The sequence below is a fragment of the Coregonus lavaretus genome (assembly GCF_964263955.1).
Source record: "Coregonus lavaretus genome assembly, contig: HAP1_SCAFFOLD_543, whole genome shotgun sequence".
Taxonomy (NCBI): domain Eukaryota; kingdom Metazoa; phylum Chordata; class Actinopteri; order Salmoniformes; family Salmonidae; genus Coregonus; species Coregonus lavaretus.
In genome coordinates this window covers 4,610-76,698 of record NW_028166699.1, presented here as the reverse complement: position 1 = coordinate 76,698, position 72,089 = coordinate 4,610, and the positions used below count along the sequence as shown (strand labels likewise).

At 45.3% G+C, this 72,089-nt stretch overlaps 2 protein-coding genes across 3 annotated transcripts in view; one reads left to right on the top strand and one right to left on the bottom strand.

Annotated features, from left to right (window-relative positions):
- Positions 1-10,831, bottom strand: part of LOC311114393 (G-protein-signaling modulator 2-like) — a gene marked incomplete at its 5' end in the record, with an annotated part of 18,369 nt that extends 7,538 nt beyond the window's left edge. Inside the window, 4 exons of one of the 2 annotated variants that reach the window (XM_084189650.1) lie at positions 2,904-3,043; positions 3,161-3,296; positions 3,877-4,098; positions 10,635-10,831. In XM_084189650.1, the coding sequence (XP_084045776.1) occupies positions 2,904-3,043; positions 3,161-3,296; positions 3,877-4,097 (497 nt within the window). Of the gene's footprint in view, positions 1-2,903; positions 3,044-3,160; positions 3,297-3,876; positions 4,099-6,588; positions 6,654-10,634 lie in introns of those variants that run through there. The other variant, XM_084189649.1, reaches the window with a different exon arrangement.
- A 23,402-nt stretch (positions 10,832-34,233) lies between these two features.
- On the top strand, positions 34,234-64,015 carry LOC311114390 (fibronectin type III domain-containing protein 7-like; the record flags this gene model as incomplete). Its single annotated transcript, XM_084189646.1, has 14 exons — positions 34,234-34,252; positions 34,718-34,774; positions 43,873-44,130; positions 46,617-46,877; positions 48,203-48,460; positions 48,910-49,161; positions 50,371-50,625; positions 57,610-57,867; positions 58,310-58,570; positions 59,391-59,645; positions 60,044-60,301; positions 60,937-60,966; positions 61,924-61,957; positions 63,953-64,015. The coding sequence occupies 13 exons, from the start codon at positions 34,234-34,236 to the stop codon at positions 61,953-61,955; spliced, it is 2,454 nt and encodes an 817-aa protein (XP_084045772.1). The 3' UTR covers positions 61,956-61,957; positions 63,953-64,015.
- Positions 64,016-72,089: the final 8,074 nt, after the last annotated feature.

Here is a 72,089-nt window from a genome sequence, read left to right as displayed (position 1 = left end):
CTTCCCCAGATCTGTGCCTCGACACAATCCTGTCTCGGAGATCTACGGACAATTCCTTTGACCTCAGGACTTGGTTTTTGCTCTGACATGCACTGTCAACTGTGGGACCTTATATACATTTTACATTTTAGTCATTTAGCAGACACTCTTATCCAGAGCGACTTACAGTTAGTGAGTGCATACATTTTTCATACTGGCCCCCCGTGGGAATCGAACCCACAACCCTGGCGTTGCAAATGCCATGCTCTACCAACTGAGCTACACTGGGCCTATATAGACAGGTGTGTGCCTTTCCAAATCATGTCCAATCAATTGAATGTACCACAGGTGGACTCAAAGTTGTAGAAACATCTCAAGGATGATCAATGTAAACAGGATGCACCTGAGCTCAATTTGGAGTCTCATAGCAAAGGGGCTGAATACTTATGTAAGTAAGGTATTTCAGTTTTTTTATTTTTCGCTTCGTCATTATGGGGTATTGTGTGTAGATTGCTGAGGAAAAAGTTTTCTTTAATCCATTTTAGAATAAGGCTGTAATGTAACAAAATGTGGAAAAAGTCAAGGGGTCTGAATACTTTCCAAAGGCACTGTACACTACACAGAAGATAGCCCTATTTGGTAAAAGACCAAGTCCATATTATGGCAAGAACAGCTCAAATAAGCAAAAAGCATTACTTTACGACATGAAGGTCAGTCAATACGGAACATTTCAAGAACTTTGAAAGTTTCTTCAAGTGCAGTCGCAAAAACCATCAAGCGCTATGCTGAAACTCGCTCTCATGAGGACTGCCACAGGAAAGGAAAACCCAGAGTTATCTCTGCTGCAGAGGATAAGTTCATTAGAGTTACCAGACTCAAAAATTGCAGCCCAAATAAATGCTTCACAGAGTTCAAGTCACAGACACATCTCAACATCAACTGTTCAGAGGGGACTGTGTGAATCAGGCCTTTATGGTCGAATTGCTGCAAAGAAACCACTACTAAAAGGACACCAATAATAAGAAGAGACCTGCTTGGGCCAAGAAACACGAGCAATGGACATTAGACCGGTGGAAATTTGTCCTTTGGTTCCAACCGCAGTGTCTTTGCGAGGTGCGGTGTGGGTGAACGGATGATCTCTGTGTGTGGTTCCCACCAAAAAGCATGGAGGTGGTGGTGTTACGGTGCTTTGCTGGTGACACTGTCTGTGATTTATTTAGAATTCAAGGCACACTTAACCAGCATGGCTACCACAGCATTCTGCAGCGATACGCCATCCCATCTGGTTTGGGCTTAGTGGGGCTATCATTTGTTTTTCAACAGGACACTGACCCAACACACCTTCAGGCTGTGTAAGGTCTATTTTACCAAGAAGGAGAGTGATGGAGTGCTGCATCAGATGACCTGGCCTCCACAATCCCCGACCTCAACCCAATTGAGATGGTTTGGGATGAGTCGGACGGCAGAGTGAAGTAAAAGCAGCCAACAAGTGCTCAGCATATGTGGGAACTCCTTCAAGACTGTTGAAGCTGGTTGAGAGAATGCCAAGAATGTGTAAAGCTGTCATCAAGGCAAAGGGTGGCTATTTGAAGAACCTCACATATAAAATATATTTTGATTTGTTTAACACTGTTTTGGTTACTACATGATTCCATGTGTTATTTCATAGTTTTGATGTCGTCACTATTATTCTACAATGTAGAAAATAGTAAAAAATGAAGAAAAACCCTTGAATGAGTAGGTGTGTCCAAACTTTTGACTGGTACTGTATATGTACACTACCGGTCAAAAGTTTTAGAACACCTACTCATTCAAAGGTTATTCTTTATTTTTTACTATTTTCTACATTGTAGAATAATAGTGAAGACATCAAATCTATAAAATAACACATACCGTGTCACCAGCAAAGCACCCCCACACCATAGCACCTCCTCCTCCATGCTTTACGGTGGGAAATACACATGCGGAGATCATCCGTTCACCCACACTGCGTCTCACAAAGACACGGCAGTTGGAACCAAAAATCTCAAATTTGGACTCCAGACCAAAGGACAAATTTCCACCAGTCTAATGTCCATTGCTTGTTTTTCTTGGTCTAAGCAAGCCTCTTCTTCTTATTGGTGTCCTTTAGTAGTGGTTTCTTTGCAGCAATTCGACCATGAAGGCCTGATTCACACAGTCTCCTCTGAACAGTTGATGTTGAGATGTGTCTGTTACTTTTGCATTTATTTGGGTTACAATTTCTGAGGCTGGTAACTCTAATGAACTTATACTCTGCAGCAGAGGTAACTCTGGGTCTTCCTTTCCTTTGGCGGTCCTCATGAGAGCCAGTTTCATCATAGCGCTTGATGGTTTTTGCGACTGCACTTGAAGAAACATTCAAAGTTCTTGAGATTTTCCAGATTGACTGACCATCATGTCTTAAAGTAACTGTCGTTTCACTTTGCTTATTTGAGCTGTTCTTGCCATAATATGGATTTGGTTTTTTACCAAATAGGGCTATCTTCTGTATACCAACCCTACCTTGTCACAACACAACTGATTGGTTCAAATGAATTAAGAAGGAAATAAATTCCACAAATGTACTTTTAACAAGGCACACCTGTCAATTAAAATGCATTCAAGGTGACTACCTCATGAAGCTGGTTGAGAGAATGCCAAGAGTGTGCAAAGCTGTCATCAAGGCAAAGGGTGGCTACTTTGAAGAATCTCAAATATAAAATACTACATGATTCCATATGTGTTATTTCATAGTGTTGATGTCTTCACTATTATTCTACAATGTTGAAAATAGTAAAAATAAAGAAAAACCCTTGAATGAGTAGGTGTGTCCAAACTTCTGACTGGTACTGTATATAATATTCTACTCTACAGTACCTGACTTAAGGCACATGAACAAAATGCCTGCACACAAACTAACTCACTCGTAGTATTCCGCTGCTTTCCTAAGTGCAGTCATGACCTCCTCAGGGAACTCTCCAGGCTCCGCACCGCTCCAACAGATGGTCTTGCCTTTGGCATGATACACGTTCCCAAAGTTATACAGCGCCCTCGCCTGCCCCACCTAACGAAGAGACAGAAGAACAGAGCCAATGTCAATTCCAAAACCGTAAAAGAAGCCAAAGCTGCATTTAAACACCGGAATAAACCGCAAATCAGTTGATTCATTAATCAATCTCACCTTGTCGTGCAGGTCCATGGCGATATCTAAGTGCCTCTGACAGCAGACCACAGCCTCATCATACCTACCCAACACCTTCAGCGTGTTGCCTAGGTTACCACTGGCTTTAGCCTCTCCATGCTGGTCCCCGATGGTCCTGAGAATGGGATCGTAAAATGTCATCATTAAATCATGGGATGGAAAAGCTCATCTACTTTAAATGGCAAAATGCTTACGTCCAGACAGCTGAATTATGTGGTGAGGTCATGCTGATAAGAGGGAACAATGACCTGGTCCTACTCTGAGAAGCTTTATTAATACGGCCCTGGTGATCGGTGTGTTCCTTCCTCCCTGGTGATCGGTGTGTTCCTTCCTACCTGGTGATCGGTGTGTTCCTTCCTCCCTGGTGATCGGTGTGTTCCTTCCTACCTGGTGATCGGTGTGTTCCTTCCTCCCTGGTGATCGGTGTGTTCCTTCCTACCTGGTGATCGGTGTGTTCCTTCCTACCTGGTGATCGGTGTGTTCCTTCCTACCTGGTGATCGGTGTGTTCCTTCCTACCTGGTGATCGGTGTGTTCCTTCCTACCTGGTGATCGGTGTGTTCCTTCCTACCTGGTGATCGGTGTGTTCCTTCCTACCTGGTGATCGGTGTGTTCCTTCCTACCTGGTGATCGGTGTGTTCCTTCCTACCTGGTGATCGGTGTGTTCCTTCCTACCTGGTGATCGGTGTGTTCCTACCTGGTCAAGGTGAGATCATGATGGTGGAACTCCAAGGCCTTGGCGTAGTCATGCAGGTGGAAGTAGGCGTTGCCCAGCTGGCTATAGATAGCACTCAGCACTTGCAGGTCCTCAGTGCCAACTTGGATGGCCGCCTCAAAGAAGGACACCCCCGCGCTGTAGTCGGCCACCTTACAGAGCCGCTCCCCCTCCAGGGCCAGCTCCAGGCAGGACGCCTCCATCCTACAGGGGGCAGCAGAGGCGGTTTAGGTAAAATATAGAATTGTTGATCTATGGAGCTGGTGGCGTTCAGTAGGCACAGACGGGAGAAAATAGTATTGTCCAAAACAACCCAAGTTTATTGAGCCTAAACGTTCCAAAGTGGCCACAGTTCAAATAAACTAGAAACCAAAGCCACACATTAGCCTAAGTGTTCAAGTTATAGAAGCAGAAGAAACGTATGACTACCTTCCCTCTCACTCTCCATCAGAGACTGTGAATGTGGAGTTTGTTTGGCTACTTCCTTCTTAGTTCTGAGGACAATAGCCTTGGTTTATCAGAGGTTTGTTTGTTATGGTAGGGCTGACTTCCTCTCTACAGTACAATACGCAGCGATCTCGCAGACAGCTCCGTGGAGGACTAGGCTATTCAGTGGGCTCAATGTTTACAGAACATTCAGACAGAAGTGTATTGTCTACAGGCATGGTTCTCTGCTGTGTAGAATAGGGACTGAGCAAGATGTGGACATTACATCTGCAACGCTCAGGATGCTGTAACATTCTGGGTGTTTCGGTCACTTTAACCCCAGGCAGGGTCAGAGGAGCATCCACAGAAGCAGGTGGATTAACAGATTAGGAGCAGATTAGTGATATTCATGCAGCCTGGCTTCAATTGTTACGGTCTCTGCCATCCTTTGTGTTCTACTGCAAAAACACCCACCGCTTTGTTAGAGGAGATTAACTGTATTCATGCATGTTTTTTTACTTCAAGTTTTCCCTCTTATATCAAGTGCCCCCCACCCACCCAGTGTTCTGTTTAGAAAGCTCTCACAGAATACTGACTGACATTAGACCTGACCTACTAAACACATTTTATGCATTATGAAACTAAAAAGGGTTATAACATTGATATTGAAGGGAAAAATCTATAGTTTTGTTTACTGTATTTAAATAAAAGGAATTTTTCACTGTTTACAGACTATGAACAATGTTACACTGAGCCGGTGTCGGTCTTGCAGATGAAATTAAAATCAATGATTGTACTGTATAGTGACAGATACTGGATTTACCCTACTGTGGTTATTTCTAACCACACACTACAACCATACCTGGGGGTTTTTCTCCTCCTACAACAGCACATGGCACGTCTGAACGACATCTAAAGAGGCTTCCACTGGGTTTAAAGATGATACCTGTGCAACAGTCGAGAGCTAAACACATTCCGGACAAGGGCTAAGGTAGCCTACTCTCTTCAATGTCTCACTGAAAATATTTTACCAAAACATTGAAAAGATCTCCTTCCATTCCCACAAGTCACCAACGACCATATTTTTGCACGCCACACACTACGGTTGCGGTAAAGTAGGCTAACCCTAAGGATAAAAGGGGAAAATCTACTGTCAGCGTTCCATGAGGTAATCTACTTGTCTCTCTCCTCTCTGGCCTTGTCACCTGGCTGGAATTACTACAGTGGGTCCTACAGTGGTTATACAGACCCTGCTTACAAAGCTGCAGGGCTTATTATCCTTTAAACTACTACTTCTAGTTTGATGGTTGTAGCCATCAATTGTCCCATTAACAATCACCCATATTATCAAAATTATTTAATTTCAAACTTTTCGGTTTATCGTGCCAGCTCTACTAGGTTTAAGTTATTCAATTAAATGTACAAGGTTGGACTGGGAGTGAGTTAGGCCTACCTTTAACACTAACATTGAAGCGTTTGAGAACAGATATGCCATGATTGTCACCTCAGCGCTAATGCTCAAATGCATTTTAATGGTTGACCAGGAAAATGCTTATAAATCCTATAGATAGAGATGAACATGGTTGAACATACAACCATGGTGCCTTCTACCAAACAGATGTCCCTCCACTCCTTTCAAAGAAGTTGAGTCAATTAATTTGGAAACTAGTAATACAAAGCAAATCATCATGAATGTTTCAGAGGCTTGTTAAATATTGATTGAGAAGCCTGGGCAGTTCTTCCTGTTTTTCCCAGGTCACACCTGCCGGTGGGTGCTCTTTACATTGGGCCAGGTGCTGGGTGACACCTATGAAAGTCAGTGACCTGCCAGTCTGCCACGAGTCATCAAACATGGGAACAGGAGTCAGTCTACAGCTCAGCTAGTCAGTCTACATTCCCACTATCACTGTCACTCAACTCCACTTCCATGGAACTTCATCTCACAACTTCAGTTAAATGGAGGGAAATCTAGCCTACCAATTCACACCTGAAAGCTATGGAAAATCTGATCTCATCCCATGCAACAGATTTATGAGATCGTATGAGATCTAGGCTACTTGATCTACTGTGTACATGTGTAAAATCCTACAATGATCATTGTTGTTAAATTCTTGTTCCAACTCTTTAAAAAAAATGACAAAATAAATCACTACTATGAAGGAAAGTTTAAAGCACCCAATCTAGGCCGTACATGAAACAAAATATGTTGACCAAAGATTGAGACAGTGACAGTATAATGCATGGGGGTATGAGGAAGGTCATACCTACCTGTATCGGACATGATATGACTGGTCCTTATCTTGAACGCTAACCAAAGAGCCAACGGAATCCATTGAAGATCATATGTGGGACGATCCCAGTTTAAATCCAAAAAAAATTATGATAATGAAAAAAAGAAAAGTCAAAAAACATCTGATGGACCTAGAAGTGGTCAGAACCTTCACAACAAGAGTTGATGGAAAATCCTAATATTCCTTTTTTTTGGTAAGGTTGTTTGTCCTTCGACTGTTAGTCCGTCTAGAGACATGACCACAGCCCCAGACAGAGATCCCCAGACAGACAGTTGCCCATCAGTCCACGAGGCTGCATTTATCCTACTGAGTTTGGCTTGTCAGTGCCACCACGGCTCTGCTCAGCAGCCCTCTGTGAAGAGAACACAAGATGCCGTGTGTGAAGCCTCATTCTGGCCATGCGACACCATGGCAACACCCACTAAACAGCGTGCACACTCAGGGCAGGGCAGGAGTGTGAGAGAGGAGTGGATGGTGGGTTCACCCCCACACCACACGCAAGCTGTCAATCAATGACTCAATCACCAGTGCTCAGGATCTACCAAAGGGTAAGGATACAGTTGGCCTAGGCAAGCAGAGAAGCAGTAGAGGATTTTTCCCAATCACCACAGGCACATGTAATATCCTGTATATGAAAGTCATTGGTAGGCAAAAGAGAACATGTAACCACCACAGCAACGATAATTATAATTGCAAATTGATTAAACTTGTATTATTTAGCGAGAAGTAGGGAAAGTAGCCTGGCTGACGAAAGAAGTTTGAAAAAGGATCTGCACAGTTACGACTGCGCTGAAAACCCATTTTTTGTACAGTGATAAGAAAGCCCAGTAATCATAGAAAAGGAACGCCACCAGCGCAAGACCAAACGCTGCCTCCTTCCTACATAATAGATAAGGAACGCCACCAGCGCAAGACCAAACGCTGCCTCCTTCCTACATAATAGATAAGGAACGCCACCAGTGCAAGACCAAACGCTGCCTCCTTCCTACATAATAGATAAGGAACGCCACCAGCGCAAGACCAAACGCTGCCTCCTTCCTACATAATAGATAAGGAATGCCACCAGTGCAAGACCAAATGCTGCCTCCTTCCCACATAATAAAGAAGGCCATCTCTTTCCATACGCACATTTTAGTAGTAAAGAGTAAGCCTAATTAACAGGTTATTCCTAAAACCAAATTAGGCTACCAGCTAAGCATCAAAAGAGTACAATTATTACAAATATAAAAAACAGTAAGCGGTATTGAAATGTATGCTGCAGGTGCATATTAATATTCATTGGTGGATCATAGAAAGAAGCATATTCTGATAGTAGGTAGTATTGCAACAGCCTGTAACTAAATGACATTCACAAAGATTATTCAAAGACTTGTTGTTGTGAATCATCACTTTCCTAATCCAGGAGTAATCTACTTTCAACCTGGGGATGGTTCACCACAGACCTCCTCTTTGTCGAGCTGCTCGTTGCCTTTGTGGATACAGCCTAATAAAACCAATGCATCATCTCGCTTTGAAGCAAAATTGAAAGACTCTCAGTGGTTACGAAGAGAGAGGACACAGAGAGCAGCACGGCATTGAGTTCACACCGGAAAACAGGAAACCCCCATCCTCAGTTTAACCCCTCACCGGTAGAACCCCAGCAGGCGGCAGAGCAGACATGAGACTTGTATCCCTCAGTCAAGAAGGATAGGAGGTCATGGCAACAACCAGAACTGATCAGTAAAAACCTCTTACACACATTAGGCTACTTCTTCTGAAAACAATTGTATGTTAATGAGTCTCTCATATAATTAGATGGAACTATATAGTACCAATCCTTCCCTTTGCTTAGGGATTAAGGCTTGCACAGATGCCTCCTGGCACATGCAGAATTTGCACAAGAGATGTCGGCATTGAATATGGGTTTGGCAGTTTGACTTTAGACCACTTTTGATAACAGTAACATTACTTTGGGGTACTTCATTCTGAGCCATCTCTAACAGTAATAGATCCAATGGGACATTTGCACTGCAGTTATGGCATGATGACGTCACAAAGTGTGTTTGTGGATGACCTAAATGCAGGCCCCGGCCAACAGCCATCTGTCCACGCCAATGAGTAGAACTGTAACCAAAGCACTGATTATCACACCGGGGTGAGGCCGGAATCTGACAGCCACGCTAAAATTGAGGATATTTCACCCCACAATCCCATAGTGTTAGTGTAGCCACAATGAGTATACAGAATACCTAATTTTGGGAACATTGTAGACAGCTCACCTTTGAAGCAGCTCTTTGGAGAAAAGTTTGTCATTGGATCTATTTGGGGGCGGGTTTGCATAAATCATTGATCTTTATCTAGAAATCCCCAAATCTTCCAAAAATAAAGCTATGAAAACTAGGTTGTCTGCTCTGTTGTTTAGCTGCCATTCGAGTCGGTGTGAACTCTTTAAGCCTGCTTTTGTTTGTGCTTGGGGAGTCTGTGCCGTACTCTGTGCAATACATGCCTGTACATATGTTTATAGCTAGCAATCAACAGCTGCCAGAGTGTGTGCACTGAAACCTTATCCAATATTGTGCACCAAATGGGTGTGTAATGTATGTGTCAGAGCCGGGGACAAAGCTGCCTGTGTGCGACTATGAAGTAATGGTTAATAGGACAAGTGATGTACTACCACAGTGCAGCTGTGACAACAAAAGCAGTCATTTGAAAGAACAGCTTGACAGGAGGCTGGCTCCCACATCACACACAGAACTGTTATCATGAGCTCATCTTTAATGTACTCACAGGGTGGTCTATTCTCTCTGTGTCCACAGCCTCTTATTAACCAGTCCACAGCCTCTTATTAACCAAGCAAACATGGAAACACCAAAGCAGAATAATGCATGAGTGCAGTGATGCACCCAGCAAATCACCATCGAAACAAAAGGGACAGATCTAGAAAGAGGCACTCCACAACTGAAATGATTCAGTGTGGGGATAGGCTAGTTAGCGGGGATTGGGACTCTGAGAAGCCCGAAGAAAGAAGAAAAAGATACACCTGATATAGATTAATACAGTTTACAGTTTACAGTTTAGTCATTTAGCAGACGCTCTTATCCAGAGCGACTTACAGTTAGTGAGTGCATACATCATTTTTTATACTGGCCCCCCATGGGAATCGAACCCACAACCCTGGCGTTGCAAACGCCATGCTCTACCAACTGAGCTACATCCCTGCCGGTCATTCCCTCCCCTACCCTGGACGACGCTGAGCCAATTGTGCACCGCCCCATGGGTCTCCCGGTCGCGGCCGGCTACGACAGAGCCTGGATATTACCAATAATACCAATAGTTGAATGTGTTTCTACTGTTTTCTTTCACATTTTGTTGCCTAGTTCCCTAATTCATTTCCCAGAAGAGATGAAGTCATACCATGATTTCCCAGAAAAATAGAATGCAACTTGCTTTAGGCTAGGAAAAAAATTGACAGTTTAACACAGCAATTTAACAGTAGAAAACGAACTAAGTTAGTAAACAACTGTAGATATGTTGCACACACGAGACATAGCTATAAGCCTATAACATACTAACTGTATTTGATTAGCAAATGATGACATAGTAAATATTTATTTTGACGAATATAGCTAAGGCGTTCCCCAAATAGTGAACTACATTTGCATTTTAGTCATTTAGCAGACACTCTTATCCAGAGCGACTTACAGTTAGTGAATACATACATTTTTCATACTGGCTCCCCGTGGGATTCGAACCCACAACCCTGGCGTTGCAAGCGCCATGCTCTACCAACTGTACTACAGGAGGCCTGAACTGACCGATTTGATCAGCAAATCAAGTGAGAAAACTAACTTGCTAGGTAGCAAACAATCCAGTTCTAACAAACTTGCAAGTTACAACCACAACCATATAGCTATTTATTTAGCTTATAGCTAGAGGGCTACGCTATGGGTACACAACCAGAGAAACTCTACAACCTGTCACGATAGCTAACGTTAGCTCAGCTGGCTAACGTTAGCTAGCTGGGTAGGCTAGCAGTCCACTTACGTTAGGCGGTCCAGTTACTGCCCTTTTCGATACTTCAAATCGGACGGTAAATACAATTCCAGTTTTATTCAACAACTTTATAATACAACTTTATATGTATTGCCATAAGTACTTATAAATTCACCACTTTGCTAACCTACCTAGCAAGAAACTTTCAGCTAACTTCGATGAGTGGAAAAATAACTTACGGCTACTCTGTTGTTAGTCCAGCAGCCAATCAGCGGAACAGGTTCAAAGATAGCCACGCCCATGATAACCGTCTGTGGACCAATGAGATTTCAATAATGAATTTCAACTGTACGATTAGTTAATGACGTCATCCTCATGCAGCTTCAAGGTGTGAAGTGTGTCAGCAAAAATTATGCAATAATCAGCAGAATAAAACAAAGATAGGTGTTGTGATAGTCGTTCTCGACTATAGTGGCAATTACTAATGCAAGCATCTCAGTTTGGAGGGTTGAAAACTAGTAAGTAAACTAACCAGTATTGACTGCCTGAAAAAGTAGGAGCCTGTCTAGTTGCACTGCCACTGTTGCAGAACGTTAGCCAGTAGCTAGCTGTTCATAAAATGTAGATGGCTGCTAGCAAACTGAAAGGCTAAGTTAGTATTGTTTGCATAAATTGAGAAGTTGGCCAAAACACACAAGTGCTTTCAAAAGCTCGACGTTTGTCAGCAGCAGCAGGGAGAGAGAAGAGTGAAGTGAGCTTGCTGCTCCCCCATGTTTTTTGAGAAGGTTTCAGGAGTTTACAGAAGCAACCAAACGCGTAAATTTCAGACGTGATACAATGTACATTATTGATGAAGCCACATACATTAGACTGCCTAGAGCTTGAAACAATGTGACAGACGTAACTGGTGGGTTATGTCAGAACTTGAAGATCCCATTTTTATTTAACCAGGTAAGCCAGTTGAGAACAAGTTCTCATTTACAACTGCGACCTGGCCAAGATAAAGCAAAGCAGTGCGATAAAAACAACAACACAGTTACATATGGGGTAAAACAAAACATGAAGTCAAAAATACACTGCTCAAAAAAATAAAGGGAACACTTAAACAACACATCCTAGATCTGAATGAATGAAATAATCTTATTAAATACTTTTTTCTTTACATAGTTGAATGTGCTGACAACACAATCACACAAAAATTATCAATGGAAATCAAATGTATCAACCCATGGAGGTCTGGATTTGGAGTCACCCTCAAAATTAAAGTGGAAAACCACACTACAGGCTGATCCAACTTTGATGTAATGTCCTTAAAACAAGTCAAAATGATGCTCAGTAGTGTGTGTGGCCTCCATGTGCCTGTATGACCTCCCTACAACGCCTGGGCATGCTCCTGATGAGGTGGCGGATGGTCTCCTTAGGGATCTCCTCCCAGACCTGGACTAAAGCATCCGCCAACTCCTAGACAGTCTGTGGTGCAACGTGGCGTTGGTGGATGGAGCGAGATATGATGTCCCAGATGTGCTCAATTGGATTCAGGTCTGGGGAACGGGCGGGCCAGTCCATAGCATCAATACCTTCCTCTTGCAGGAACTGCTGACACACTCCAGCCACATGAGGTCTAGCATTGTCTTGCATTAGGAGGAACCCAGGGCCAACCGCACCAGCATATGGTCTCACAAGGGGTCTGAGGATCTCATCTCGGTACCTAATGGTAGTCAGGCTACCTCTGGCGAGCACATGGAGGGCTGTGCCGCCCCCCAAAGAAATGCCACCCCACACCATGACTGACCCACCGCCAAACCGGTCATGCTGGAGGATATTGCAGGCAGCAGAATGTTCTCCACGGCGTCTCCAGACTCTGTCACGTCTGTCACGTGCTCAGTGTGAACCTGCTTTCATCTGTGAAGAGCACAGGGCGCCAGTGGCGAATTTGCCAATCTTGGTGTTCTCTGGCAAATGCCAAACGTCCTGCACGGTGTTGGGCTGTAAGCACAACCCCCACCTGTGGACGTCGGGCCCTCATACCACCCTCATGGATTCTGTTTCTGACCGTTTGAGCAGACACATGCACATTTGTGGCCTGCTGGAGGTCATTATGCAGGGCTCTGGCAGTGCTCCTCCTTGCACAAAGGCGGAGGTACCAGTCCTGCTGCTGGGTTGTTGCCCTCCTACGGCCTCCTCCACGTCTCCTGATGTACTGGCCTGTCTCCTGGTAGCGCCTCCATGCTCTTGACACTACGCTGACAGACACAGCAAACCTTCTTGCCACAGCTCGCATTGATGTGCCATCCTGGATGAGCTGCACTACCTGAGCCACTTGTGTGGGTTGTTGACTCCGTCTCATGCTACCACTAGAGTGAAAGCACCGCCAGCATTCAAAAGTGACCAAAACATCAGCCAGGAAGCATAGGAACTGAGAAGTGGTCTGTGGTCACCACCTGCAAACCAGTCCTTTATTGGGGGTGTCTTGCTAATTGCCTATAATTTCCACCTGTTGTCTATTCCATTTGCACAACAGCATGTGAAATTTATTGTCAATCAGTGTTGCTTCCTAAGTGGACAGTTTGATTTCACAGAAGTGTGATTGACTTGGAGTTACATTGTGTTGTTTAAGTGTTCCCTTTATTTTTTTGAGCAGTGTACAACAGAAAATATATATACAGTGTGTGCGAATGTAGTAAATTATGGAGGTAAGGCAATAAATAGGCCAAAGTGCAAAATAGTTACAATTTCGAATTAACACTGGAATGATAGATGTGCAAAAGATGATGTGCAAATAGAGATACTGGGGTGCAAATTAGCAAAATAAATAACAATATGGGGATGAGGTAGTTGGATGGGCTAATTACAGATGGGCTTTGTACAGCTGCTCTAACAACTGACGCCTAAAGTTAGTGAGGGAGATAAGAGTCTCCAGCTTCAGAGATTTTTGCAGTTCGTTCCTGTCATTGGCAGCAGAGAACTGGAAGGAATGGTGGCCAAAGGAGGTGTTGGCTTTGGGGATGACCAGTGAGATATACCTGCTGGAGCGCAGACTACGGGTGGGTGTTGCTATGGTGACCAATGAGCGAAGATAAAGCGGGGATTTGCCTAGCAGTGATTTATAGATGACCTGGAGCCAGTGGGTTTGGCAACGAATATGTAATGAGGACCAGCCAACGAGAGCGTACAGGTCACAATGGTGGGTAGTATATGGGGCTTTGGTGACAAAATGGATGGCACTGTGATAGACTACATCCAATTTGCTGAGTAGAGTGTTGGAGGCTATTTTGTAAATGACATCGCCGAAGTCAAGGATCTGTAGGATAGTGTCAAAGTTGCGTCAATTCAAATCTGGTATTAGGAACAAAAGAGGTCAACACGACTTCTAAGATATACTAGTATTTTAATTAATGTAAAACCTTCAATGGTAAATATGATGTTTCGTATATAGGGGCTCCTTGAAATACCTCGCAGGGCACTTCAGAGAACTAAATCCATTGTTACATGTTCTTCCTCAAATACTCTGACAGAGAGAGTTCCCCACCTCTCTACTGGCCAATCAGAGTAGACGCTGAGCGTGGTTTAGACTTACTCAGCCAATCCGTTGGCGCACAGGCTAGTCCCAGCCCCTTAGCGCATCCCGGTTGCCAGGCATAAGTTTATCATAACAACCTGTCATGGTGAGAAGAGCCAGCTCCCCTAGACACCATTCCTACGTCCAAGGAAGGTTCACAGATCACAAAGAACCAGTATAGTCTAGTATTTGGAGACACAAATTATTATCTTATCTTAACCCCTAAAACAGCTCTTCACATCAATCACAGCTTGCCAGGTGACACAACCTACATCAGCCCAGTCTAGAATGCATTCTTTCTAAGTTAGTCATCCCATCAATTAGGAGAATAATAAATCCCCCATAATAGTCCGTTTTACGGGGGCATGTTTGGCAGCATGAGTGAAGGAGGCTTTGTTGCGAAATAGGAAGCCGATTCTAGATCTAACTTTTGATAGGAGATGCTTAATGTGAGTCTGGAAGGAGAGTTCACAGTCTAACCAGACACCTAGGTATTTGTAGTTATCCACATACTCTAGGTCAGACCCGCCGAGAGTAGCAGCGTTCGGTTGAAGAGCATGCATTTCGTTTTACTAGTGTTTAAGAGCAGTTGGAGGCTACGGAAGGAGTGTTGTATGGCGTTGAAGCTCGTTTGGAGGTTTGTTAACACAGTGTCCAATGAAGGGCCAAATGTATGTAACCGGTGTGAAATGGCTAGCTAGTTAGCGGTGCACACTAGTAGCGTTTCAATCGGTGACGTCACTCGCTCGGAGACCTTGAAGTAGTTGTTTCCCTTGCTCTGCAAGGGCCGTGGCTTTTGTGGAGCGACGGGTAACGGTGCTTCGAGGGTGACTGTTGTCGATGTGTGCAGAGGGTCCCTGGTTCAAGCCCAGGTAGGGGCGAGGAGAGGGACGGAAGCAATACTGTTACATGTATACAAAATGGTTTCATCCGCATAGAGGTGGATCCGAGCGTCACCAGCAGCAAGAGCAACATCATTGATATACACAGAAAGTAGAGTTGGCCCGAGAATTGAACCCTGTGGCACCCCCATAGAGACTGCCAGAGGTCCAGACAACATGCCCTCCGATTTGACACATTGAACTCTATCTGAGAAGTAGTTGGTGAACCAGGCGAAGCAGTCATTTGAGAAACCAAGGCTATTTAGTCTGCCAATAAGAATGCAGTGATTGACAGAGTCGAAAGCCTTGGCCAGGTCGATGAAGACGGCTGCGCAGTACTGTCTTTTATCGATTGTGGTTATAATATCGTTTAGGACCTTGAGCGTGGCTGAGGTGCACCCATGACCAGCTCGGAAACCGGATTGCATAGCGGAGAAGTTACGGTGGGATTCGAAATGGTCGGTGATCTGTTTGTTAACTTGGCTTTCAAAAACTTTCGAAAGGCAGGGCAGGATGGATATAGGTCTGTAACAGTTTGGATCTAGAGTGTCACCCCCTTTGAACAGGGGGATGACCGCGGCAGCTTTCCAATCTCTGGGGATCTCAGACGTTACGAAAGAGAGGTTGAACAGGCTAGTAATAGGGGTTGGGACAATTTCAGCGGCTAATTTTAGAAAGAAAGGGTCCAGATTGTCTAGCCCAGCTGATTTGTAGGGTTCCAGATTTTTCAGCTCTTTTAGAACATCAGCTGTCTGAATTTGTGTAAAGGAGGAGCGGGTGGGGGGGGGGCATGGGCAAGTTGCAGCGGAGGGTGCAGAGCTGGTGGCTGGGGTAGTGGTAGCCAGGTGGAAAGCATGGCCAGCCGTAGCAAAATGCTTGTTGAAATTCTCGATTATTGTAGATTTATCGGTGGTGACAGTGTTTCCTAGCCTCAGTGCAGTGGGCAGTTGGGAGGAGGTACTCTTATTCTCCATGGACTTTACAGTGTCCCAAAACTTTTTGGAGTTAGTGCTACAGGATGCACATTTCTGTTTGAAAAAGATAGCCTTTGCTTTCCTAACTGATTGTGTATATTGGTTCCTGACTTCCCTGAAAAGTTGCATATCGCGGGGGCTGTTCGATGCTAATGCAATACGCCACAGGATGTTTTTGTGCTGGTCAAGGGCAGTCAAGTCTGAGGAGAACCAGGGGCTACATCTGTTCTTAGTTCTAAATTATTATTTTTGAATGGGGCATGCTTATTTAAGATTGAGAGGAAAGCACTTTTAAAGAACAACCAGGCATCCTCTACTGAAGGAATGAGGTCAATATCCATCCAGGATACCCGGGCCAGGTCAATTAGAAAGGCCTGCTCGCTAAAGTGTTTTAGGGAGCATTTGACAGTGATGAGGGATGGTCGTTTGACCGCGGACCCATTACGGATGCAGGCAATAAGGCAGTGATCGCTGAGATCCTGGTTGAAGACAGCGGAGGTGTATTTAGAGTGTACATTTGTCAGGATGATATCTATGAGGGTGCCCATGTTTACAGATTTTGGGTTGTACCTGGTAGGTTCGTTGATAATTTGTGTGAGATTGAGGGCATCTAGTTTAGATTGTAGGTTGGCCGGGGTGTTAAATATATCCCAGTTTAGGTCACCAAGCAGTACGAACTCTGAGGATAAATGGGGAGCAGTCAGTTCACATATGGTGTCCAGGGCACAACTCGGGGCTGAGGGGGGTCTGTAGCAAGCGGCAACAGTGAGAGACTTATTTCTGGAAAGGTGGATTTTTAGAAGTAGAAGCGCAAACTGTTTGGGCACAGACCTGGATAGTATGATATAGCTCTGCAGGCTATCTCGACAGTAGATTGCAACCCCACCCCCTTTGTCAGTTCTATCGAGACGGAAAATGTTGTAGTTGGGGATGGACATTTCTGCATTTTTGGTGGCCTTCCTAAGCCAGGATTCAGACACTGCTAGAACAGCAGGGTTGGCGGAGTGTGCTAACGCAGTGAATAACTCAAACTTAGGGAGAAGGCTTCGGATGTTAACGTGCAAGAAACCAAGGCTTTTACGGTTACAGAAGTCAACAAATGATAACGCCTGGGGAGTAGGAGTGATACTGAGGGCTACAGGGCCTAGGTTAACCTCTACATCACCAGAGGAACAGAGGAGGAGTAGAATAAGGATCCGGCTAAAGGCTTTAAGAACTGGTCTTCTAGTGCGTTGGGTACAGAGAAAAAAAGGGGCAGATTTCCAGGCGTTGTAGAATCGATTCAGGGCATTATGTACAGACAAGGATATGGAAGGATATGAGCACAGTGGAGGTAAACCTAAGCATTGGGTAATGAGGAAAGAGATAGCATCACTGGAGGCACCGATTGAGTCGGATGCAGGCAATAAGGCAGTGATCGCTGAGATCCTGGTTGAAGAGAGCGGAGGTGTATTTAGAGGGTACATTTGTCAGGATGATATCTATGAGGGTGCCCATGTTTACAGATTCGGTCTCCGCGTGTATGGGGGGTGGGACAAAGGAGCTGTCTAAGGCAGGTTGAGCTGGGCTGGGGGCTCTACAGTGAAATAGTAAAATAAGAAATAACCGAAACAGCAATAAGCAAGGCATATTGACATGGGAGAGAGGTATAAAGCAATCACAGGTGTTATTCGAGAGAGCTAACACAACAGCTGGTAATGGCGACAAAATTTGGGCTGAGGCTAAACATAAACAGGATGCGGTACCGTATAAAGGAACAGTCCAGCAGGCATCAGCTGTATAGCTGAGTTATCATAAGGTCCGGTGAACAGCAATAGGAGAGTTCGGGGGGTAGTTCGGGGGCTGCTACAGCACTGGCGAGCAAGAGGCCCGGCTTGCGTGTGCTAGCGGGCCGGGGCTAGCAGATGGATCTTCGTGGTCGACATCGAAACCACATCAGACGATTTCGTCGGCAAACCAGTCGTGTTAGATCGGCGGGGCTCCGTGTCAACACTAGGAGGTCCCGTCCGGTTGACAGAGAGGTAGATAGCCGGGAGATGGGCCTGGCTCGAGGCTAGCTCAAGGCTAACTGGTGCTTGCTAATGGGGCAATGGTAATTAGCCAACGACAACAGCCATTTGGTTACAGCTAGCTGGTTGCGATGATCCGGCGCTAGGGTCCAGTGATTCCGGCAGAAAATCCGATATGCTCTGGGTTGATAGCACGCTGTGAAGACTGGCCGACAAATTGTCCAGGCTAGAGCTAGTGCAGTAGTGGGTAGTGCAGGCCACGGACAATGGTGAAGACGCTAACGGTGGCTAATAGCAAGTAGCCATTCGGTTGCAGCTAGAATAGTTTCAGCTTAAGGTTCTTAATAAAAGTTATAAAGAAATAATAGAATCCTTTCCACGTTGGGTAAGGCAGGTTGCAGGAAAGTATATTTAGTTATAGAATGAAAAGTAAAATTGAGAAATATATACAAAATAGACAAAAAACTAAAAAAAACTGCCATTTTACACAAGGACACAGACAAAAACACGATCGCACTGCTACACCATCTTGGATTGATGACCCCCCATAAGAAGCAATGCTGTGTAGCAAAGAACACATTCTAAACAGATGAGATTGTCAAAGCTGAAGTTGTACTGCTAAGGAGCCAGGTCAGGTGAGTTTCATTGGGTACAACAGGTATATGATGATAACTTGCCAGCAAGTCTTGTGGTTGATTGTTTTGAGAGGTTGCACAGACTTTGTGTATGAGACCTGTCAGCAGGATAGAGATGTTTGAGATTTTATTTAACCTTTATTTAATCAGTTTAGTTATCCTAATAGAATTGTACTTATACCGACTGCATATAGCTTAGTCTGTCATGCTTTTGAACATCAGAGACTGGACCTTCACATACTCGTTATGCTGAAGAGCAAGTTTATCAAGTCTCTCACACACTCCTCTTTCTAGACTGCCCATCTTAATCTTTTATTTTTATTGGCCAGTCTGAGATATGGCTTGTTCTTTGCAACTCTGCCTAGAAGGTCAGCATCCCGGAGTCGCCTCTTCACTGTTTACGTTGAGACTGGTGTTTTGCGGGTACTATTTAATGAAGCTGCCAGCTGAGGACCTGTGAGGCACCTGTTTCTCAAACTAGACACTCTATTGTATTTGTCCTCTTGCTCAGTTGTGCACCGGGGCCTCCCACTCCTCTTTCTATTCTGGTTAGAGCCAGTTTGCGCTGTTATGTGAAGGGAGTAGTACACAGTGTTGTACGAGATCTTCAGTTTCTTGGCAATTTCTCGCATGGAATAGCCTTCATTTCTCAGAACAAGGATAGACTGATGAGTTTCAGAAGAAAGTTCTTTGTTTCTGGCCATTTTGAGCCCATAATCGAACCCACAATTGCTGATTCACCAGATACACAACTAGTCTCAAGAAGGCCAGTTTTATTGCTTCTTTAATCAGCACAACAGTTTTCAGCTGTACTAACATAATTGCAAAAGGTTTTTCTAATGATCAATTAGCCTTTTAAAATGATAAACTTGGATTAGCAAACACAACGTGCCATTGGAACACAGGACTGATGGTTGCTGATAATGGGCCTCTGTACGCCTATGTAGATATTCCATTAAAAATCAGCCGTTTCCAGCTACAATAGCCATTTACAACATTAACAATGTCAACACTGTATTTCTGGTCAATTTGATGTTATTTTAATGGGCAAAAAAATTGCTTTTCTTTCAAAAACAAGGACATTTCTATGTGACCCCAAACTTTTGAACAGTAGTGTATACACAGTACCAGTCAAAAGTTTGGACACACCTACTCATTCAAGGGTTTTTCTTTATTTTTGCTATTTTCTACATTGTAGAATAATAGTGAAGACTTCAAAACTATGAAATAATGTAGTAACCAAAAAAGTGTCCTATTTGGTAAAAGACCAAGTCCATATTATGGTAAGAACAGCTCAAATAAGAAAAGAGAAATGACAGTCCATCATTACTTTAAGACATGAAGGTCAGTCAATGACTGAGTAGCACATGGAGGGGGAACCTGAGGACCAAGAGGAGGAATCTGAAGCCCAGGGAAGGTCCACTTTCCCTCAGTCCTCTGTGCTTTGAGAGAAGTGTATCCAGCAGAGTATCTATGTGGACCTGAGTGAAGACGAGAGCCTCCACTTCAGTGACCTGGAGGGCTCCTTCAAGGTGAATCTCTCCCAGGCAGAGTCGGCTGCCTCTGGGAATAGCATCCATCTCAATGGTAAGACATACCCTGTTAACTTGCTCTTATATCTGTCTAGTAACTCTGTACTTACTCTAGTAATCTCGGTTAACCCAGAACTAAAATCTTGCTTAATGTGTTCAGATGCTTATGTTTACGTTGTCTATACATGAGAGATTATTACTCTAGCAACACTATTGTCATTCTTTAGCAACTGCGTTGTAAAAAAAAACGTTAAAAACTATGCAATTACTAATGTAGACGCTATATAACAACATGAATCCATAAAATGACTGGAGCTAAAACTGTTCCTGAGGAGAATTGCAAAATAGCTGACGTTCTGTCAAGAGACCAAGCTGGAGCATTGCATTTAAGACACAAAGTTAGGTTCTGATTTGCCAGCAATGGTTGGAGAGGTCAATATCATACAAGGTTCCCTCCAGATAGAAATCACCACTATGATCCCTGCATCTTTGACTCCAAAGGAGAGAGAGAGTAATGTTGCTTTTATTGACTCTTAAACACCAGAGGCTGTCCCCACATGCAGTTGTCCTGTCGGTGAAGCCCCACACCCAGACATCACCCAGCTGCTGCTCCGCCACTTCTCCAAGGGTGAGCTGCTCTGCTCGGGCAGGCTGATCGAGGCAGAGACCCTGCCGGAGGTGTCTCTCCTGGAGAGCATGGAAGAGACAGTGCTGAGCAGGGGCCCCTGGCGCAGCAGCACAGGGAGCCCCAGTAATAATAGTGAAGCAGCCCCACGACGCAGCAGCGCAGGGAGCCCCAGTAATAATAGTGGAGCAGCCCCATGGCGCTGCAGCGCAGGGAGCCCCAGTAATAATAGTGAAGCAGCCCCACGACGCAGCAGCGCAGGGAGCCCCAGTAATAATAGTGGAGCAGCCCCACGACGCAGCAGCGCAGGGAGCCCCAGTAATAATAGTGGAGCAGCCCCACGACGCAGCAGCGTAGAGATAACACATCTCTCTCATATCGCTCTTTTAGGCTGAATATGATAAATTGCTGACTAAATATGCAGAGGCTGAAAACCTCATTGATCAGATGAGACTCTACAATAGTCTTGTCTTTGTTCTGTTAAATAGACTTAGATAACCTTCATACTATTGTCACTTTTGAAACAATCTCAAAAGGTGTCAATAGAAATGTTGTACAACTTGTAACCATTTCTTTCAACAGACACAAGCGCTATCTGATCTTACCCTGGAGTTTGACTGTGGTGACCAAGATGACCTTCCGGGTCCTGTTGGAAGCCATTTTGGATCTACGCTCCTCCCCAACGCCCCATCTCCATCAGGCAATATGCTGTCTCTGACATCTGATATTATGACAGGTCTTCGCTCTGTTACAAATTAGCTGGCAAAGAGCCACCTGTTTCCTTAGTAACAAATGGGGTCGGATGACATATGATTCTGGTTACACACACAGTCACAACCTAAAAGTGAGGATTCACCCCCTAAAAATTTTTTAAGAGTGAGGATTCATGGACAAAGTATTGAAAAAAAAGAAATAAATAAAAGATGACAAACATATTACACAACCAGTTTACGTGAGATGATGCAACCATAGCAATGACTTTAGTTATTTCTCATTATATGATATTTTTTCACATTAAATCATCATCAATTAAAATAAAATACTTTCCATTTTCAATGCTGTAGAATTTAGGCCATAGCATAAGCTGGATCTGCATCGTCTCAGCTTTTGTTATGTTTGCAGGACAATTAGCTGAGGAGCCAAACCAACAAAACCACTCTAAACAGCCCAACACCTCTTCAACCCACACTGACCAACCGAGTCCCAGTGAAAGGGAAAGGATGGCCAGGGAGTTGAGGGATATTATCAGTCAGTTTATGTAGAAGGTAACCTGGAAAAAAAAAAAAAAAAGCTTTATAGTGGTGCATTATCACCCTTAATTAAAATGATACTGAATTTAACAGGTGGATTAATTCAAAATGTATCTGAACACAATGTCAATTACTATTGAAGAGCAACAAATGGGCCATTGATCTTCATTTACTTAAAAGGTATATTTCTGTTCAGGACTGTGTTCTAAAGTTTATAAAGTGCCTGGCTGGGCTGGTTAGACAGTGGATTGCACAGTCAGATGGAACAGAGTAAATAGGCATTTTAATGTCATAGATGTAGCTGGTGGTAACTTTTGGAATAGACACCGCTGGAATGCGGTTTTAACCAATCAGCATTCAGGATTAGACCCACCCGTTGTATAATAACAGTTGATTCTCATATCCTTGATTCTATAAGTATATTGTTGTGTCATAATGCTATATCCAACCATGGCCGTTGTCCTGTGTCCAGGTGTTTAAGAGTATGATGGATGCCCAGGACTAGCTGGAGAGGAGGTACATCTGTAAGAAAGAGGAGCACAGAGCTCTGGAGATGCAGAACTACATGGGCCTCGCCAGGAACACAGGCCAGTTCAACTGATGTACAGTATCTTATTGTGTGTGAGGAGGTTGAGTTAAACAGTACATGTCTGCCTGACTCACTGTCACGATCGTTGAGAGATGGGTCAGACCAAGGTGCAGCGTGGTATGCGTACATATTTATTAATGACGATAAACACTTGACAAAACAACAAAAGCAACGTAACGTGAAGCTCAAACAATGGCTACACACTAACAAGCCAAACACGAGTCAAGATCCCACAACTAAGGTAGGCAACATGGCTACCTAAGTATGATCCCCAATCAGAGACAACGAGCGACAGCTGCCTCTGATTGGGAATCACACCCGGCCAAACATAGAAATACACATTCTAAACATAGAATCTAATAACATAGATCTCAACCTGAACTCACACCCTGACCCAACCAACAAGAGTTCTCTAGGTCAGGGCGTGACACTCACACTAGGGCCAACCAGAACCGTACTGTGCTGGCTCGGCTGTTTTCTTTTCACGTAGACCTTTCCAGCACTTTTCCAACAACAATGGTAGATGTATAACCAGGTCAGTACAGTACAGCTTGGCTTTGCACAGTTTTGCCCTATAGTGTGAATTAGGCAGTTCTGTCTGAAAGCAGAAACAGACTGACACCCAGGCTAGGTTTGTGTAGAATTCAGCATAATGCCAGGGATATTTTATGCATATTATTGCTTATTTTGTGTGTATGAAGTATCTTAGTCACTTTAATAATGTTTACATATCTTGCATTACACATTTCATATGTATATACTGTATTCTATACCATTCTACTGTATCTTAGTCCATGCCGCTCTGATATCGCTCATCCATATATGTATATATTCTTAATTAATTCCTTACTTAGATTTGTGTGTATTGGGTATATGTTGTGAAATTGTTAGATATCACTTGTTAGATATTACTGCACTGTCGGAGCTAGAAGCACAAGCATTTCGCTATACCCGCAATAACATCTGCTAAACACATGTATGTGACCAATAACATTTGATTTAATTTGATATTCAGGATAGGGATGCACCTAGGGGACATTAAAGGGCTGATTCACAGGAACGTGTGTGAGCAACGCCTCTCCCCTCCCCTCCCCACTCATCCTCCACCCCCACACCCCCGTCACTGTGTGGGGAGCCCAGTTCCCCGGGTCTGCTCACCCCCTCACCTCCACTACCCCTGCATGAGGTAACGTAACACACTCACTCACTTACTTCCTGCATCAACATGTGTTCTGTGAAGCAGTAGTCCTGATCCATGTTAGAGGGGTTTGTGTGAGCAACATGAGAAATGGACGTTGACCAATGCAGCAGTAGTCCTGATGAACAGGGCTGCATTTCATTCCCAAAAGTTGCGTTCTCCTTTCTGCCACCGTTCACTCCCCCTCACAGATCTGATAGGACTGAGTAAGTGAAAGCAATATCATGTAAACTAGGAGGAGCTATTGACTAACCTATCAACACATCTGGGGAGGGGACAACTTGTTAGAGTGAAATGCAGCCCAAGTCCTTGTTTTGTAAGTGGATGCGTGTCTTGCTCTCTCATTGAATGACAATCATTTCCGTGGCTCATGTTTTCACAGTGAGGACAGTCAGGACATGCTAGCTGCTCAAAGTGTGTGTGTGTGTGTGTGTGTGTGCGTGTGTGTTGTCTAATGAATCTCTCTTTGGTCAGGGTCTCACGTTCCAGGATCCAGGCCCCTGTTTTTAACACTGGGGGTTTGAGCCAGAGGAGAGGGAGGAAGAGCAGGAGTATGATGAAGAAGCCAGTGAGGTCCATGGACATGATGGTTTAGACCAGCGCTGCGATCTCACACCTGCTGACCCCCTACTGAACAGTACTGGACACAGCAGCGTCAGTCTACCGTACACATCCCACTTCTTTGAGTTTCTCTATATGCCTTTTACATTCTTCACTGTTTAGTGTTAATCATCTACAGTGGGGGAAAAAAGTATTTAGTCAGCCACCAATTGTGCAAGTTCTCCCACTTAAAAAGATGAGAGAGGCCTGTAATTTTCATCATAGGTACACGTCAACTATGACAGACAAAATGAGAAAAGAAAATCCAGAAAATCACATTGTAGGATTTTTAATGAATTTATTTGCAAATTATGGTGGAAAATAAGTATTTGGTCACCTACAAACAAGCAAGATTTCTGGCTCTCACAGACCTGTAACTTCTTCTTTAAGAGGCTCCTCTTCCTCCACTCGTTACCTGTATTAATGGCACCTGTTTGAACTTGTTATCAGTATGAAAGACACCTGTCCACAACCTCAAACAGTCACACTCCAAACTCCACTATGGCCAAGACCAAAGAGCTGTCAAAGGACACCAGAAACAAAATTGTAGACCTGCACCAGGCTGGGAAGACTGAATCTGCAGTAGGTAAGCAGCTTGGTTTGAAGAAATCAACTGTGGGAGCAATTATTAGTAAATGGAAGACATACAAGACCACTGATAATCTCCCTCGATCTGGGGCTCCACGCAAGATCTCACTCCGTGGGGTCAAAATGATCACAAGAACGGTGAGCAAAAATCCCAGAACCACACGGGGGGACCTAGTGAATGACCTGCAGAGAGACACACTACGCCGCCAGGGACTCAAATCCTGCAGTGCCAGACGTGTCCCCCTGCTTAAGCCAGTACATGTCCAGGCCCGTCTGAAGTTTGCTAGAGTGCATTTGGATGATCCAGAAGAGGATTGGGAGAATGTCATATGGTCAGATGAAACCAAAATAGAACTTTTTGGTAAAAACTCAACTCGTCGTGTTTGGAGGACAAAGAATGCTGAGTTGCATCCAAAGAACACCATACCTACTGTGAAGCATGGGGGTGGAAACATCATGCTTTGGGGCTGTTTTTCTGCAAAGGGACCAGGACGACTGATCCGTGTAAAGGAAAGAATGAATGGGGCCATGTATCGTGAGATTTTGAGTGAAAACCTCCTTCCATCAGCAAGGGCATTGAAGATGAAACGTGGCTGGGTCTTTCAGCATGACAATGATCCCAAACACACCGCCCTGGCAACGAAGGTGTGGCTTCGTAAGAAGCATTTCAAGGTCCTGGAGTGGCCTAGCCAGTCTCCAGATCTCAACCCCATAGAAAATCTTTGGAGGGAGTTGAAAGTCTGTGTTGCCCAGCGACAGCCCCAAAACATCACTGCTCTAGAGGAGATCTGCATGGAGGAATGGGCCAAAATAACAGCAACAGTGTGTGAAAACCTTGTGAAGACTTACAGAAAACATTTGACCTGTGTCATTGCCAACAAAGAGTATATAACAAAGTATTGAGAAACTTTTGTTATTGACCAAATACTTATTTTCCACCATAATTTGCAAATAAATTCATTAAAAATCCTACAATGTGATTTTCTGGATTTGTTTTCCTCATTTTGTCTGTCATAGTTGACCTATGTGTACCTATGATGAAAATTACAGGCCTCTCTCATCTTTTTAAGTGGGAGAACTTGCACAATTGTTGGCTGACTAAATACTTTTTTTCCCCACTGTACATTCCTGTAATACTACACTGTGTACCATTTACATACTTGTTTTTATGCCTCATGGCCCTAAGTAGAAATCCTGTCTAGGGGAGTGATATTATCTCTATTTTCCATGACATTGACATGAATCGCAAGTTACTGTACATTCAGATATTCTGATAATCATCTGTGGACCGTTGATGGATGATGTAAGTGGATAGTATGTGCATGCTTGTATGCCCCTGTCCACACGTGTGTGTGTGTGTGTGCATGCGTGCGTGTGTGTCCGTGCGTGTGCGTTCACACGTGTACATGTTCATGTGTGCTGATAGCAGGCATGCTCCCGGCCCTCCCATGGGAGATTTTGTTACATCCAGGTACAGAGGTAGTGGTGGGTTTCGTAAAGAGTAGGAAAAGTTTGTTTTAGTCTCTGTGTTTCTCTCTGTTCCCCCTGAGGCTTTCACAAGCTCTCTGGAGAAACATCACCAACACAGAGGAAGAGGAGGAGGAAGAAGAGGAGAGGAGCTCGGGTTTATCTGAGGGGATAGCTCATGATAGGGTTCTGGAGTATTTGGCTCGCCAGAACCCGGTATCGCAAGATATCCTTTCCCCCTTCTGATAACCAGGTGGCGAATCGCATCTCTGCATGTCTGGCAGACATATCAGTATGGATGACGGATCACCACCTCAAGCTGAACCCTGGCAAGACGGAGCTGCTCTTCCTCCCGGGGAAGGACTGCCCGTTCCATGATCTCGCCATCACGGTTGACAACTCCGTTGTGTCCTCCTCCCAGAGTGCGAAGAGCCTTGGCGTGACCCTGGACAACACCCTGTCGTTCTCCGCTAACATCAAGGCGGTGACCCGCTCCTGCAGGTTCATGCTCTACAACATTCGGAGAGTACGACCCTGCCTTACACAGGAAGCGGCACAGGTCCTAATCCAGGCACTTGTCATCTCCCGTCTGGATTACTGCAACTCGCTGTTGGCTGGCCTCCCTGCCTGTGCCATTAAACCCCTACAACTCATCCAGAATGCCGCAGCCCGTCTGGTGTTCAACCTTCCCAAGTTCTCTCACGTCACCCCCCTCCTCCGCACACTCCACTGGCTTCCAGTTGAAGCTCGCATCCGTTACAAGACCATGGTGCTTGCCTATGGAGCAGTGAGGGGAACGGGCAGGCCGCCCAACAACCTGCCCGCTTGACCCCATCCCCTCCTCCCTTCTCCAGACCATCTCCGGTGACCTTCTCCCCTACCTCACCTCGCTGATCAACTCATCCTTGACCGCTGGCCATGTCCCTTCCGTCTTCAAGAGAGCGAGAGTTACTCCCCTTCTCAAAAAACCAACACTCGACCCCACTGATGTCAACAACTACAGACCAGTATCCCTTCTTTCTTTTCTTTCCAAAACTATTGAGCGTGCCGTCTTTAGCCAACTCTCTTGCTATCTCTCTCAGAATGACCTTCTTGATCCAAACCAATCAGGTTTCAGGACTGGTCATTCAACTGAGACTGCTCTTCTCTGTGTCACAGAGACTCTCCGCACTGCTAAAGCTAACTCTCTCTCCTCTGCTCTTGTCCTTCTAGATCTGTCTGCTGCCTTTGATACTGTCAACCATCAGATCCTCCTCTCCACCCTCTCCGAAATGGGCATCTCCGGCGCGGCTCACTCCTGGATTGCGTCCTACCTGACCGGTCGCTCCTACCAAGTGGCGTGGCGGGAAGCTGTCTCCGCACCACGTGCTCTCACCACTGGTGTCCCCCAGGGATCGGTTTTGGGCCCTCTCCTTTTCTCCCTATACACCAAGTCACTTGGCTCTGTCATATCCTCACATGGCCTTTCCTATCATTGCTACGCTGACGATACACAACTAATCTTCTCCTTTCCCCCTTCTGATCACCAGGTGGCGAATCGCATCTCTGCATGTCTGGCAGACATATCAGTATGGATGACGGATCACCACCTCAAGCTGAACCCTGGCAAGACGGAGCTGCTCTTCCTCCCCGGGAAGGACTGCCCGTTCCATGATCTCGCCATCACGGTAGACAACTCCGCTGTGTCCTCCTCCCAGAGTGCGAAGAGCCTAGGCGTGACCCTGGACAACACCCTGTCGTTCTCCGCCAACATCAAGGCGGTGACCCGCTCCTGCAGGTTCATGCTCTACAACATTCGGAGAGTGCGACCCTGCCTTACACAGGAAGCGGCGCAGGTCCTGGTCCAGGCACTTGTCATCTCCCGTCTGGACTACTGCAACTCGCTGTTGGCTGGGCTCCCTGCCTGTGCCATTAAACCCCTACAACTCATCCAGAATGCCGCAGCCCGTCTGGTGTTCAACCTTCCCAAGTTCTCTCACGTCACCCCCCTCCTCCGCACACTCCACTGGCTTCCAATTGAAGCTCGCATCCGCTACAAGACCATGGTGCTTGCCTTTGGAGCAGTGAGGGGAACGGCACCCCTGTACCTTCAGGCTCTGATCAGTCCCTACACCCAAACGAGGACATTGCGTTCATCCACCTCTGGCCTGCTGGCTCCCCTTCCTCTGCGGAAGCACAGCTCCCCCTCAGCCCAGTCAAAACTGTTCGCTGCTCTGGCACCCCAATGGTGGAACAAGCTCCCTCACGACGCCAGGACAGCGGAGTCACTCACCACCTTCCGGAGACATTTGAAACCCCACCTCTTTAAAGAATACCTGGGATAGGCTAAAGTATTCCTTCTAACCCCCCCCCCCCCCCCCCCCCCCCCCCCCCAAATTGTAAAGTGGTTATCCCACTGGCTATAGGGTGAACGCACCAATTTGTGAGTCGCTCTGGCTAAGAGCGTCTGCTAAATGACGTTAATGTGCCCTTGAGCAAGGCACTTAACCCTAATTGCTCCTGTAAGTCGCTCTGGTTAAGAGCGTCTGCTAAATGACTAAAATGTAAATGTAAAATGTAACGGCACCTCTGTACCTTCGGGCTCTGATCAGTCCCTACACCCAAACGAGGGCATTGCGTTCATCCACCTCTGGCCTGCTGGCTCCCCTTCCTCTGCGGAAGCATAGTTCCCGCTCAGCCCAGTCAAAACTGTTCGCTGCTCTGGCACCCCAATGGTGGAACAAGCTCCCTCACGACGCCAGGACAGCGGAGTCACTCACCACCTTCCGGAGACATTTGAAACCCCACCTCTTTAAGGAATACCTGGGATAGGATAAAGTAATCCTTCTACCCCCCCCCAAAAAAAAATTGTAAAGTGGTTATCCCACTGGCTATAGGGTGAATGCACCAATTTGTGAGTCGCTCTGGATAAGAGCATCTGCTAAATGACGTAAATGTGCCCTTGAGCAAGGCACTTAACCCTAATTGCTCCTGTAAGTCGCTCTGGATAAGAGCGTCTGCTAAATGACTAAAATGTAAAAAATGTAAATGTAATAGACTATGGACGCCTGACAGGTTAGTGTTTTGGTATTTCAGTGTACTGGACTAGCTAAGTAAACAAGCTAACCAATTCAATATTCACCTCAACACTTCCCTCTTTTGTCTATAATGTATCACGTGTGCATAATGAACGAACCACACAACTAATCCCCACAGCTGTGGTTATATGGTGTGGTGATTTCATCAATACAATAGTAAGACATGATGCACTGTCTCTATCTAAGTCCTATTGCACAACTGACATGCTACATATGAAAGGTGTACGATTTGGTAAAGTATTTCCAAATGAACATCTAAAACGTGGATTTAGACAATGTCTTCATCCTGGTATTGTGTTGTTGTTGTTGTTGTTGTTACTGTAGCCTGCAGCAGAGTCCCCTGAACCCAGACAGTGAGTGTAATCTGGGAGGTAGTGGGAGTCTGACTTGTCTCCTGCTCCTCTGATGTTATGACCAGTCCCAGACCCTCACCACATCCCAGGTTAGTGACAATACATTTACTAATTCCCTAACTGGCACAGATGGCTGTACTATGGGTAATACAGCTTACTACTTCCTGAGTGTTGGAAGTGACGCTGATGTTTGGGGTTCTTTCTGGGATGTAGAGGATGGTGACTCCTGAAACAGACAGTGGGTTTGGGAGCTCTGATTTGAGTCGTCCAGCCACAGGACTTTCCCAACCAAAACTTGATACAGAAAGGTCCAGGTACATACATACCTGGAGTGAGACAAGCTATCTGAGTGGACAGGAATGTGTTAATAATTCAACTGGGTGAAATTCATGTTATTGTTTTTATCACCCATCCTCAGGCTCCAGTTCCAGTGTGATGGGACCGCCAGTCCTGTGAGTGACAGTGAAGGCTCCTGCTCCAGTGTGATGGGACCACCAGTCCTGTGAGTGACAGTGAAGGCTCCTGCTCCAGTGTGATGGGACCGCCAGTCCTGTGAGTGACAGTGAAGGCTCCTGCTCCAGTGTGATGGGACCACCAGTCCTGTGAGTGACAGTGAAGGCTCCTGCTCCAGTGTGATGGGACCGCCAGTCCTGTGAGTGACAGTGAAGGCTCCTGCTCCAGTGTGATGGGACCGCCAGTCCTGTGAGTGACAGTGAAGGCTCCTGCTCCAGTGTGATGGGACCGCCAGTCCTGTGAGTGACAGTGAAGGCTCCTGCTCCAGTGTGATGGGACCGCCAGTCCTGTGATTGACAGTGAAGGCTCCTGCTCCAGTGTGATGGGACCGCCAGTCCTGTGAGTGACAGTGAAGGCTCCTGCTCCAGTGTGATGGGACCGCCAGTCCTGTGAGTGACAGTGAAGGCTCCTGCTCCAATGTGATGGGACCGCCAGTCCTGTGAGTGACAGTGAAGGCTCCTGCTCCAGTGTGATGAGACCGCCAGTCCTGTGAGTGACAGTGAAGGCTCCTGCTCCAGTGTGATGGGACCGCCAGTCCTGTGAGTGACAGTGAAGGCTCCTGCTCCAGTGTGATGGGACCGCCAGTCCTGTGAGTGACAGTGAAGGCTCCTGCTCCAGTGTGATGGGACCGCCAGTCCTGTGAGTGACAGTGAAGGCTCCTGCTCCAGTGTGATGGGACCGCCAGTCCTGTGAGTGACAGTGAAGGCTCCTGCTCCAGTGTGATGGGACCGCCAGTCCTGTGAGTGACAGTGAAGGCTCCTGCTCCAGTGTGATGGGACCGCCAGTCCTGTGAGTGACAGTGAAGGCTCCTGCTCCAGTGTGATGGGACCGCCAGTCCTGTGAGTGACAGTGAAGGCTCCTGCTCCAGTGTGATGGGACCGCCAGTCCTGTGAGTGACAGTGAAGGCTCCTGCTCCAGTGTGATGGGACCGCCAGTCCTGTGAGTGACAGTGAAGGCTCCTGCTCCAGTGTGATGGGACCGCCAGTCCTGTGAGTGACAGTGAAGGCTCCAGTTCCAGTGTGATGGGACCGCCAGTCCTGTGAGTGACAGTGAAGGCTCCTGCTCCAGTGTGAAAGGACCGCCAGTCCTGTGAGTGACAGTGAAGGCTCCAGTTCCAGTGTGATGGGACCGCCAGTCCTGTGAGTGACAGTGAAGGCTCCTTCTCCAGTGTGAAAGGACCGCCAGTCCTGTGAGTGACAGTGAAGGCTCCTTCTCCAGTGTGAAAGGACCGCCAGTCCTGTGAGTGACAGTGAAGGCTCCAGTTCCAGTGTGATGGGACCGCCAGTCCTGTGAGTGACAGTGAAGGCTCCTGCTCCAGTGTGAAAGGACCGCCAGTCCTGTGAGTATGAGTGACAGTGAAGGCTCCTGCTCCAACCTGCAGACAACGGTCCATGCAGCTGGGGATATTGGAGAGAGGAGACCCAGCCTGCAGATGCCTCTTTAGTTGTGCAGGACTGCAGTGGACCACTGGCTGACCAGACCTATTCAGAGTGTACCTGCTAGACTGCATGGTGAGGGGTGAGGATTCACACAGCTTCCGCTGTGGTTGTAGTGGAAGTGTTGATGTTTTCCAGTAGAGGCAGTACAGCTGGGCAAACACTGACCTAAATGCCCTAATGTACACACAGAGGGTGACTCCCACACTCCCAGTCAGCTCAGTCACCACGGCCCCACTGACCAATCACAGCCCATGCACGGCATCACCATGGTCACGCCATGGACATGCCCACATCTGCTCCTGTTACAGGTTAGTCTAAAAGCACTGAGTATTCAATTCAAGAGTAAACTTTACCATATGAAATCGGTAACCAGGTCAGGCTACCAGGTAATAGGGCTTACATCATAGTGGCCAAAACCCTAATGTTTTTCAGCTGACCAACCTCTCTCTCGCTGTGTCTCTCCAGTGAGGTGATGCAGGCCCTGCAGTCGGAGGTGTCCCAGCTGAGGAGAGACCTGGAGGTAGGTCTGGTCCAGCTGCCTCACCTCTCCCAGAGGATGGACTACTTGACCTCCAGATACAGACAGGACAGACAGGACAAGATGCTCAAGACCAGGCCCAGGACATCCCACAGTCCCACAGGGAGCAGACAGTCTGACCAACACCAACTCCAAGAAAGAAGACTGGATCTCCTCAGACACGGACCACAGCAAGAGCAAAGGTACTCTACACGACTGTCCACCATTATGCCTTCAAAACCAATTTGTTGATGCCTGCAAGTGCCAATGTGTAATTTAGTAGCATTTCAGTTAGCATGTAATTCAGATATTGCTTATATTACCATATAATGTTAGCCATTGTAAATGTAATCTAAACTAAAGTTTTGCGTTATTGGTCAGATGCTCAATTAAGTTCTTGGTCCATACATGTTACGAGAAGAGATGAAGAGACGATAGAATGAGGTGCTCCACCCTCTCTCTTTGTAAGTTATGGGCAAGTGTATGGGCCAAATGTCCCCTCCCCTTCTGAAATTCGAAAGATGCTAACAGCTGCGAAATCATGATTTGTCCAAATAACCAGTGACGACAAACCCAAGCACCGGAACTATTGCTGCTCATTATCAATCGATGCCAGTAATATAAAAACGGATCTATGGTACCATTTATGTTTACGTAGTCTGCCCACCAGAGATTATTGTAAATGTAAAGTTGTGTTTAATTGTCAATTTCATTGTGTACGAAGTTACAATTCCCTGGCCTGTGTATGGTCCTTTTTTCCAGGTATAGACAGTGTGGAGTCAGACCGCTCTGGGAACATGCTGCCATTCTACAGTACACCACTAGGTGGCAGGAGAGGGAGTAGCAAGCCCTACTCCTGCTCGGACAGACCAGGGAAAACCCAGAGCAAAAAACACTCCAATACAGGTTGGTAGTCCTGGTATTGACTTTCTCCTAATGGGTGTAAAATACAGGGAACTGTTGGAAAAACAAGAGTGATTTTTACATCCTTTGTGGCTCAGTTGGTAGAGCATGGGGCTTGCGATGCCAGGGTTGTGGGTTCAATTCCCACTGGGGACCAGTATGAGAATGTATGCACTCACTACTGTAAATTGCTCTGGATAAGAGCATCTGCTAAATGACTAAAACGTAAATATGTTTATCAAAGGATAAAATCAGTTGTTTAGTCAGATTTTGGCCCTTCAGCTTGCAGAATTTGCCTTAAAGTTGTCTTCGGTGGTCCTTAAGGTAGTTGTGTGTGTTTCTCCATCCCTCTTAGCATCAGAGGAGAACTGTTCTCTGGAGACTCCAGTCCTCCGGCCCTCCAGTCCTCCGGCCCTCCAGTCCTCCGGTCCTCCGGCCCTCCGGCACTCATACAAGAACCCAAGCTACAGATCTCCAGGGAAGGACCAGCAACCAGCCCACTCCTGTCCATGTGACACTGTCATGACTGGGTCTCATCATGACTACTTTATTCATTTCATTATCACGTCACAATTTAAAGCTGCACTATGCAGAAATCGCTCCGCCATTTCCTTGTTGCTAAAATTCTAATACTTTGCTTAATTTCAGTATACTTAGTACTTAGTCTTTTCAGCTGTTTGAAGCTGGTGTACAAAACCGAAAATAAAAGACACAAAAACAAAACTTAAGAACGGGAAGCATAGAAATAGCGCACATAGAATATATCTACCGCTTCTTAGACTTGCTTTCATTGGGAATGACATATCTATAACACACATTTCTATGTGAATTTGGTCGGGTTCCATGTTGCAGCTGTAACAGATTCATTGGGGATGTGATGTTGATGCTGTCTTGTTTCCGTTCTGACTTTCGTCATTGTAGCAGCACCAGGTGGGTGTAGAATGTCTACTCTAAGGGCAGGTATCCTGTCTCCTCTCAGCCTCTACAGAAGTCATCATCGGCTCCTCCTGTAGATTACCTGCTGGGTAAGATATGGTTTCAGCTTTTAATACCATCGTCTATTTGCCTTATTTGAATCCATATTTATCCTCCATATTGCGTGAACCTTAATCAGCAAAGACCAAACAGAAGAACAGCTTAGATGCAACCTACCCAGGGACTATTCTACTGATGCTCTCTCTCAATTCAATTCAATTTCAATTTAAGGGCTTTATTGGCATGGGAAACGTGTGTTAACATTGCCAAAGCAAGTGAAGTAGATAGTAAACAAAACTCTCTCTCTCTCTCTCTCTCTCTCTCTCTCTCTCTCTCGCTCTCTTCCGTGGTCTCACAGTTTCTGTCTCACACCACGGGAGGAGCTCCACCCAGTCAGACTCAGCTCTACTGACCAGCAATGTGTTCTTCCAGCGGTAACTTCCCCCCCAGCTCTCAACCCCCCCCCCCAGGACCGGAGGCAGAGCAAGCAGGCACAGGGCCAACAAGGTGAGGCTGCCACATGGAGATAGGAGAACATTCTTTCAACATCAATCGGTGCCAATCATGTTTTACCTGGTATTTACTGAGGTATTATGAGGTAACAAGGGGTTCTGTAAACACGTATGAATTTAACACAGCTCATACCCGTACTGTAATGGTTATGTCAATGAATTATACAAAGAATTGTAATCCTAAAGGAACCAAATAACTATTTGTAGGTTATTGTCATGTCATTATCGTTTTCTATGCCTTTTGTATGTAAATAAATCCTAAGTATGATACTGTGAGATAGAAGTGTAACATCAACAGGACATTGGGCAGGGCTATCGAGGCAGACCACAGTATGAAGAGGACTACTGAAAGGATGGCCAAGAGCCTGTCAGCTGACCTGGCCGAGGCTGAGCTGTACAGGAAGTAATACGGCCTTCACCCACTGACGGGAAGGAACAACACTGGCTGGTAATAACACCCCGACTGACACACCTGAGATACTGCTGCTACTATAGGGCTGCAACAGGATCAGCTAACCAGTACATTTAGGAGGGATTTTTGGTACATTTGTTAATACTATAATACTAGCTCTAATACAGCTAGCCATGGACTGGAGCTAAGGCAACTTCCAACCCAAAGCTAACCCTCATTACACCATCAGTTTACAATTTGAAAAACATTGAATGTATTTTAGTGAGGAAAACATGCTTTCCCAATGTTTAAAGTTTAAAGGTGGTCCTCTGTAGCTCAGCTGGTAGAGCACGGCGCTTGTAACGCCAAGGTAGTGGGTTCGATCCCCGGGACCACCCATACACAAAAAAAATGTATGCACGCATGACTGTAAGTCGCTTTGGATAAAAGCGTCTGCTAAATGGCATATTATTATTATTATTAAAGAAAATTGTTGTATTTGAGAAATTTGACAGAATCTGATCATTTATTTTGAATTCAATTTTTTATAACCATTTGGTGCCATTATTTATTTTGTAAATGTCATATGTTTTAAAAGAGGGGGCACCAGCGCTGCTCACACAGGAGTCTACCCTAACTATGTAACTATGTAACCGTTGGCTTGGTAACAACAACTACCTCAGTACTACTACTATTACTACCAGTATCATTCAGCCACCTCAACCTATGGCCGCAGAACATCCCTATCACATTGTTCTAGTGCTACCCAGCCAACTGTCCGTCCACCATTCCCCAACACAGAAGGACCGAGATTATGTTGATTAAAAACTAAGCCAGATTTGGAATATGACATTACAGAAAAGCCCCTTCACTTCTTTATGAGAATGGATATCGACTTTTGTTCTCTTAGCTAGAATTTGTTCACCTGACACCCTCCTGCCCAGTCCCTTCGTCCTGTGGATACCGCAGACAAAACCGTTGCTTATTGAGTTTCTATCAGACATCTTTGTGTTCCACTCGCTGTGTCCCAGCCTGGTGCCAAGTTGTGTGTTTTGTTGTAGAATATTCTGTTTCCCTGTTGTTCTCTTATGGGTGTCTGAGGAGAAGTATCCAGGCAACATGCCTAACCGTCCCGTCCCACATTTTTTTTTATACAGGTGATTTCCCTAAACCTAACTCACATACACACACATTGGCCTACACACATAAACACACACCCCTTCTCTTAGATATGATCTTAAACAACACAAAGCAGTTCCTTTTCCTGGGGGCTTGGGATCCTTTCATGCCCTGTGGTCATTTTATGTATCTCTCATTAGTAGGTAAGGAGGTCAGTTAGGGTGGGTTAGGATTGCTGTTCATGTGTAAACCACAAATGTAAATTTGACAGAGAAGTAATTTATTTGACCCTACTGTAAAGTAGATAATGTTAGTATGATAAAAACAAAACAAAAAACAGTTAGATTCAACTCACATCCACCAAACAAACACATCAGAAATACTGTATGGCAGGTCAAAACCAGTGGTGGCCAGATCAGCTCCGGGTCAACCCCTGATCCATAAAACGTCACTTTCACAGCTATCACACTGATACTGTCCATGTGTCCTCCCAGAGGTGTGAAACTGCCCTGTGGCCTTGAGGTGTCTGTTAATGCCTTGATTTCGCTAGTTGGATGTCCTCCAGCGAAGCCACCTACTGTATCTACCATTCTGCTCCCTCTCTGGGCTATGTACTGGCACCTCTGGGGGGGTGGACCATGGTCCACCGTGACATCCACATAAAGGAGCGGAAACTAGTGCAAGTGGATATCTAAGTGCTGTACCCCCACAGTGTTAAACCTGATCCCTACACAATCAAACACACACACTTACAACTTTAAGGACATATTGTGCAGCCACATTCAAACCTGAACTAAGAGGCACGGACCACCAACTTCTTCAGTCGCCTGCCACCGGTCAGTACTTGGTGTTTGTGTATGTCTTGTCATAGCAGTAGTGCTAACACACAATAGCACACTTTACACATTTTACACTTTACACGTGACAGTCACACCTGACAATAATCCGCCAAACTGCATGTGAATGAACCCCCATGGATGAGTGCTTCAACTCCTTTCTGCCTTGAATAAGTCCTTTAGGAAGTTTTTCTAGATAAGCCGTTTTGTTGAACTCTCATTGGGCAAAGGGAGATATAACTTATAGTAGCCATAACACCAATACAATGGGGCTGGAGATAGCCCAGTGGTTAAGGGTGTTGGGCGAGTTACCGCAAGGTTGTTGTTTTGAATCCCCAAGCCGACTAGGTGAAACATTTGTTGATGTACCCTTGAGCAAGGCACTTAACTCTAATTGCTCCTGAAAGTCTCTCTGGATAAGTGCGTATGACATATGTACTGATAGCGTATGGTGGCGTTCCCCAACTGGTGAAACACCAGTGATATTATTTGGCCTCCCAAGTTTTCTGAGCAAAAATATTTCTAATTTTCTATTTTTATTATTTTTATTGTTGGACAAAAAAGACTGTAAAAACACCAGCAAATCAGCTCCAAGTGATTGAAATTTTGGAAATCTGTTCCAATGTATTCCCATGCATAATAGAGAGATACAGTGGGGAGAACAAGTATTTGATACACTGCCGATTTTGCAGGTTTTCCTACTTACAAAGCATTGTTGAGGTCTGTAATTTTTATCATAGGTACACTTCAACTGTGAGAGACGGAATCTAAAACAAAAATCCAGAAAATCACATTGTATGATTTTTAAGTAATTCATTTGCATTTTATTGCATGACATAAGTATTTGATACATCAGAAAGGCAGAACTTAATATTTGGTACAGAAACCTTTGTTTGCAATTACAGAGATCATACATTTCCTGTAGGTCTTGACCAGCTTTGCACACACTGCAGCAGGGATTTTGGCCCACTCCTCCATACAGACCTTCTCCAGATCCTTCAGGTTTCGGGGCTGTCGCTGGGCAATACGGACTTTCAGCTCCCTCCAAAGATGTTCTATTAGGTTCAGGTCTGGAGACTGGCTAGGCCACTCCAGGACCTTGAAATGCTTTTTACGGAGCCACTCCTTAGTTGCCCTGGCTGTGTGTTTCGGGTCGTTGTCATGCTGGAAGACCCAGCCACGACCCATCTTCAATGCTCTTACTGAGGGAAGGAGGTTGTTGGCCAAGATCTCGCGATACATGGCCCCATCCATACTCCCCTCAATACGGTGCAGTCGTCCTGTCCCCTTTGCAGAAAAGCATCCCCAAAGAATGATGTTTCCACCTCCATGCTTCACGGTTGGGATGGTGTTCTTGGGGTTGTACTCATCCTTCTTCTTCCTCCAAACACGGCGAGTGGAGTTTAGACCAAAAAGCTCTATTTTTGTCTCATCAGACCACATGACCTTCTCCCATTCCTCCTCTGGATCATCCAGATGGTCATTGGCAGACTTCAGACGGGCCTGGACATGCGCTGGCTTGAGCAGGGGGACCTTGCGTGCGCTGCAGGATTTTAATCCATGACGGCGTAGTGTGTTACTAATGGTTTTCTTTGAGACTGTGGTCCCAGCTCTCTTCAGGTCATTGACCAGGTCCTGCCGTGTAGTTCTGGGCTGATCCCTCACCTTCCTCATGATCATTGATGCCCCACGAGGTGAGATCTTGCATGGAGCCCCAGACCGAGGGTGATTGACCGTCATCTTGAACTTCTTCCATTTTCTAATAATTGCGCCAACAGTTGTTGCCTTCTCACCAAGCTGCTTGCCTATTGTCCTGTAGCCCATCCCAGCCTTGTGCAGGTCTACAATTTTATCCCTGATGTCCTTACACAGCTCTCTGGTCTTGGCCATTGTGGAGAGGTTGGAGTCTGTTTGATTGAGTGTGTGGACAGTTGTCTTTTATACAGGTAACGAGTTCAAACAGGTGCAGTTAATACAGGTAATGAGTGGAGAACAGGAGGGCTTCTTAAAGAAAAACTAACAGGTCTGTGAGAGCCGGAATTCTTACTGGTTGGTAGGTGATCAAATACTTATGTCATGCAATAAAATGCAAATTAATTACTTAAAAATCATACAATGTGATTTTCAGGATTTTTGTTTTAGATTCCGTCTGTCACAGTTGATGTGTACATATGATAAAAATTACAGACCTCTAAATGCTTTGTAAGTAGGAAAACCTGCAAAATCGTCAGTGTATCAAATACTTGTTCTCCCCACTGTATATGTGATCGTATACAAATGTAAGCAAGGTTTAAAATGATGATGTTTTAGTCAAATATTAAATCTGTTTGGGCTTCTTGCTGTCAATTTCCAGTCTACAAATGATTTTTTATTATGTTCCGGACCCCTGACCATCCACTCAAGAAAATATCAGCCCGTTATTGAATGTAGTTGATGATCCCTGGCATATGGTATCCCTCATATTTTTTATTTATATGTATTGTGATCATGTCTCTGTCTGATAACCTCCCATTCTGAGGCATACATCTAATGACCCTTATCTTACCCTGGTGTTAATCTATCTATTAATATAATAACCTATCTGAAAGATAGGTTATTATATAACATACATTTGTTTTCTTCTTTTGTTGGCCGATTTGAGTGAGGTGGAATTACATGCAGGATCTCTGTGGTCTGCAATTTGTACAATACACACAGGTTCACAGGTTGGTTCCTGGAACTTCACAGTCCAGGTCAACTTCACGGTTGGTTCCTGGAAAACACTGGTTCCTGACAATAAAAAAAACATCAAGAACCAGGAACTTAATGCTCTCGCCTTGAATAGTGGACAATAGTATTAGTTTGGCTGAAACAAGGAAGGACATTTTCTGTCCTGTTTCCCCTATTTATAAAACGATCTATATGACCTCAACTTTCCATCACCAAGCCTTGGGATTAATCTGTCATTTATAGCTAGAGTTACAACTAGGGAAAGAAAGAATGTAAATGAAGCATCATATATCAGTTGTGTGCCATGGACAGGGGAACAGGTCTCACCTAAAGGGACAATTCTAATCTTGATGGAATCACCGATAAGGCTGTAATAAATCATAACAATAGAAATATGACAATTAGATCAAGTTTCAGATCTATCGCTGTAAAGTTTAATTTGCTCAGATTTCTCTCTTTGTCCTCAGCACACAAAATAGCCTTATTCACACGTGATCCTTTGGGATTTATATGTACACACCCACACCTGTACATGCTTAGAATTAGTAGGGACTAGTCAATGGTTCATATTTGCACCTTCAATTAGTTAAGGGGTTCTTTGAGAAACCTTTAATGGTTCGACGTAGCAAAGGGTTCCTGGAGGAACCCTGGAGTGGAAGCGTGGCTTAGTAGGAGTGTGGCTTTAATAAGATAGATGTTTTGTTTGGCCACCCGTTAGAGTAAATGTCATTCCTGTTCATATGTTCTGTTGTATTGTCATCACATGTTAAGGTTGAACACTGACAGTTTTGTAGCTTTAATGAGGCTAACAGAGGTGTATGAGGTCCTCAAATCTGAAAGTTCGAGTAGTTACCACTTTATTACTATACATAATCAGCAATGTGAATATTATTAATATTATATTAAAAAATGTAATATGTAAAGATATTCAAGGACGTTTTTTTAACGGGTGGCCAACAATATCTATCTGAAAGCCACGCTTCCAATAAGTTTGAACCTTTACACAGGGGTTCCTCGAATAGACCCTTTTCAGAACGGTTCCTCAAGGAACCTTTTTGAACTAGAAAGGTTCCACTGGTGTGGCAACCCAAAAGTTTCTTCCAGACGCCTTGTAGGATCTGACTCGGATAGCCAAGCATGACAGAGATAGTCACTGGGGAACAGGGAGTGTTCAGTTCAAGCTCTACCATTGAATTACATGTATAAAAAAGAAAAAAAAAAGAGGCATCTCACATGTAAAGAGGTGTCTGTGTCTTTCACATGTATATAGTTGTCTTTGTCAGTACCAAACAATTAACCTGCACTGTATGACTTGGAACAACTGGTAGTATTCACGTTTCTTCACATCTAAATAGAGAAGCTTGTGAGGTTAATAACATCCTTTATGACCAGACCAGTCATTGGCCCTTTGTATTCGATTTGAATGAATAGGGTAGGATAATAGGATAGGATGAACATTAATGTCACCTAGGGGGAAATAGTTTTGGACACTGGTACTGGTGTGGACTGTGGTGAGTAACAAAGTTAGCCTACTGGGTCAGATAATGGGTGATACTGAGGCCTGTGACCAATCAAATCAAGTGGCATATAGGCTAAATAACTAATTAAATGTTGGTGTTGTTCCCAACATATTCCTAGCCTGGTTCCAGATCTGTTTGTGTTCTTGTCAACTCCAAATATTTGGCACCAAGGCTTACACCCTGACCACATACTATACATTAACAACATGTAATGTCATGACTATTTATATAGATTGGGTCCTACTTTGACATATTTAAGGGAAAGTGACAAATTGATCTGACAAATTGATCTGTCAAATGAGCTGTCAGTTCCATTTCATTCAAGAGACAGTGTTTTAGGGGAAAACCCTCTGGCCAGTGGCTGTCCATCCATGAGAGGTGCCTTCCACAAAACTCTCAATACAGAAAGAAATAGGTCATGAAACACTGTATTGGACAAAGTGAACAGGAAGTCATGTCTTGTGGCTATGTTTTTGTGTCTTGCCACAACAATAACAGCGCTATAGGTGACCACCTTAGGATATATGCTTCTCTCCGTTTCAAAGGGTATGAAGGCCTACATTTGAGAGATAATTATAGGAATTCCCAACATTCCTGTCAAATGATTTGAAGAACTGTTTATCTTAAGTAAGCAACTGAGTAGCTGGCCTCCACCCATCTGGTGAAACAAATAAATCATAGCCCTTATAATGGCCTGGTATAGGCTAAATTAAAGCCTAGTGTCTTGCTTTTACTGTAGAGTTATGTTGAGCTATTATCTTGCTTGTAGGCTAGATTGGGCTGTAGCTAGCATACCATTCTCAAGTAATACTCACAGGAGGTGTAGAATAACACGTAGCAACACAGTATAACTCGCACGAATCTCTGGTTTATTGTACACCCTTGGTTGTACACTCTTAGAAAAACAAGGTGCTATTTAGAACCTAAAAGGGTTCTTTGGCTGTCTCCATAGGAAAACCCTTAGAAGAACCCTTTTTGGTTCCAGGTAGAACCCTTTTGGTTCCAGGTAGACCCTTTTGGGTTCCACGTGGAACACTTTTGGGGGTTTCCATGTAGAACCCTTTCCACAGAGGGTTCTATATGGAACCCAAAAGAGTTTTACCTCAACCAAAAAGGTGTTCTACCTAGAACCAAAAAGGGTTATCCTATGGGGACAGCCGAATAACCCTTTTGGAACCTTTTTTTCTAAGAGTGTAGAGGCAGGTGCTGTAGATCCAGCACAACAGGACATTATCCACCGTAATGCAGAGCCATGCAAGCATCATGTTACCATTATACAACCAGATATTCAACTCATCAACACACAGCATGCAGTACACAGATAGCACACATGAACACACCTGTCATATGACTGTAACACTATAGCTAAACCATTATACATACATTTACTTTACTGCCGTTGTTGACTAATGACAGTAGCCTTTTAATGGGGCACCATGTACACAGTGTAACAGTACACCTGTCTCCATCTAGTACTACAGTTGAGTAGGCTATCCTTCCTCCTCCTTCTCTGATAGGCCTGCTGGCACCCCGCCAGGGGGAGTGCTCACGCAACTGGGCTCTTTGGTATTCGCTGAAACGATAAAAGACTTGTAGTTTCACCCCCCCCCCCCCCCCAAAAAAAAATAAATAACCGAAAAACGTCAAAGTTAAGCCCCTGACACTACCCTGCAGTCATAATCAGAAATAACATTAGCCTACTATACATCTTTAGCCTCAAGGCAGAGGCTCTCCGGGAAGAATGGGAGCAACTGATTTTAAAGTGTTACAGCTTTTGCTTTTAATCAGTTTATCTGAGGTAAGAACATATCTTTACTAATTAGACCTACAAATAATGTGTTGCTTAAACAATCTTAGTGTTGATTATTGCGGTTGTACATTATATTGTTATTCTGCTGTGTCATTGTAACCATCTGAAAACATGCACATTGTATGATTATAGAAATGCACAGAGAGACAGAGAGAGACGTTTGAGTAATAAGAACGAGGGTTCTTTTGAGTAACACTGCTTTCAACGAGTGCCCGACCTTGGCTCAATGGACAAATTCATTCAGAGAGGAGAAGAAAACCTTGAGCTCACTGACCTGTCCTGAAATCTGTGTTGCGTGAAGAAAAAAATGTGCTGCCTCTCGGCCTCTCATGCAGGGAGAATATTATATATATATATGTATATATATATATATATATATACCATTTCAACGGTAGCAGTGGTAAATATTATTATTTACCACTGCTACCGTTGAAATGGCTTCTGTTAGCGTTTTTTTCAAAAACAGCTTTTTTGATTATCCAACTAACTATAGACGTTTGTGTTTGGTTTTCAGATATGTGGAGCGCAAAAAGGTAATTAAAACAACCCTTTATTAACTTTTTTAAATGAACTTTCCCACAGAATTGTTTGTGAGACGCACAAAATAACATTCTCTTTGATTTCACTGTTATTACACCATTATAAACTACATGCAAATAATAAGCCTAAAATTGATTTAATGATTTCTGTTCTTTCACAACTTTGCAGACATAACGTTATCCGTGTTCCAAGTGACCACAAAAAGTATGACAGTGCAATGGAGTCGTTACTCTGGCGCCAGCTCCTACAAAATCACTGCCACACCAAAAAACTCTCCTCAACCGTCCGCCTTCGCCCAGTTCAGCGGGAAATCCGTCATTGGCTCCGTTAACTCTCTCTCCGCCAATACAGTGTACACTATGCGGGTCGATGCCATGGACAAAGCGGGCAACGTCCTGAGCAGTGCAGAGTTGGAGGGGAGCTCAGGTATGCAGGCATAATGGCCATGTGTGTGCGTAATGATGATGATGATGATCATGGTGATGATTATGATGATGATAATGATAGTTATGATGATCATGATGATGGTGATGATCAATCAATCAATCAAATGTATTTATAAAGCCCTTTTTACATCAGCAGATGTCACAAAGTGCCATACAGAAACCCAGCCTAAAACCCCAAACAGCAAGCATTGCAGATGTAGAAGCACGGTGGCTAGGAAAAACTCCCTAGAAAGGCAGAAACCTAGGAAGAAACCTCAGGCTCTGAGAGGTGACCAGTCCTCTTCTGGCTGTGCAGGGTGGAGATTATAACAGTACATGGCCATTAAGGCCAGATTTTTCTCCAAGATGTTCAAACGTTCATAAATGACCAGCAGGGTCAAACAATAATCACAGTGGTTGTAGAGGTTGCAACAGGTCAGTACATCAGGAGTAAATGTCACTTGGCTTTTCATAGCCGGGCATTTAGAGGTTGAAATAGCAGGTGCGGTAGAGAGAGAGAGAGTTGAAAACAGCAGGTACAGTGGGGGGAAAAAGTATTTAGTCAGCCACCAATTGTGCAAGTTCTCCCACTTAAAAAGATGAGAGAGGCCTGTAATTTTCATCATAGGTACATGTCATCTATGACAGACAAATTGAGAAAAAATTCACATTCACATTGTAGGATTTTTAATGAATTTATTTGCAAATTATGGTGGAAAATAAGTATTTGGTCAATAACAAAAGTTTCTCAATACTTTGTTATATACCCTTTGTTGGCAATGACACGGGTCAAACGTTTTCTGTAAGTCTTCACAAGGTTTTCACACACTGTTGCTGGTATTTTGGCCCATTCCTCCATGCAGATCTCCTCTAGAGCAGTGATGTTTTGGGGCTGTCGCTGGGCAACACGGACTTTCAACTCCCTCCAAAGATTTTCTATGGGGTTGAGATCTGGAGACTGGCTAGGCCACTCCAGGACCTTGAAATGCTTCTTACGAAGCCACTCCTTCGTTGCCCGGGCGGTGTGTTTGGGATCATTGTCATGCTGAAAGACCCAGCCACGTTTCATCTTCAATGCCCTTGCTGATGGAAGGAGGTTTTCACTCAAAATCTCACGATACATGGCCCCATTCAATCTTTCCTTTACACGGATCAGTCGTCCTGGTCCCTTTGCAGAAAAACAGACCCAAAGCATGATGTTTCCACCCCCATGCTTCACAGTAGGTATGGTGTTCTTTGGATGCAAGTCAGCATTCTTTGTCTTCCAAACACGACGAGTTGAGTTTTTACCAAAAAGTTCTATTTTGGTTTCATCTGACCATATGACATTCTCCCAATCCTCTTCTGGATCATCCAAATGCACTCTAGCAAACTTCAGACGGGCCTGGACATGTACTGGCTTAAGCAGGGGGACACGTCTGGCACTGCAGGATTTGAGTCCCTGGCGGCTTGGTGTGTTACTGATGGTAGGCTTTGTTACTTTGGTCCCAGCTCTCTGCAGGTCATTCACTAGGTCCCCCCGTGTGGTTCTGGGATTTTTGCTCACCGTTCTTGTGATCATTTTGACCCCACGGGGTGAGATCTTGCGTGGAGCCCCAGATCGAGGGAGATTATCAGTGGTCTTGTATGTCTTCCATTTCCTAATAATTGCTCCCACAGTTGATTTCTTCAAACCAAGCTGCTTACCTATTGCAGATTCAGTCTTCCCAGCCTGGTGCAGGTCTACAATTTTGTTTCTGGTGTCCTTTGACAGCTCTTTGGTCTTGGCCATAGTGGAGTTTGGAGTGGAGGACAGAGGAGCCTCTTAAAGAAGAAGTTACAGGTCTGTGAGAGCCAGAAATCTTGCTTGTTTGTAGGTGACCAAATACTTATTTTCCACCATAATTTGCAAATACATTCATAAAAAATCCTACAATGTGATTTTCTGGATTTTTTTTTCTCAATTTGTCTGTCATTGTTGATGTGTACCTATGATGAAAATTACAGGCCTCTCTCATCTTTTTAAGTGGGAGAACATGAACAATTGGTGGCTGACTAAATACTTTTCCCCCCATTCTATGAGACAAGGTAGCACGTCCAGTGAATAGGTCAGAGTTCCATAGCCGCAGGCAGAAGAGATGAAACTGGAGCAGCAGCACGACCAGGTGGACTGGGGACAGCAAGGAGTCATCAGGCCAGGTAGTCCTGAGGCATGGTCCTAGGGCTCAGGTCCTCCGGGAGGGAGAGAGAGAGAGAGAGAGAGAGAGAGAGAGAGAGAGAGAGAGAGAGAGAGAGAATTAGAGGGAGCATACTTAAATTCACACAGGACACTGGATAAGACAGGATAATAACACCAGATATAACAGACTGACCCTAGCCCCCCGGCACATAGACTATTGCAGCATAGATACTGGAGGCTGAGATGATGATGATGGTAATTAGGATGATGATGATGTCTGTATCCCTGTGTGTGTATGATGCTCTGTTCTGCTCTGCTCTGACCACCAGCCCCCGAGGTACCTACCATTGAGCAGGCCTACTCCAAGCAGAGCAACAGCATCACTGTGCAGTTCAGTGAGGTGATGGGGGCGAGTGGCTACATCCTGCGAGCCGAGTCTGAGGTGGGAGACTTCTTCTCAGAGACCATGGTGACCAGCTCCCCCGGCACCGTGCTGCAGCTGCAGCCATACACTGACTACACCCTCAGCGTCATGTCTGTCAACAGTGCAGGACGCAGCCAGCCCTCATTACCCGTCCAGATCAGAACAGGTGGATGGTTTAGATACATACACCTGTTCACATACACCTGCTTAGATACATACACCTGTTCACATACACCTGTTTAGATACATACACCTGTCCAGGTTTATACACCTGTTCACATACACCTGTTTAGATACATACACCTGTCCAGGTTTATACACCTGTTCACATACACCTGTTTAGATACATACACCTGTTCACATACACCTGTTTAGATACATACACCCGTTCACATACACCTGTTTAGATACATACACCCGTTCACATACACCTGTTTAGATACATACACCTGTTCACATACACCTGTTTAGATACACCTGTTTGTGGCGGCAGGTAGCTTAGTGGGTAAGAGCGTTGTGCCAGTAACCGAAAGGTCGCTGGTTCTAATCCCCAAGCTGACTAGGTGAAAAATCTGTCGATGTGCCCTTAAGCAAGGCACTTAACCCTAATTGCTCCTGTAAGTCGCTCTGGATAAGAGCGTCTGCTAAATGACTAAAATAAAAAATAAAAATGTAATACATACACCTGTTTAGATACACCTGTTTAGATACATACACCTGTCCAGGTTTATACACCTGTTCACATACACCTGTTTAGATACATACACCTGTTCACATACACCTGTTCACATACACCTGTTCAGATTAACAAACAAAAAAAAGTATGTTTGTTACAATAATTAGAAAGTAAAAGGACAATTATCCCACAACTTTCAATCACTCTTCAACTGAAATTAAAAGTTGTTTACTTAAGACCGTAATGACTGTATCATGACTGAAACGCTACCTCTCCATACTGTCTGAAAGACAAAGGGCTGCTATCTCCTACCTAGAGTCATAATGGAGTGCAGTTTCACAGCTCTATTGTCATAGTGGGTGCCTGGGGTGGAAACTGTATCTCCCCATTTAAGCCTTAAAACATATCAGAATTTGAAAAGGGACACCATGAGAACTAGGTTCTCCTCTCCCCAAGGAGAACTGGACGTATCATAAGGACAGGAAAAATGATTATGTTTCACTAGCAAACAAAAAAGACTCTCTGTTTGGCTAGGTTTGTTTCCTTACAGGATAGTATTCTCTCTCTCTCTCTCTCTCTCTCTCTCTCTCTCTCTCTCTCTCTCTCTCTCTCTCTGTCTCTCTCTCTCTCTCTCTCTCTCTCTCTCTCTCTCTCTCTCTCTCTCTCTCTCGCCTCTCTCTCTCTGCCTCTCTCTCTGCCTCTCTGCCTCTCTCTCTCTCTCTCTCTCTCTCTCTCTCTCTCTCTCTCTGCCTCCTTTCATCACATCCATCTATTAGTTTATTAATCTACCTTTTATCTCCCTTACCCCTCTTCAGTGGTGATGGCCCCACAGCTCAACTCCACCTCTCCCAGTAATGACACCATCCTGGTGACCTGGTCTCCGGTCGACCACGCCGTCCTCTACACCCTCTGCATCATCAGGGAGGGCTCCAACTCTCGCCTCAAACTCAACACCAGCGACCCCTTCATGACCTTTGATGACCTGGAGCCTGGCACCATCTACTGCATCAAGGGCACAGCCTGGGACCTGGACGGTCGCCCCGGAGACGACCTCACCGTGTGTCAGATCACCCGTAAGCATAGCAACTGGGTGTTTGGTTAATAATATTAACTTAATATACTGTAGCTTGTATTAAAACCTCTCAGGAGAAGTTTCAACATCTCCCGAGAGAGAGAGAGAGACCTGGCAAGATGCCAGAAAGGGAAAAGTTATTTATGCTTTGTGTGTAGAGACGCAGTACTGAACAATAGACATAATGTAACACATAATCAGCATATCAAATCAGTCCTTCAAATTGTCAAAACCTGGAAGAGTCACTTGGTGTGAGGAGTCTGCTATGGTGCTGGTGCAATTTTCCGTCATAGCCTGTCCACTAGTGGTAGGCACAGTTCATTAGAACCCAGGTATGACTGTAAATGCCATCTAGATGAGTGTGTCTATGTGAATATGTTCATATCAGTAAATGTATTTTTTTGTGTCGTTCTTTGAATAACTGTATGTGTCTCTCTGTGTCCCCACTAGGTCCTCTCAGCCCTGAGGCCATCCAGCTGTTCTTCACCCAGAGCAGGTCTGTGGGGTTGGCAGTCTCCTGGCAGATGGTGCGCGGGGCAGACGTCTACTTGGCCAGGACTTCTACTGGTCAGAACTGCTCTGCCTCAAAGATGTTCTGTACCATCATCCCGCTGAGCTGCGGTCAGAACCACAGTGTGACTGTTACTGCCGAGAACAGCGCTGGACCCAGCAACCCCTCTGACCCTCAGGAATTCATCACATGTATGTTTACCCCCTGACCCCTGACCCTTGACCTCTTACCTCTAGCTCTGACCCCTAACACCAAAATCCTAGCGATAAATCAAATAAAAGTTTATTGGTCGAGTATACAGATTTGCAGATGTTATCACAGGTGCAGCAAAATACTTGTGATGCTAGCTCCAAATGTGCAGTAATACCTAACAATAAAAATAATACACACATAATGCAGAAAAATAAAGAAAATGGTTATATAGGATGAGCCATAACAAGAAAACAGTATCACCATATAAAGTGGGTGAAACAGTATGAAAACTTTATTAAAGTGACCAGTGTTCAATGACTCTATGTACATAGGGTAGCAGTCTCTAAGGTGCTGGGTAGAGTACCGGGTGGTAGCCGGCTAGAACAGTGACTAAGGTTCAGGGCAGGGTACTGGGCGGAGGCCGGCTAGTGGTGACTAAGGTTCAGGGCAGGGTACTGGGCGGAGGCCGGCTAGTGGTGACTAAGGTTCAGGGCAGGGTACTGGGCGGAGGCCGGCTAGTGGTGACTAAGGTTCAGGGCAGGGTACTGGGCGGAGGCCGGCTAGTGGTGACTAAGGTTCAGGGCAGGGTACTTGGCGGAGGCCGGCTAGTGGTGACTAAGGTTCAGGGCAGGGTACTGGGCGGAGGCCGGCTAGTGGTGACTAAGGTTCAGGGCAGGGTACTGGGCGGAGGCCGGCTAGTGGTGACTAAGGTTCAGGGCAGGGTACTGGGCGGAGGCTGGCTAGTGGTGACTATTTAACAGTCTGATTGCCTGGAGTTAGAAGCTGTTTCTCAGTCTCTCGTTCCCAGCTTTGATGCACCTGTACTGTCTTGGCTGTGGCTCAGGTGGCTGAGGTCCTTGATGATCTTCCTGTGACACAGGGTGCTGTAGATGTCCTTGAGGGCAGGCAGATACAGTGTATTGGCATGTACTTGCAACACTACACTGTATCCCTACTAACACAAGTCTTTCCAGTGTTATTACAATGGTATGAGGTCAATGTAAGATGACCTTCAGAGGTGAACTCTGTATAATTCCCCAATGTTATTACTACGATTATAAGGTAATGTAATTTTATGCTAATATCTCTTGTCTCTCTCTGTCATCAATGTGCAATAGTAATGTATTTTATTACTATGGTATAAGGTCTATATGATATAGAGTCATGTCTGGAATTATATGTATATCGCTCTTGTGTCTCTCTGTCAGTCCCGTGCCCTCTGGAGCGTATCTGGGTAGAGGAGCGGCAGGCGGGCAGCTGCTGGATAACGTGGACTGAGATGCCCCTGGTGGAGTACTACATTGCCTTTATCAAGAGAGACGATGGGTCTGAAGAGCGTTGTAACACAACTGACACCACCTGTCACTTCCACTGCATGTGTGGCTACACCTACCTCATCACCATGTTCAGCTACAACCTGGCTGGCTCCAGTCCACAGGGAGAAGTGTTCAACTATACGACCGGTAAGAGTTATAATACTGTCCACACACACACACACACACACACACACACACACACGCACGCACGCACAAACACACAACACACAGACACACACACACACACACACACACACACACACACACACACAGACACACACAGACACACACACATGATGATCCAGAACAGCGCCGGAGAAGATGGCTGCCGTTTTACAGCCCTCTAACCAATTGTACTATTATGTGTGTTTTTCCGCGTTATTTGTAATTTATTTTGTACATAATGTTTCTGCCATCGTCTCTTATAACCAAAAAGAGCTTCTGGATATCAGGACAGCGATTACTCACCTCGCATTGGACGAAGATTTTTTCTTCAATGAGGCGGTCGCGAAGGATATTCTACAGACACCCGACAAGGCCCAGATCCCCGTCATTCGCGTGAGGAAGAGACGGAGATATCGCGGACGCAGATCCGGGTGCCTTGTAAGGATCCGACGGCGAGCGAGTAAACTGCCTCTTCCATCAATCCTATTAGCCAACGTTCAAGCTTTTGAGAATAAAATGGACGATTTAAGATTACGGTTATCCTACCAACGGGACATTAATGTAGCCTCTGCATTATTGTAGCCATTTGCTACAGCCTGTCAACTATGCCTCTGCCTATCCCTGTTCTCTCCTCTCCGCACAGGCCACACAAACGCCTCACACCGCGTGGCTGCTGCCTCTCTAACCTGGTGGTCCCTGCACGCACCCCACACCTGGAGTTCCAGGTCTCAGGCAGCCTCTGGAACTGCCGTTCTGCGGTCAACAAAGCTGACTTCATCCCAGCCTATGCTAACCTCCATTCCCTCGACTTCCTGGCGCTGACGGAAACATGGATTACCACTGAAAACACTGCTACTCCTACTGCTCTCTCCTCGTCTGACCATGTGTTCTCGCATACCCCGAGAGCATCTGGTCAGAGGGGTGGTGGCACAGGAATCCTCATCTCTCCCAAGTGGACATTCTCAATTTTTCCCCTAACCCATCTGTCTATCTCCTCATTTGAATTCCATGCTGTCACAGTCACTAGCCCATTTAAGCTTAATATCCTTGTCATCTATCGCCCTCCAGGTTCCCTTGGAGAGTTCATCAATGAGCTTGACGCCTTCATAAGCTCCTTTCCTGAGGATGGCTCACCCCTCACAGTTTTGGGGGATTTCAACCTCCCTACGTCTACATTTGACTCATTTCTCTCTGCCTCCTTCTTTCCACTCCTCTCCTCTTTTGACCTCACCCTCTCACCGTCCCCCCCTACTCACAAGGCAGGCAATACGCTTGACCTCATCTTTACTAGATGCTGCTCTTCCACTAATCTCACTGCAACTCCCCTCCATGTCTCCGACCACTACTTTGTTTCCTTTTCTCTCTCGCTCTCCTCCCACACTACTCACTCTGCCCCTACACAGATGGTAATGCGCCGCCGCAACCTTCGCTCTCTCTCTCCCACTACTCTCTCCTCTTCCATCCTATCATCTCTTCCCTCTGCTCAATCCTTCTCCCTCCAATCTCCTGACTCTGCCTCCTCAACCCTCCTCTCCTCCCTTTCTGCATCCTTTGACTCTCTGTGTCCCCTATCCTCCCGGCCGGCTCCGTCCTCCCCTCCAGCTCCGTGGCTTGATGACTCACTGCGAGCTCACAGAACAGAGCTCCGGGCAGCGGAGCGGAAATGGAAGAAAACTAAACTCCCTGCCGACCTGGCATCTTTTCACTCCCTCCTCTCTACATTTTCTTCATCTGTTTCTGCTGCTAAGGCCACTTTCTACCACTCTAAATTCCAAGCATCTGCCTCTAACCCTAGGAAGCTCTTTGCCACATTTTCCTCCCTGCTGAATCCCCCCCCCCCCCCCCCCCCCCCCCCCCCTCCTCTCTCTCTGTGGATGACTTCGTCAACCACTTTGAAAAGAAGGTTGACGACATCCGATCCTCGTTTGTTAAGTCTAATGACACTGCTGGTCCTACTCACACTGCCCTACCCAATGCTTTGACTTCTTTCTCCCCTCTCTCTCCAGATAAAATCCTGCGACTTGTGACTGCAGGCCGCCCAACAACCTGCCCGCTTGACCCCATCCCCTCCTCTCTTCTCCAGACCATCTCCGGTGACCTTCTCCCCTACCTCACCTCGCTGATCAACTCATCCTTGACCGCTGGCCATGTCCCTTCCGTCTTCAAGAGAGCGAGAGTTGCTCCCCTTCTCAAAAAACCAACACTCGATCCCACTGATGTCAACAACTACAGACCAGTATCCCTTCTTTCTTTTCTTTCCAAAACTATTGAGCGTGCCGTCTTTAGCCAACTCTCTTGCTATCTCTCTCAGAATGACCTTCTTGATCCAAACCAGTCAGGTTTCAGGACTGGTCATTCAACTGAGACTGCTCTTCTCTGTGTCACGGAGGCTCTCCGCACTGCTAAAGCTAACTCTCTCTCCTCTGCTCTTGTCCTTCTAGACCTGTCTGCTGCCTTTGATACTGTGAACCATCAGATCCTCCTCTCCACCCTCTCCGAGCTGGGCATCTCCGGCGCGGCTCACTCCTGGATTGCGTCCTACCTGACCGGTCGCTCCTACCAAGTGGCGTGGCGAGAAGCTGTCTCCGCACCACGTGCTCTCACCACTGGTGTCCCCCAGGGCTCAGTTCTAGGCCCTCTCCTTTTCTCCCTATACACCAAGTCACTTGGCTCTGTCATATCCTCACATGGCCTCTCCTATCATTGCTACGCTGACGATACACAACTAATCTTCTCCTTTCCCCCTTCTGATAACCAGGTGGCGAATCGCATCTCTGCATGTCTGGCAGACATATCAGTATGGATGACGGATCACCACCTCAAGCTGAACCCTGGCAAGACGGAGCTGCTCTTCCTCCCGGGGAAGGACTGCCCGTTCCATGATCTCGCCATCACGGTTGACAACTCCGTTGTGTCCTCCTCCCAGAGTGCGAAGAGCCTTGGCGTGACCCTGGACAACACCCTGTCGTTCTCCGCTAACATCAAGGCGGTGACCCGCTCCTGCAGGTTCATGCTCTACAACATTCGGAGAGTACGACCCTGCCTTACACAGGAAGCGGCACAGGTCCTAATCCAGGCACTTGTCATCTCCCGTCTGGACTACTGCAACTCGCTGTTGGCTGGCCTCCCTGCCTGTGCCATTAAACCCCTACAACTCATCCAGAATGCCGCAGCCCGTCTGGTGTTCAACCTTCCCAAGTTCTCTCACGTCACCCCCCTCCTCCGCACACTCCACTGGCTTCCAGTTGAAGCTCGCATCCGTTACAAGACCATGGTGCTTGCCTATGGAGCAGTGAGGGGAACGGCACCTCTGTACCTTCGGGCTCTGATCAGTCCCTACACCCAAACGAGGGCATTGCGTTCATCCACCTCTGGCCTGCTGGCTCCCCTTCCTCTGCGGAAGCATAGTTCCCGCTCAGCCCAGTCAAAACTGTTCGCTGCTCTGGCACCCCAATGGTGGAACAAGCTCCCTCACGACGCCAGGACAGCGGAGTCACTCACCACCTTCCGGAGACATTTGAAACCCCACCTCTTTAAGGAATACCTGGGATAGGATAAAGTAATCCTTCTACCCCCCCCCCCCCCCCCCCCAAAATTGTAAAGTGGTTATCCCACTGGCTATAGGGTGAATGCACCAATTTGTGAGTCGCTCTTGATAAGAGCCTCTGCTAAATGACGTAAATGTGCCCTTGAGCAAGGCACTTAACCCTAATTGCTCCTGTAAGTCGCTCTGGATAAGAGCGTCTGCTAAATGACTAAAATGTAAAATGTAAATGTAATATCTTATGTTTCACGGAGTCGTGGCTGAACGACAACAATGATAACATTCAGCTAGCAGGCTATACGCTACATCGGCAGGACAGAACGGTTGACTCTGGTAAGACAAGGGGTGGCGGTCTATGTATATTTGTAAACAACAGCTGGTGCACAAAATCAAATACTAAGGAAGTCTCGAGGTTTTGCTCGCCTGAGGTAGAGTATCTTATGATAAGCTGTAGACCACACTATTTACCAAGAGAGTTTTCATCTATATTTTTCATAGCTGTCTATTTACCACCACAAACCAATGCTGGCATTAAGATTGCACTGAATGAGTTGTACAAGGCCATTAATCAACAGGAAAACGCTCATCCAGATGCAGCGCTCCTAGTGGCCGGGGACTTTAATGCAGGGAAACTTAAATCCGTTCTACCTAATTTCTACCAGCATGTTAAATGTGCAACCAGAGGGAAAAAAACTCTAGACCACCTTTACTCCACACACAGAGACGCATACAAAGCTCTCCCTCGCCCTCCATTTGGTAAATCTGACCATAACTCTATCCTCCTGATTCCTGCTTATAAGCAAAAACTGAAGCAGGAAGCACCAGTGATTCGGTTAATAAAAAAGTGGTCAGATGACGCAGATGCTAAGCTACAGGACTGTTTTGCTAGCACAGACTGGAACATGTTCCGGGATTCTTCAGACAGCATTGAGGAGTACACCACATCAGTCACTGGCTTCATCAATAAGTGCATCGATGATGTCGTCCCCACAGTGACCGTACGTACATACCCCAACCAGAAGCCATGGATTACAGGAAACATCCGCACTGAGCTAAAGGGTAGAGCTGCCGCTTTCAAGGAACGGGACTCTAACCCGGACGCTTATAAGAAATCCCGTTATGACCTCCGACGAACCATCAAACAGGCAAAGAGTCAATAGAGGTCTAAGATTGAATCATACTACACTGGCTCTGACGCTCGTCGGATGTGGCAGGGCTTGAAAACTATTACAGACTACAAAGGGAAGCACAGCCGCGAGCTGCCCAGTGACACAAGCCTACCAGACGAGCTAAACCACTTCTATGCTCGCTTCGAGGCAAGCAACACTGAAGCATGCATGAGAGCACCAGCTGTTCCGGATGACTATGTGATCACGCTCTCCGTAGCCGATGTGAGTAAGACTTCTAAGCAGGTCAACATTCACAAGGCCGCAGGGCCAGACGGATTACCAGGACGTGTACTCCGAGCATGTGCTGACCAACTGGCAAGTGTCTTCACTGACATTTTCAACATGTCCCTGACTGAGTCTGTAATACCAACATGTTTCAAGCAGACCACCATAGTCCCCGTGCCCAAGAACTCTAAGATAACCTGCCTAAATGACTACCGACCCGTAGCACTGACGTCTGTAGCCATGAAGTGCTTTGAAAGACTGGTCATGGCTCACATCAACAGCATAATCCCAGAAACCCTAGACCCACTCCAATTTGCATACCGCCCCAACAGATCCACAGATGATGCAATCTCTATCGCACTCCACACTGCCCTTTCCCACCTGGACAAGAGGAACACCTACGTGAGAATGCTATTCATTGACTACAGCTCAGCATTCAACACCATAGTGCCCTCTAAGCTCATCACTAAGCTAAGGATCCTGGGACTAAACACCTCCCTCTGCAACTGGATCCTGGACTTCCTGACGGGCCGCCCCCAGGTGGTAAGGGTAGGTAACAACACATCTGCCACACTGATCCTCAACACGGGGGCCCCTCGGGGGTGCGTGCTCAGTCCCCTCCTGTACTCTCTGTTCACCCATGACTGCATGGCCAGGCACGACTCCAACACCATCATTAAGTTTGCCGACGACACAACAGTGGTAGGCCTGATCACCGACAACGATGAGACAGCCTATAGGGAGGAGGTCAGAGATCTGGCCGTGTGGTGCCAGGACAACAACCTCTCCCTCAACGTGACCAAGACAAAGGAGCTGATTGTGGACTACAGGAAAAAAAAGAGGAATGAGCACGCCCCCATTCTCATCGACGGGGCTGTAGTGGAACAGGTTGAGAGCTTCAAGTTCCTTGGTGTCCACATCACCAACGAACTATCATGGTCCAAACACACCAAGACAGTCGTGAAGAGGGCACGACAAAGCCTATTCCCCCTCAGGAGACTAAAAAGATTTGGCATGGGTCCTCAGATCCTCAAAAAATTCTACAGCTGCACCATCGAGAGCATCCTGACTGGTTGCATCACCGCCTGGTACGGCAACTGCTTGGCCTCTGACCGCAAGGCACTACAGAGGGTAGTGCGTACGGCCCAGTACATCACTGGGGAAAAGCTTCCTGCCATCCAGGACCTCTATACCAGGCGGTGTCAGAGGAAGGCCCTCAAAATTGTCAAAGACTCCAGCCACCCTAGTCATAGACTGTTCTCTCTGCTACCGCACGGCAAGCGGTACCGGAGTGCCAAGTCTAGGTCCAAAAGACTTCTCAACAGCTTCTACCCCCAAGCCATAAGACTCCTGAACAGCTAATCATGGCTACCCGGACTATTTGCACTGCCCCCCCACCCCATCCTTTTTACGCTGCTGCTACTCTGTTAAGTATTTATGCATAGTCACTTTAACTCTACCCACATGTACATATTACCTCAACTACCTCAACTAGCCGGTGCCCCCGCACATTGACTCTGCAACGGTACCCCCCTGTATATATAGCCTCCCTACTGTCACTTTATTTTACTTCTGCTCTTTTTTTCTCAACACTTTTTGTTGTTGTTGTTTTATCCTTACTTTTTTTTGTTTAAAATAAATGCACTGTTGGTTAAGGGCTGTAAGTAAGCATTTCACTGTAATGTCTGCACCTGTTGTATTCGGCGCATGTGACCAATAAAATTTGATTTGATTTGATTTGATACACACACACAGACACACACAGACACACACACATAGACACACACACACACACACATACACACACACACACACACACACACACACACACACACACACACACACACACACACACACACACACACACACATACACACACAGACACACATACACACACAGACACACACAGACACACACACACACACACACACATACACACACACATAGACATACACACACACACACACATAGACACACACACACACACAGCTTTGTCAAGTCACTCATCTCTCTTTTCTTCCTCCCCAGTTCCCTGTTGCCCAGAGGATATTACCATAGCACTGGTTTCCACGGAGACCCTGGAGATCATGTGGTTGTCAGTGCGGGGGGCGGAGCTATACGAGACGACGGCGGAGGAGATTGATGATGTCATCCACTGTAACGACACGGCGCCTGTGTGTGCTCTGTCCGACCTGCGCTGTAACACACAGTACAGTGTGGTGGTGACACCATGCAGCGAGATACGAGGCTGCAACCGCACCTGCAAACCTCACACACATGAGACAGGTAAAACACACATCAATACAATAGGAACAAACATAGACATAGAAAACATTTTATTTTAAGAATGAGATCAGCTCTTCTTCAACTTTACTGTCTTTATTCTATACGGCATCTCACTTTACCATTACAAGACCAGTGGAGACTGCTGAGGGGTGGACGGCTCATAATAATGTCTGAAACGGAGCAAATGGAATGGGATCAAACACATGGAAACCATGGAAACCATGTATTTGATGTGTTTGATACCATTCCACTTTTTCTGCTCCAGCCATTACCACGAGCCTGTTCTCCCTAATTAAGGTGCAACCAAACTCCTGTGTACAATACAAGGATAAGCTTCAGCCAATCAACTAATTAGCCAATCACCCAATTAACCTATCAACAAATTAACCAATCAACCAATTAACAAATCAACCAGTCCATTAACCTCTCGTCTCTCCTCTAGCTCCCTGTTCTCCAGAGATCCTGAGTGTGTCTCAGAACAACTCATCCTCGAGTGTCAGTGTCCAGTATACTGCCCCTAACACCCCCAACACCACCTACACTGTCACAGCCGTGAGCCACACAGACACACTCACCTGTCAATCACGCTCCACCTCTTGCCAGCTCACACAGCTGCCCTGCGGAGTCACCTATGATGTCACAGCGTACGCCAGGACAGCAGTGGGGACAAGCCTGCCCAGCTATAGCGTGCCCCTGGAAACAGGTGCGGGAAACCCTGTATGACAGAGTGAATGTGTATGTTAGGGCAAATCTAAAATGATATCCTGTTTGGTCATAAGTAGTGCAATATGGGGAATAGGATGTTATTTGAACCATAGATATACAGACCATAGATATATAGACCATAGATATACAGACCATAGATTATACAGACCATAGATTATACAGACCATAGATATACAGACCATAGATATACAGACCATAGATTATACAGACCATAGATATACATACCATAGATTATACAGACCATAGATATACATACCATAGATTATACAGACCATAGATATACAGACCATAGATTATACAGACCATAGATATACATACCATAGATTATACAGACCATAGATATACATACCATAGATTATACAGACCATAGATATACAGACCATAGATATATAGACCATAGATTATACAGACCATAGATATACAGACCATAGATATATAGACCATAGATATACAGACCATAGATATACAGACCATAGATATACAGACCATAGATTATACAGACCATAGATATACATACCATAGATTATACAGACCATAGATATACATACCATAGATATATAGACCATAGATTATACAGACCATAGATATACATACCATAGATATATAGACCATAGATATACAGACCATTGATATATAGACCATATATATACAGACCATTGATTATACAGACCATTGATATACAGACAATATATATACAGATAACTCTCGGGCTGTCTCATATGACACTGTATTCCCTATGCAGTGCACTAGTTTTAACCAGATACCTAAGCCTCTGTTCTGTTCTGTTCCCTCGCCAGGTCCCTGCTGCCCCCCCACCCTGACAGTAGACCAGGTGACCCAGGCCATGACCAACGTCACCTGGTCCCCCGCTACAGGGGCGCGCTCCTATGTCACGGCGCTGACTTCATCGCGGGGACACGCCAAGTGCCACACCATGGACACACACTGCCTGATGGGATGCATCACCTGCGGTACCAACTACAGCGTGAGCATGGAGGCCATCAGCAGGACAGGCCACAAGGCAGAATGCAGCTATCATGGCTTCTCATCCAGTTAGTACGCACAGGCTACACACACACACACACACACACACACACACAAACACACAGAGACACACACAAACACACAGAGACACACACAGACACACAGACACACACAGACACAAAGACACACACACACACAGACACACAGACACACACACACAAACACACACACAGACACACACACACACACACACACACATACATACATACACACACATACACACAGTTAGTCAAAGGTCGATATACTGCAAACACACCCACACACACATACATGCATGAACACACGCAACATTCTTGTTCACTCAACAAACTGCAAAAAAATTACCAACAAACACCAATATTTTCCCCCAATTTGCATCCTGTCCATTCAAGACCACGTCATATAAATCTTCAATCTTTGCTCCCAGGCGCCTGTTGTCCATCGAGTGTCAAGCTCTACCAGATGGCCAACAACTCTCTGAGGGCGTACTGGCGCTCCTCGGGCCCCCAGAACCACACGGTGGACCTGATTGGGACAGGCACCAATCACACCTGCGTCCCCTCGCCCCTCAGCAGCTCCTGTGAAGTGGCCAATGTCATGTGTGGGGACATCTACACCATGGTGGTGGCACCTGTCAATCAGGACGGGAGCAAAGTCACATTCTGTCCCCGCAGGATCTACTCTGGTGAGTGAGTGTGTGTAGTTAGTTAGTTAGTTAGTAGTTAGTAGTTAGTTAGTTAATTGTTATTTAGTTAGTTAGTAGTTAGTTAGTTAGTTAGTTAGTAGTTAGTAGTTAGTTAGTAGTTAGTTAGTAGCTAGTAGTTAGTTAGTTTGTTAGTCAGTCGTTATTTAGATGGTTAGTAGTTTGTTAGTGGTTAGCTTGTAGTTAGTTATTTAGTTAGTAGTTAGTAGTTAGTTAGTAGTTAGTGGTTAGTTCGTTTGTAGTTCATAGCTAGTTAGTTGGTTAGTTAGTTGGTTAATTAGTTAGTTAGTTAGTTAGTAGTTGGTTAGTTGATTAGTTGTTAGTTAGGTGGTTAGTTGATTAGTTGATTAGTTATTTACTTTGTTTGTTTATTCGTTCGTTCGTTAGTAGTTTGTTATTTAGTTAGTTAGTTAGTTAGTTAGTTAGTTAGTTAGTTAGTTGGTTAGTTAGTTAGCTAATTAGTTGGTTAGTTAGTAGTTGATTAGTTGTTAGTTAGGTGGTTAGTTGATTAGTTATTTACTTAATTACTTAGCAGATAAATAGATTATGTGGTAGATCAAACTGGGAATGTCTACAGTGAGTTTGTGTCTAATGGCATTGTTCTCATTCTCTTACAGTGTCCTGCTCCGGAAGCAATGTAGGAATGGGTAAGTGTCCGGCGTCCACTAGTAAACTTCACCGGGAAACTCAGCTAGCATACTTTACTGACATTGTATATACTACCCAATACACTCTAAAAAGAATAGGTTCCTGGAAGCTCTTTTAGGGGTTCTTCAAATTGAAACTGTGGCGGAACCTCTATAAGTTCTTCAAAGAGCCCCTTTAATGGTTCCTCAAATAACCTTTTGGGGTTCATCTCCAATGTTCATCTACATGTGATCTGCATAACATTATGCGACAAACCAAAACCAATTGTACATACCTTTATGTGCGTCCTCGTCTGTATACCTGCAGACACACACTAATTAGCGGGCCGTTCAGTCATCTGCGCCCAATGCAGCTATAGCCCTCAACATATTCTTACCTCTTTGTTGATTGACATCCATTGAATTGTGTCCATTTCTGTTTTACACAGAATTTTTAAAGGGAGTAAATGCCAAACAACACAGCCATTTGCACAAATATGAAAAGATAGATGGTATCATCATATGTTCCTCTGTAGCTCAGCTGATAGATCACGGTGCTTGTAACGCAAAGGTAGTGGGTTCGATCCCCGGGACCACCCATACACAAAAAAATGTATGCACGCATGACTGTAAGTCGCTTTGGATAAAAGCGTCTGCTAAATGGCATATTATTATTATAAAACAATATCAATTTAGATCATTCAAGGGAGAAACCTTACCTTAAATTAAGGGGATCTTAAAAATGTTCAGTTATGTGCTTGCACCTGCTGTTTTCTCAAATTCAAATCCACATTTTTCAGTTGGGCAGTTAGGTTCCTGCAAGAACCCCCAAGAACTAAGGAGGTTCCTCGATGAACCCCACCTCCTATGGGGTTCTTGGAAGTACCTTTTGGGGGCCTTTTTCAGTGCCAAGAACCCAAAGGTAGAACACCTAATTTTTAGAGTGTATGTTGAACTTTATCTTTCTCTTCTTTCTAGTGATCTATCGGGGAAAGAGAAGTGTCGATTAGAGGTGAGTTAAAATTGTGTATAACAAAATCATCAACATCGCTGTAAAAATAAACATGAACTGAACATAAACTGTGTAAACTTTTGAAACGTTCATTGTGTCATACTTTATACAGCATCATCTACTACATCAAATTATGAAAGAACCAGAAGAAAGGTGCTTACACAAGACCTGTCCTTTGTGTTACCGCACGTCATAAAGAGTATCGCGTAACTGCATAAGCATCCATAAATTGCATCAGTCTATATGAGGTTGGCAACAACAATAACAGAGGCAGATAGTCTAGCGGTTAGAGCGTTGGGCTAGTAACCGAAAGGTTGTAAGTTCGAATCCCTGAGCTGACAAGGTGAAAAATCTGTCGATGTGCCCTTGAGCAAGGCACTTAACCCTACTTGCTCCAGGGTTGCCGTTGATAATGGTTGGTCATGACCCCACTATCCGAGGGAGAGTTGGGATAATCATAAAAACACTTTTCCAATTCAGAAATGCGTCTTAATACACACTGAAATTAGGACAAATATAAGCACACACCAAATTAATGATTTTATAAGACCAGACCTCTTTGTATAGAAAGGTCAATGTCCCAGTGGAACAACAGACTGAGAGGACAGGTCAGACAGGCATTCTTAGAAGAGGTGATACAGTATTCTTAGAGGTGAGACAGTATTCTTAGAAGAGGTGAGACAGTATTCTTAGAAGAGGTGATACAGTATTTTTAGAGGTGAGACAGTATTCTTAGAGGTGAGACAGTATTCCTAAAAGAGGTGAGACAGTATTCTTAGAAGAGGTGATACAGTATTCTTAGAAGAGGTGATACAGTATTCTTAGAAGAGATGATACAGTATTCTTAGAAGAGGTGAGACAGTATTCTTAGAAGAGGTGAGACAGTATTCTTAGAGGTGAGACAGTATTCTTACAAGAGGTGATACAGTATTCTTAGAAGAGGTGATACAGTATTCTTAGAAGAGGTGAGACAGTATTCTTAGAAGAGGTGATGCAGTATTCTTAGAAGAGGTGATACAGTATTCTTAGAAGAGGTGATGCAGTATTCTTAGAAGAGGTGATACAGTATTCTTAGAAGAAGTGATGCAGTATTCTTAGAAGAGGTGATGCAGTATTCTTAGAAGAGGTGAGACAGTATTCTTAGAAGAGGTGAGACAGTATTCTTAGAAGAGGTGATACAGTATTCTTAGAAGAGGTGAGACAGTATTCTTAGAAGAGGTGAGACAGTATTCTTAGAAGAGGTGATACAGTATTCTTAGAAGAGGTGATACAGTATTCTTAGAGGTGAGACGGGTACTGTACTCTTGGGACAGACAGGTGAATGACATGTTTACTGTAGGGAATCCTGTGATGTACTGTAGATCTGTCCATTAAACATGGAGAGAAGGAAGGAGGAGAAAGGAAGGAGTGTCATAGATAATAGAGATATGAGAGAGATGTCAGAGAGGTATAGTTAAAAATGCTTGAATAACGCAGTCAGAGGTCTGCGACCTGGATGGAAAACGTGTTGGAAACGTGAGGAACCGGACCGAGGGCCTCTTGCATTAAAGAGCGACTGAACCGAACAACCAACTTCTCTGGTTGAAAACGGCCTATGTGGCATCGATATGAGTCGGAAACATTTATTCTAGTGTCAAAATTGACTACAAAGTGTAAATAGGATAATTCTGGTCATAAAGTCAGTATTCCAAAACAGATTTTTGTGAGATTTGTGTAACTGAAGATGTCACAACCTACATGAGGGTTAGGTTTTGATTTCAATCCTGCCCACACTGCCTGGCACAATCTAATCAAGGCTGGCAGTAATCAAATCATCCACATCTGTTTAGATAGTGGTAATGAAAAACTTAGAAGAAGAACAGGGAAAACAGGAAGAAACCTTGACAGCAGAGTGACTGACATTCCGTACAGACAAGAGGCTTGAACAACAGCAGCACATAAACACCAACTCTAATGTTCTACATCTGTCCCTCTGCTCTGGGTCTTGTATTGCAGGTAATCCCCTGGAAAGACACGAAATTGCATCCACTAATATCAACGTCTGTCACGTCTGTCAAGAAATCAGCTGAAATGTCACTCTTTTTATTCAGTACCTCTCCTTTGATTCTAACTTCATCTATCTATGCTTTTTGGGATCAACATGTGTCCTAATGTCAAACCATCATTAAGTTAATTATTAAAGGTGTGTTATCTTCAGTGTATACCTGAAAAAGACTTGATGCCATTTTATATGACTGTAAAGAGACATGCAAGCTTGTGAATTATACATTCTAATCTCTACAATCAAAACGACTCATTAAATGTGTTAAATTACAAATGCTTGTAATTGCTCGTTATCTGTATCCGCTGTGGTCTTTTCTCCGACATATATAGTTTTTTACTAACAGACTGAAACTGGTTTTGATCCTACTGTCTAGCAGAGAGAAATCATTACAACGTGTGTCCTTTATGTAAGTCTCCCTTTATGACCCAAGAGAAACGAGAGAAACTGTGTGCCCCATAATACATCTTTCTGTGAAATATACAGTACACAGATTATTATTTTTTTTAAGTACATGAAATAACACAAGTATCCCTAAGTAGGAAGCCTCCATAGGGTTGTTGTTAAGCATGTTATGTAACAGTGGTCGCTGTTTGTTGGTCACTGTGAAAGAGGAGCAGAGAGAACTACTAGAATACCACTGGACCACAGGCGGCTGCTGAGGGGAGGACGGCTCATAATAATGTCTGGAACGGAGCAAATGGAATGGAAACTATGTGTTTGATGTATTTGATACCATTCCACTTACACTGCTCCAGCCATTACTACGAGCCCGTTCTCCCCAATTAAGATGCCACCAACCTCCTGTGCACTGGAGTCATGCCTGGAGTCATACATGTCATATGGATGATACGTCAGATCAGATTGCAGGGCAGAGAATGTTCCCATTGCATTCATTGTTGTCCCCTGCCTGACAGTGTTCAAACAATAAAACACACCCTATTGCATTACCACACTGTGTGGCGTCAATCAATGAACCTCTTGGAGTAATTCAGAATGATCTCTGAAACATTAATTATAAAGCTATTATATATAGAGAGCGAGAGTTGAACCACACAGCATAATATTACACAGTATTGTGGCTGTTATAAAGCTGGTTTGGGATAAGGACCCTAGTCAGAATGCATAACAAAGAACGGATATAATGTCACTACATAGGAACAATAATTGTCACTAAATTGAAATGGAAAGTTAGAGAATAACTCCATGGAATAAGAGCATGTAGATACAATATGAACTATACCCAGGGACCCCCTCCCACACGAAGCGACGACCCAGGGACCCCCTCCCACGCGAAGCGACGACCCAGGGACCCCCTCCCACGCGAAGCAACGACCCAGGGACCCCCTCCCACGCGAAGCGACGACCCAGGGACCCCCTCCCACGCGAAGCGACGACCCAGGGACCCCCTCCCACGCGAAGCGACGACCCAGGGACCCCCTCCCACGCGAAGCGACGACCCAGGGACCCCCATCTTACGTTAGCAAAACATTTTTCTTTCGCATGTCTGGTGTTATCTTCAGATGAATGATAATGGCAAGAGAAGTAATCCACATTATTAAATGAATAGAATTGGATAGATGGTTTTTCATTATTTTGACCTACCCACATTATAATTGGAAGAGGAATTGTAAACTCTAACATAGCCTATTAGCTAGAAAGTTAACTTCAAACACATTATCGCTAAGAGTAGCTGTTTAGCTGGTTAAACAAGGGTTAGTCATGTGTTGACAAAAACGTATGTCCAAGTCAAGAAATCTTTCCAGCAGCCAGCGGCACTTGCTGCACTGTCAGATACAGATAATTTGCTCATATTTGGAGTTGATGAATAAAATGGACATCATTAGAATGAAGAAAATGTCCTCTTTTGTACTATAGGTATGTCATTCAAAATCTGTTTATTCTGTTGTTGCTAGCGATATTCATATAAACATTGGCACACCTACTCATTCCAGGGTTTTTCTTTATTTGTACTCAGTGGCGGCTCCTGAAAAAATTCTCAGGGGGGGCAATTTTTCTGATGATTTAGGTGACCTACACACATTTAAAAAAAGATATGTCCAGCAACAACATGAAGACAGGGGCAGCATATAAGTCAATACCAGAAGCATTTATTGACTGATCTCAAAAGTGTTGGCTTACCAGGGTTGGTGGAGCCCTCAGTTTCATCTTTGCCTCGCAAAGCTAACTCAAACACTCCGCAAAACTTCACACACTGGATTAGCCGGCTGAGGATGTGGCGGTTCTTGCTAATGTCGTAGTAAATATATTTGTTATAGTGAATATGGAATATGATATGTTGAGTAAAATGTTGTGCTAAGATCTATTTAGGTCAGGAGCTGGTTATAAGTTCTGTTCCTATCCAATAACAATGGACAAAAGGGTCCTATCTTGTCAGCCTTGTCAGCAGGTGGCCAAGGACAACACCCACGCCATAGGCCTCTCAGTTCTTCCAACTCACGAGTTCTTGCTCTGAGGACACACACACACACACACACAAACACACACACACACACATCATCACTGTTAAACACACACACACACACACACACACACACACACACACACACACATCATCACTGTTAAACACACACACACACACACACAAAAATCCCCTCTCTTAGGCTGAACATTTGAAGACAGAGAACCCGACTCAGAGCCAATGCAACAGTGACACTAGCCTGGAGGGGACCTCGCCCAACTCATCAGGACCAATCAGAAGATCAGAACTACTAGATTCAACCTACTTCATTTATTGCATAAAATGTCTGCACACAATGTTTCGGGGCTCTCTTCATTTACATTTACATTTTAGTCATTTAGCAGACGCTCTTATCCAGAGCGACTTACAGTTAGTGAGTGCATACATAATTTTTTTCATACTTCAGATAGCTCCCTAAGAGTTTGACGAACGGGTCCGTGCACGCGATTCCAGATATCTTTACCTCTGAATAAACTGCCTTTATTATACCATATCCACCCTGTCCAAAATCTCTACTTGGTCTCAGTTCTCCAGTAAACTTGTGATTATCAACACTAACCTCATCGTTGTGGCGGCGGACAGCTAGCCTGTATCCCTCATCCAGTTGAGTGGCAATGTTCACTCTCCCCAAAGCAGACAATCTCAAACAGCTATCCATGTGGGTCTTTGACAGCTCATGTTTCTTAATCTTTCCTGAAAGATGGTGCATGTCCGTTACACACCAGTCGCTGTCCAAGCGGTGCTGTCTGCCGTGCCGCCTTCAGGGTGAAAGAGTAAGCAGGGGGTAGCAGAAGACTGCATTACCTACATCGCAGCCTGCTAGCCAGGTTTTTCGTTCGTACCAATTTTTGGAAAATCCTCGGGTGTAGGACTTTCCTCCTTTAGTAGAAACCTGTTGAATTATTAAATTTGGTCTGGGAGGTCCTAATTGTTTCGTTACCAATTTATCTTGATTTGTTCGCCGACAAAAAGTAACTTATTTCAAAGAGACAATCGAGTTGCACTGAACGCTATAGCCATCTTGATAGTAGTACGTGAATTGATTGACGCTGCTACCCGCTCTTTTCTTAGTTACGTTCATGGTTATGCTACGTATGACGAAAGCGCGTAAGTGCAAGCCCTCAGAAACCCATAGAGATTGTATTGAAAGCTCTGATATTTGAAAAAAATTGATTTTACATGGGAGTCTATGAGAGACTTCTGGGCGATTTTCAACCTGACTGAAATCGCCCCAAAAGGGGGGGGGGCCATTTGAAGCACGACTTTAGCCTGATTGGACATTTAGTGGCAGATCAGACGTCTAGATTAGAACACTGATAACTACTGTTGCCGTGATATAATTGATTAGAAAAAAAATCCCTTCCTTTTCCCGTTTGGCAGTGCGTCGCCCATATCGCCCTAATGAACACACCGCCCCTGTTTGTACTATTTTCTACATTGTAGAATAATAGTGAAGACATCAAAACTATGAAATAACACACATGGAATCATGTAGTAACCAAAAAAAGTGTTAAACAAATCAAAATATATTTTATATTTTAGATTCTTCAAAGTAGCCACCCTTTGCCTTGATGACAGCTTTGCACACTCTTGGAATTTTCTCAACCAGCTTCATGAGGTAGTCACCTGGAATGCATTTCAATTAACAGGTGTGCCTTGTTAAAAGTTAATTTGTGGAATTTCTTTCCTTCTTAATGCATTTGAGCCAATCAGTTGTGTTGTGACAAGGTAGGGGTGTTATATAGAAGATAGCCCTATTTGGTAAAAGACCCAGTTTCATATTATGGCAAGAACAGCTCAAATAAGCAAAGAGAAATTAAAGTCCATCATTACTTTGAGACATGTAGGTGTCAATCCGCAAAATGTCAAGAACTTTGAACGTTTCTTCAAGTGCAGTTGCAAAAACCATCAAGCGCTATGATGAAACTGGCTCTCATGAGGATCGCCACAGGAAAGGAAGACCCAGAGTTACCTCTGCTGCAGAGGATAAGTTCATTAGAGTTAACTGCACCTCAAATTGCAGCCCAAATAAATGCTTCACAGAGTTCAAGTAACAGACACATCTCAACATCAACTGTTCAGAGGAGACTGCATGAATCAGGCCTTCATGGTCAAATTGCTGCAAAGAAACCACTACTGAAGGACACCAATAAGAAAAAGAGACTTGCTTGGGCCAAGAAACACAAGCAATGGATATTAGACCGGTGGAAATTAGACCGGTGGAAATCTATCCTTTGAAAGTTTCTTCAAGTGCAGTCGCAAAAAAACATCAAGCGCTATGATGAAACTGGCTAGGACACCGCCTGTCCGCGTCAGGTGTGGAGATGGAGATTGACCGCTGTCACGCCCTGACTCAGGGGACTCTTATATGTTGAGTCAGGGTGTGAATATTCTATGTTGTGTATATCTATGTGAATGATCTAGTATGTGTAGATCTATGTTGGCCGGTGTGGTTCCCAATCAGAGGCAGCTGTCGCTCGTTGTCTCTGATTGGGGATCATACATAGGCAGCCTATTGGCACTAGTTAGTTGTGGGATCTTGTTCCGTGAGTAGGCTTGTTTTGTGTTTAGCCTTAGGACTTCACTTTTCGTTGGTTTGTTGTTTTGTCGTGTGTTTATCATTTAAATAAACATGTACGCATTTCACGCTGCGCTTTGGTCTGACCCGTCCTTAAACGAACGTGACAACCGCATTTCGGCCGTGCGTAATTGGCCGACTCCAACCACTGTAAAGGAGGTGCAGCGATTCTTGGGTTTTGCCAACTACCACCGGAGGTTTATCCGGGGCTTTGGTCAGGTAGCGGCTCCCATTAGCTAAAGGGAGGACCGGTGCGTCTACAGTGGTCAGCTGAGGCGGACAGGGCTTTTGGGCATCTGAAGGACCTGTTTACTTTGGCTCCGGTGCTGACTCATCCGGATCCTTCCGTGGCATTCCAGGTTGAGGTGGATGCGTCCGAGGCTGGGATTGGAGCTGTACTGTCTCAGCGCTCGGGTACGCCACCAAAACTCTGCCCCTGTGCTTTCTTTTCTAAGAAGCTCAGTCCGGCGGAGCGCAACTATGATGTGGGGGACAGGGAGCTGTTAGCTGTGGTTAAAGCTCTGAAGGTGTGGAGGCATTGGCTTGAGGGGGCTAAACACCCTTTTCTCATTTTGACTGACCATCGTAATCTGGAGTACATCCGGGCGGCGAGGAGGCTGAACCCTCGTCAGGCAAGGTGGGCCATGTTCTTCACTCATTTTGTGTTTACTCTCACTTACAGACCAGGTTCCCAGAACGCTAAGGCAGACGCCCTGTCCCGACTGTATGACACAGAGGAAAGGTCCATTGAGCCCACTCCCATACTTCCGGCATCGTGTCTGGTGGCACCGGTGGTGTGGGAGGTTGACGCAGACATCGGGCGGGCGTTACGTACCGAGCCCACTCCCCCCCCAGTGTCCAGAGGGTCGGATGTACGTGCCGCTCGAGGTTCGTGATCAATTGATCTATTGGGCTCACACGTCACCCTCCTCTGGTCATCCTGGCATCGGTCGGACAGTGCACTGTCTTAGTGGGAAGTACTGGTGGCCCACTTTAGCTAAGGACGTGAGGGTTTATGTTTCCTCCTGCTCAGTGTGCGCTCAGTGTAAGGCACCTAGACACCTGCCCAGGGGTAAATTACAACCCCTACTCGTTCCACAACGGCCGTGGTCCCACCTATCGGTGGATTTTGTGACGGACCTTCCCCCCTCACAAGGGAACACCACGATCCTGGTCGTTGTGGATCGGTTTTCCAAATCCTGCCGTCTCATTCCTATGCCAGGTCTCCCTACAGCCCTACAAACTGCTGAGGCCCTGTTTACACACGTCTTCCGGCACTACGGGGTACCTGAGGATATTGTGTCGGATCGGGGTCCCCAGTTCACCTCAAGGGTCTGGAGGGCGTTCATGGAACGTCTGGGGGTCTCGATTAGCCTTACCTCAGGTTTTCACCCCGAGAGTAATGGGCAGGTGGAGAGAGTTAACCAGGATGTGGGTAGGTTTCTGCGGTCCTATTACCAGGACCGGCAGGGGAAGTGGTCGGGTTATATCCCCTGGGCAGAGATAGCCCAAATCTCACTCTGCCACTCCTCTACTAACCTTACGCCTTTCCAGTGTGTGTTAGGTTATCAGCCGGTCCTGGCACCTTGGCATCAGAGCCAGATCGAGGCTCCTGCGGTGGATGAGTGGTTTCGGCGCTCGGAAGAGACCTGGAACGCTGCTCATGTACACCTGCAGCGGGCAATCAGGCGACAAAAGGCAAGCGCCGATCGCCACCGCAGTGAGGCCCCGGTGTATGCACCGGGGTCCGGGTCTGGCTCTCGACCCGAAACCTGCCCCTTCGCCTGCCCTGCCGGAAGCTGTGTTGGCGGTTTGTGGGGCCATTTAAAGTCCTGAGGAGATTGAACTAGGTTTGTTATAGGTTACAGCTTCCTATTAATTACCGTATTAACCCCTCGTTCCATGTGTCTCTCCTCAGGCCGGTAGTAGCTGGTCCACTCCAGGAGTCTGAGGTACGGGAGGTTCCTCCGCCCCCACTGGACAACGAGGGGGCACCGGCATACTCGGTCCGTTCCATCTTGGATTCGAGGCGTCGGGTGGGGGGCCTGCAGTATCTCGTGGAGTGGGAGGGGTACGGTCCGGAGGAACGGTGCTGGGTCCCTAGGAGGGACATCCTCGATCCCTCCATGTTGAGGGATTTCCACCAGAGTAATCTGCTCCGCGTTCTCCTGGCCGTCCCCGAGGCTGGGGTCAAGGGGGGGGGGGTACTGTCGCGAATTCAGCCGGGGCTGCCCCTCCTCCTTGCTCGGGCAGGCTTCGGCGTTCGTCGTCACCGGAGTACTAGCTGCTACCGATCCATGTATCTATGTTCGACTTGTTTTGTCTTAATTGGTCACACCTGTTTCCCATCATGTAGTTATGTCTTCCCTATTTAACCCTCTGTCTCACACTGTGTGTTGTGCGTGTTTGTTCATGTTTCGGCTGTCGTTAGTGTGCGGGTTTGTTCCCTCCCTGCGTGGAGGTTGTTGTTCATTATTTTACCTACGAGTAAAGTACACCTTCTGATTAGCTCTGTGTCCTGCGCCTGACTTCGCCTACCGCATTACACTGACGCCTTGACAAAAACAAATATCTATTGGGTGAAATACCACAGTGTGCCATCACAGCAGCAAGATTTGTGACCTGTTGCCACAAGAAAAGGGCAACTAGTGAAGAACAAACACCACTGTACAACCTATATTTATGTGTATTTATTTTTCTTTTTGTACTTTAACTATTTGCATATCATTATAACAGTGTATATATACATAATATGACATTTGAAATGTCTTTATTATTTTGGAACTTTTGTGAGTGTAATGTTTACTCTACATTTTTTATTTTCTATTCATCTTTTGTTTATTATTTATTTCACTTGCTTTGGCAATGTAAACATATGTTTCCCATGCCAATAAAGCCCTTAAATTGAATTGAGAGGAGAGAGAGAGAGAGAGAGAGAGAGAGAGAGAGAGAGAGAGAGAGAGAGAGAGAGAGAGAGAGAGAGAGAGAGAGAGAGAGAGAGAGAGAGAGAGAGAGAGAGAGAGAGAGAGAG